This window comes from Haemaphysalis longicornis, unplaced genomic scaffold, assembly GCF_048455015.1.
Source record: "Haemaphysalis longicornis isolate Haplotype H1 unplaced genomic scaffold, Haemaphysalis longicornis Haplotype H1 scaffold_13, whole genome shotgun sequence".
NCBI classification, from domain to species: domain Eukaryota; kingdom Metazoa; phylum Arthropoda; class Arachnida; order Ixodida; family Ixodidae; genus Haemaphysalis; species Haemaphysalis longicornis.
Window position 1 is genome coordinate 8,829,440 of NW_027526233.1, and position 72,089 is coordinate 8,901,528.

Consider the following 72,089-nt stretch of genomic DNA (forward strand, 5'->3'; position numbering starts at 1 on the left):
GGGCGCCCTGCAGTGGATACTTCGAATCATGTCTCATATTTTACTATTGATTGCCATGCTTGTATAAAACAGTGCCTAGGATGTCTGTAAATACAAACACGTAGTCACGAGCGTGGAATCATTAAATGACGTGCCCGATAATATATATTTCAAGGTCGAAGTTATCGACGGTGTAGTTACTGCCGTCACAACAAAGTATGGGGGGGAATAATCTCTCTTGACAAACTTAGCGTACAGCAACCCATAATAATCCCACAGTCCCGCATGGAAGTGATACGGTCCGTAAGCGCTTAGACGCGGGAGAAGCGTCAATAGTCTATTTCAATTCAAGCTAAAGACCTCAGCAACCTCTTCTGTGGACCATATTGTCGTGTCGTTTTGTTGCTTTTCTTCTTTATGTAGAATTGTTCTAAAGGCTGCGGTATTTCTTCAACACCAAACGCAGCTCTTCCCGCAAAAATGTACACATTGCAAAGTGGCTGTTTGCTTACTCGGGGGCTGACTGTTTTCGATGTACTCCCAACGACTTTTTATAATTTACGTAGTTGACATTCTAGAGCTTGCGTTAGGGCATGTTTCACAAGGCATTCATTATAGCAGTTCAGAAACGCTTTTTTTAGCTTACACATTTTGCCTCGCCGTTATATAGTGCTTACATTTCACAAGAGTGGAATCAATTGGGGCCAAAGTGAGAGAATAGAGTTGATCATTTCAAATCGCAACCGATTCAGTGGATGTTTGTGTATAGATGCACGTCGGTCGATATGCTGTTGTCAGACGTAGGTGAGACGACAATACGCGAATAACTGCTGTCTCTAAAAATTTACGGCAAATACTTGACGATTCTATTATTCCTTGCTGCATTTTGAGGCTATACGAAATTTCTTCGCGGTAGCTAATATTAGCATAATACTTCCCTCATAATACATCCTACACAAGCCTTAGTTTTAAGGGTACAGGTGCCGTCAGAACTAATTGAAGCACGGGAGCTGTGGACGAATCGCAACGGAGTGTCGTGTAGCTGCACGAGCGGTAAACGAAAGGATGAATACGCGCATTCGCGTCTGCCTACGGCGATAGCACATCTATACCTCGCAAACCACTTCTTAAACCTGCCTTCAAGGATTAATCGCATCATACTGGTCTCGGCGATGGCGGCGATACCGTACACACCTGAGAGAGAGAGAGAGAGAGAGAGAGAGAGAGAGAGAGAGAGAGAGAGAGAGAGAGAGAGAGCAACTTTGTTTAGTCGCCTGCAGAGCGGTTTCAGACTACCTTCTCACGAGAGGTTCATTTTAGCCGTGACGCGGCCTAGACGTCGTCCCGGCTTGACCCAAGGATCTACGCCGCTGCTTCCCCGCTCGGGTCGGAGAGAACCACCGCTCCCCCTCCCCTCTGTGGGGTCGCTCGGTCGCTGCAAACGTAGGGCCGCCGAGACCTGCTGGACTGCCTAAAAATATTTTAATGAAAAACTCACTGCAAACTCCTGTGATAGCGCGCCGCTTCTCCGGCAGCTCGCACTTGCTGGCCCCGCACCAGAGACGCTCCCAGATGCGTCCCTGCTATCAGCGCCGTCGCCGAGACCGCTATGCTGCGAACAATGCTCGAATGCAGGTTAAAAAGGATGTTTGAGAGGTATAGATGGGCTATCGCCTTCGGGAGGCGCGTATGCGAGTTTTCGTCCTTCTATTTACCGCCCGTGCAGCTACACGGCGCTCCGATACGGTTCGGCCACCGCTCCCGTGCTCTAATTACTTATGACGGCACCTGTGCATACCCTTTTCAGGGAAACGTCGAGAGACGGCAAACTTCTGCCGTTCTTGCCACGTAACGGATACTCCTCCATCCCAGCTAACCTTCTCCTCTCATCCCTCGGTCCTCCCATGATCCCAATTCACATTTCCTGAATTCCACTCAATAATTCAGCCCAACCTTTTGGGGCCCCGTTTACTGTGAAGCAGTTGCACTCTACCCAGCCAAGGAAATTTTCGTGTCCGCTGCAGCAGAGAACTCCCAGGCTACTCTTGGGTACACAAAATCCCATGCTACTACTGGGTACTGGCTACACCCAGGGTACCCAAAAAAACCACTGCCAATAAAGGGACCGAACCTCGGCCCAAAAACTAGCGGAGTGAGAGCCCGTCGGCGTGCCGCATAAACTACGCCCACACCTGTAAATCGGGAGACAAACAGTGCTGCGGATTCAGCGTCTGACACATGGGAAGGTGCATTTTGGAGGGGACACATGAAACAAGACAGAGGGGAGTCAGTGAGAGAGATGGCGCTATAGCCGGGCGTTCCGCCGTTTTCCTCGTCCATTCAAAGTCGCTAGTCGCCGTTTTCTTTGGCCGACCCTGCTCCATTAGGGACGCCGCCACCACGAATCCCAGGTAACGGCTGGCAGAGTCTCTGGTTTCACTCTTTGCACTGACTCAACATGGGTAATTGTTGAGAGTGTCATTTAAATATATACCGTCCAACCATTAGAGTGTAGATTGGAGTCATTTTTTTTACTTTTTGGCTTGGACCTCGAGCCATAAGCTGAAGCTTTCAGGGGTGCTTTTTGTTCTTTGTGGATATATATTTGTTTTTATCTTGGTATTTCGCCTCGGAGGTGGTGAAAAGTACACCTACGCAATTTTTTACAAAAGAAAAGTGCTAGAATCACTGATGCATTTGTTTTTGGCTTCAATCATGTCCAATACTTTCTTTATGTTAGCAATTTTGACAGCACTGTAGTAAGCTACCGACTTCACTAGTACGAAAATGTTTTCACTGCAAAAGCTTCTCGTTCAAAATGTTTTTATGTTTTCCCTAGGCAGACGATTCGAGAGAGAGAGATAGGCAAGCAAACGACCAACCAAAAAATTTGCATTTTAGAACCAAGTTTACCTATCGTTTCTAAAAGTATTCTTATGTATTTTTCTTTTCGGTCCTAGCTCAGAAGTGCATGCCAAGCTGGGGCGAATAATTTCCGTCTTCCCGAAAAGATTGATATCTTTTCGGGTACACGTCCTTCTTTGTCACTTGATTAAAATTTGTGTTATCAACGCAAAATCGCAATGTGCCGTTCTTCTTGACCAGAACGACGGGTGATGCCCCCGGCCTTTGAGAAGGCTGGATGACATCATCGCGCAACATCAGCACCACTTGACTGTGAATGGCGTCCCATTCCTTCGCAGAGACACGATAGAGATCCTGACGAAGTGGCCTCACGTTATCATCCACACCGATGCGATGTTTTGTAAGTGGAGTTTGATGCACGCCAGATGTCGAAGAGAAACAGTCCTTGAAGGTCGTCAGAAACGTGAGGAGGGCTTGTTGTTCACTTAGAGGCAAGCTGGAGTTGACATCGATGATGGCATCGGCGCCTTGTAACGCAAAGCAGTCTTCGCAATCAGCTATGTCTTCGATATAGGCAACTGTCGTGCCTTTGCGACATGTCGGCGTTCATTGCTGAAGTTAGTACGCAGCAATGCAGCATGGCCATCCGCTAAGTGCAACACGCCTCGAGTAACTGCGATGCCATGATGCAATAAAAGTTCATCGATTCGCTCTGCTATGCCACCAACAGAGCTGGACTTGTCGCAGTGAACTGAAACTAGCATTAAGGACCACGGTGGTATGTTCTAGGTCCTCGTCAATAACCCGCAACGGCGCTCGGTATGCTCCGAGTTCTGGTAGGCGGTGGATCGACGAGAATGTAATGAGGTGTTTACCAACGTCGATCACAGCGTTGTACTCCCCTAAAACGTCCATCCCTTAAATAAGGTCCTTGCCGCACTACGCGAGGACCACGACACCGCCGAGAAAATCAGCGTCACCAATGGTGATTCTGGCGGTGCACTTCCCCACTGGAGTAATTAAATGGCCTCCAGCAGATTGAATCTGAAGACCAGAACACGGCACCTTCACTTATTTCAACCGATCCGCGAGGCTCTGACTAATTATAGAGTAGTCTGCACTGGTGTCAATCGGAGAAACCACTTCATGTCAATCTATACAAATTACGAGTTCGGCGCTTCCAGCTTCGGCGAAAGACATTCTTGTGGTATCCTATTCCGTCGCAGACGTTGAGCGGTTTTGAATGTCTTGCGTAGGTGGGCTACCAGCAACCCTGCCGCCAGAGGTCTGCTTTTAGTTTCCTCGCCCAGGGCTTGGGGATCTGCCTCGCAGCATCCCGCCAAATTTTCGATGGTGAGGGGAGACGTCGTTCGCTGGGGATGGTGAACGTGGTCGACGGTTCGGCTGAAGGTCTCGTTTCACATCAAAGTATTCCTGATAGCAGGGGGACTTTGCCCAATGCTAGGGCGCGGAGCCGTGGGAGCGAATCCGGAAAGCCCAATTTCACGGTACGGGCAGCGGTGGTAGATACCGGCTGCTTGGCCATAGTGAAAACACATCGGCCGGTTGTCATTTCTGCGCCAGACGTCGAACTTCCGTACCTGTCGTCCAGCTGAAGTTCCCATTCGAGGCCGAGCATGCGGGCTGCTGTGCACTCCCTGATGCCAGGAATTAATCTGGGGCACACGCTCAGGCTCTGGAATAGTCGGTACAGGTGGGTGACGACAGACAACCGACACAGACCTTGGTTGGAGCTGCTGCGGCTGGCTTTCCGGAATGGCCAAGGCTTGCCGGATCTCCTGACCGAGGATGTCGGCGACAGAAGCATGTGAAGGCTCTGAAGAGCCTATTCAGTGCAGCTGTAGTTTCTCCCTATCGATCGCACGAGCTCACGCAGTAACCTATCCCTGGATGCAATCGCTGCAGCAGTAGCTTATGGAGAACCGCCGGTAACCCGGTCATACTGCCGGTATCTGTCTTGCAGGGCGCGCTCGATGGCTGTGGCCTCCCTAATTAAATCCCTCACTGTGCGGGGTGGATTTAGTACGAGGCCAGCGAACAGTTGTTTCTTGAAGCCATGCATTAGATGCCGTAGTTTCTTCTGCTCTGACATTTCAGGGTCGGCTCTCCGGAAGAGGCGGACCATGTCCTCTGCAAACATCGCCACAGTCTCGTTCGGTTTTTGGATGCAAGACTCCAAAAGGCGCTGAACTTGGTCAAAGCGGTCGGTGCTGGCGAATGACTCCAGCAGCTCCTGGCGAAATTCCTCCCAAGTAGATAACCTCGCTTCGCGGTTCTCCATCCACGTACTTGCACTATGTTCGACCGAGTAATAGATCTGATGCAACTTTTGACGAGCGTCCCACTGGTTGAACGATGCGACCCGCTCAAACTGCTCCAGCCAGTCCTCGACGTCCTGAAACCCCTCACCGTGAAAAATTGCCGGCACACGTGGCTGTTGCACAGTTACCTGGGAGGTACGCGGTTGCCCCATTACTTGGGGTTCAGCGCCTTGACGTCTAGGTGCGGTGAAGTCAAGGTAACCGCACTCTGGAGACAGTCCGCGTTGGCGACGACTAGCCCGATGGACAGGTGTATGGACAGGATGAGGCCGTTCCAGGCTGTCCGAAAGGACCCTTTGCATGGGGTAGTCGTGCCGAGGAACCTTCACCAGTGTCGCGTAAAGAAAATGCGCGTTGGGGGTGTTGGTGAGGTTTACTAAGAAGCTAATAGAAGAAGCAGCGGAGAAGGATGCTCTTGACCGAGAAGCACTCGAGGTGCCAGAAAGACTGATGATGATGCGTTCCGGGTATCACTCGTTCGTCGTCGTCGTCGCCTTGGCTTGGAAGTCGCAAATTAAACGTTCATTTAGAGGCTTGTGGGTACTTATCAGTATGTAAATATATAGACATAGAACTAATGATTATAACACAAAAAAACACGTAACGCGGCCTCCTTCCCATTTCCAGAGAGTTTTTAAATGTAAGAACTATCACTGAAAGCGCATACGTTCGGAATTGCAGGTTTCCGCGGTTGCACAGTATTTGGCAGCCATGGTTGCTGCGAGGGGTCTCAGGATTAGAATACAACCTGCTACTACCGACCGCTTCCCGTACAACATAAAAAAGTGAAACAGGTACTCGATAAAGCATCTTTACAATTAAAAAGAAAAATATCTCTAATACTACGAAACTACTGCCCATTCTCTCCGAAAAAAAGAGGAACTACTCCGACAGAAACTAAGCAAAAGAGAGTTGAACCATTTAAGCAGTTGCTTAAATGGTTCAGATCCCGAACAAAAGCCCACAAATTTTACGGAGATAAAATTTACACCACTGGCCACACGCATATAATATTTACACTCCGGCACTAGTAACGGCCTCCACTCTGACATAAACCGATAATGTAACTACGGCTATAATAAATACTTCGACTACTGCACTCCAAACAGTTCAATTAAACACCAGTAATAATAATTTTCCCTTGTGTGCCTTCAAGAAAGAAAATCTTCCCGGGAAAGTAATGAACCTTTCAAGCGTAACGCTCTTCCGAGTTCAGATGAACGTCTTGTCTAAAATTTTGCCCGTCTGCGAGTGGTTTTGATGAATTTCAACTTTTTAAGGCCGTAGATAATTATACCGGAAACATCAGGCTACGAGAATTCTTCTACAATACCCATGCGACGGAGGAATCCCGAAGCACCCTATCTAGTTAAAAGCACTGGACCCCTCCGACACAGGGTGATAGTTGTCTCGACTAGTACATCAACGCTGTACAACGCGATGTGCGAAAACATACCAAACAAATATTCTTTCCACCACAACATGACTACCAACGAAAAGAAAGCTCCAGAGGAACTCGCAGGCTGTCTCGAACAGATTATTAAACCTGGCGATAACGGAGGCGCCATCGTAATGATTGACAAAACCGACTATGTTACGAGACCAATGGGCAACTATCTGTATGGACGTTCTACAAAGCACTACCGATGATCACACTCAAGAGTATAGCCAAATCGCCAAGAATAAACTTGCTGAGATTGTTAAAAATTAAACAATAAATTAAACTACAACTCGTTCCCTGGTCCCTTCGCACCCTGTAACCGGTATAATCTATCTTCTCAATAAGATTCACAAGGTTGGGATCACCCTCTGTGGATAATTTCCTTTGCGACATTTCACCCAGGTTTCCCTCCTTCATTAGGATTACCAAAGATTTTCTCTGAGACATCCCAAAAGTTGAAATTCCTGATAACTGCCTCCTAGTCACCCTCGATGTTGCGTCACTGTATACTAACATCCCCGATGAAGAAGGCATCACCTCTGTAACGCTTGCTATGAGCAGTCATCGTGCGACAAACTAATAGATTCTTCCACCCTCCAAACGTTCCTTAGGCGTATTCTTGAACATAGCAATTTTGAGTGTGATGGAGTTCATTACGTGCGTAAGTAAAACGCCAATGGGAACTAAAATTGGACCCAACTACGCCCATATCTTTATGGCTAGCCTTGAATCTAACTTTCTTGCAACTCAAAATCTATATCCATTGCACTGTAAAATGCATATTAACGACATATTCATGATCTGCCACACGGTGTTTCGGAGCTCCTCAACTTAATTGAGACATTTAACACAGCCCAGTCTAGTATTTCTCTTCCTCATTCTTATTCGGACACAATGTAAGTTTCTGGACGTCACCATTAGCACTTCCCAACGTCGGCTTCAAACCAAACCGTATGTATATCGATGTGAACGCTACAGTAATTACACTGTCAAAATAGCCATGTCACGCACTGCAAGACAGCAATACCTTACAGCCAAGCCTAACGTTTTAGGAGAACTTGAACAAACCAAGCATACTTTAACATAGGCTTCGAAAACTTAAGACCGCCCCGTCCTGAATAAAAATACCCGCAACAATTTATTGAGGACGCTATTGTTCGAGGCAAACTAATAGACCGTAACGAAATCTTTAAGAAAATAGCCGCGAACGTTAACCCGCCAACAAACTTAGTTTTAACCAGGCTGTCGAACCGGAATTTTTTCGGGTTCGGGTCGGGTTCGGGTTCAAGCCGTTCGGGTTCGGTTCGGGTTCAGTTCCAGAGCAACATTCCGTTCCGATTCGAACCGGTTCGAACCGGTTCAAACGGGTTCAAGTGGGTTCAAAGAAAAAAAGCTGCCGTGTTTTTTTCTGTTAATTTTTGTGCTCGTTTTTTGTTTCCTTATTACGTCGGCATAAAAACAAAATCCTAATGAAGGTTTCTTTGTCCAAATATTTTGTCTTCGCCAAACATATCGACACTGCAACACTTTTTTAACTTTTTGCTAAATCTTGAGTGCTTCCAGAAAGTAGTAAACCAACACATTAGATAATGAGGTCGCAATGTGCCTCAGCCAAAAATTACAGTTCTCTCCTCGTCAGATAACCTAGAAACTTGCTCAAAATATTTTTCTCTCCTTCCCGGTCTTCGCGTTCTTCGACCGCTGAAAAACATCATTACCGCGGTGTAGCGGCTGTTTGCCGGCTTTCCTTAAGTTGCAAAATAGAACGCATTTGATAGCCACTTAAAAAAGCCACAAACGCGAAGCAGGAACGGGAGGTGTATTCGCAGCGATGAGCAAATCACGCACTGTTGCTCTGTGCTGGCAATAGCTATAGTTTTCGCAATGCTTCCAGATGCGAACAAGAGTGAAAGCGTTTATCGAAAGGGTTGATTTATTTATTTGCTGTCTTTTTATTTATTTGTTTATTTATTTATTTTTGTATTTATTTATTTATTTAATTATTTATTTTTTGTTTGTTTATTTATTTATTTATTTATTTATTTATTTATTTATTTATTTATTTATTTATTTATTTATTTATTTATTTTTTTATTTATTTATTTATTTATTTATTTATTTATTTATTGGTTTAACGCGCCGACGCAACGCTGACCACGAGGTGCGCCATAGCGGAGGGCTGCGGATTCATTTTGACCACCTGGGGATCTTTACGTGCGCCGAAATTTTGGACACACGGACGTTTTCGCTTTTCGCTTCCATCAGAAAAGCGGCCGCCGCGGCCGGGAATCTAAACCGCGGGTGTGTGCTCAGCAGCGCACTCTAAAGACTCATTGGACGGGGTGTGTAGGACGGCATTGGATAGGTAACCACCGGTGATAGGAACTTGCTAATGGCCCTTCAGCGATTGGTGACAGCGATTGGGCTCTAGTAAAGATGATAGCGAAGTGAAGTTACAAGCAGCAGTAATGATCACTTGTAGAGAGAGAGAGAGAGAGAGAGAGAGAGAGAGAGAGAGAGAGAGAGAGAGAGGGAATGACGTTTAATTCAATCGAGTCAATGTTTCAGAGAGGCGTCCTCATTCGAGGGGGCAGAATCGACAGCCGTTTCCTTCAAGAGCAACTGATCTTCTAGGCCGGAGCTGGCCATGGCTGTCTCCAATTCTCTATGGAAACGTGGAGGTTGGATGGATCTACGGCACACTTGTCGCAGCCGACTACTATGTGTATGAGGTTCCCAGGCTCTCCACATAAGCAACGAAATGGAGAGAGTTGCTTTGAGAATGGAGAGAAGTGAAGTCTGGTGTTGTGTGGGAAGGTGTATGCCCACAGGGTGGAGTAATCTTTCCTGGTTAATCGGTAGCGATTTGTGCAGGGAGGAATACGTGTTATGGAAGAGGCCATAGTGCTGAGTAACTTCCTGGTCTGTGACTGCAGGATGCATGCACTCGGGCCGGGCTTCATCAGCGCTGGCTAGGCATGTCAAATCTCGACCCACGACGTTAGTGATCTTGTTTGCTAGGGATGCCAGTATGAGCTGGTGCCCATACAATCTTGACTGGCCTCGCTCGTGGTCTCTGATTGATCATCGGAAGTGTTGTAACATACAATCGACCGCTGGCAAAGTTGGGACACTCCTGCTAAGAGTCTGTTATGAGAGTATTCGCGCCACTTTGGCTTAGCGCATGTCCTATCGCCGCTTCCTCAGCTTAGAGGGGGCTGTGTTCGCTGGTTGATATGCTACACCTGTGGGGGGCTGCAGAACGGTAACACAAAGAAAGAAAAGGTATTGAAGAATGCTATCGGGCGCCTCTTGCATCAAACCAGTTGATCGTTTCTCCCTTTTTTTCTTGCAGTTTAGTTTCTTTCATATACTCACCTATACACACGTTTTCAAAACCCTTTGATGATTATAAAATATGCATTAGACAATTAGTTATTACCTTTAGTGCGACATGTCAATTTTAATATAGCAACAACATAATAGCGCAATACGACCATGAAGACAGACATTTTATAGCATTTAGGCGGTCGTCACCGAACTCTTTGGCTACTTTGTGCGTCACAAAATTTTCTGATTGGTCGAGAAGGAGAACGCTGCAAAATTTCTAAATGCCAAGGACCCCAAAGATTTTGTCACGAAGCCAAGGACGACGCAGTTGGCTTGAAGGAGAAACAAGTTTATTGGAGCAAACTTGTGCTCCCCTAACAACTCAAAAGAATACAGAGCGGGCGAAGCAGCGGTCACCACAGTGACTTACGTCGGCGAGCGTCGCAGAATCAGAATGCCCAGGCGTCGGCTCTGCAGGCTTTTTATCTTTCGGCGCGCGTGGTTCTGGAACCGTCGATTCGCATCGAGAACATTGTAGATGCAAGAAGATTATTACGGGCTGTTCGGAATGCTCTCTCTATCAGAACAGATAGCACATGCGGCACAGAAAGAAGGAATGGAACACGCGCTTCCCTTGGCACGGAGATAACACAGACAGGTGCAGCCGGGCGGTAAAAGCAAAACACAAATAAACAAACCCAATGCATGGCTCGCGGCATTACCCGCCCTCTAAGAGTGCATCGACCCGATGCTAACATAAGCGACAGTCCGAAAATAAAAATAAAAGTTCGTCATCGTCCGTAGAAAGGTTTTAAGCGAACCACGTGCACGACGTCGGGCCGCGTACGTCGTCGTGATGTGCCGGAGTCACCATCGGGGATCACTTCGTAGGTAAGTTGGCCAACACGTCGCAAAATCTGGTAGGGTCCGAAATACCGTCGCGGAAGTTTCTCACTCAGTCCGCGTCGTCGGATGGGAGTCTAAACCCACACACGATCCCCTGTTTGGTACTCGGCGTCTCGGCGTCGGAGGTTGTATTGGCCGGCATCCACCAGCTGATGGTCGCTTATACGAACTCGAGCGAGCTGGCGGGCCTCCTCCGCACGTTGAAGGTATCCTTGGACGTCGGCGTAGAGGTCGTCGTCTTCTACATGCGGAAGCATGGCGTCGAGCATCGTAGTCGGTCGTCTTCCGTTGACAAGCTCGAACGGTGTCATCTGCGTAGTTTCCTGCGCCGCTGTATTGTACGCAAACGTGACACACGGGAGGACTTCGTCCCAAGTCTTATGTTCAACGTCGACGTACATGGACAGCATATCCGCAATCGTCTTGTTCAGACGTTCCGTTAGTCCGTTCGTTTGGCGGTGGTACGCCGTCGTCCATCGTTCTGTTGCTGTAGCGTAAGATTCCTTGCATCAGCTCCGCGGTAAAGGCCGTTCCGCGGTCCGTGATGAGGACTTCAGGGGCTCCATGTCGCAGCACAACTTGGTTTATAAAGAACTTGGCGACTTCTTGTGCAGTCCCCCGCGGGAGAGCGGCGGTCTCTGCGTAGCGCGTCATGTAGTCTGTCGCTACGACAATCCACTTGTTCTCCGATCGTGACGTCGGGAACGGGCCTAGAAGGTCCATTCCAATCAGTTGAAAGGGCCTCGACGGGACGGTGATCGGTTGCAGAAGTCCGGCGGGTCTTGTCGGCGGTGTTTTTCGTCGCTGGCAGTCCCAGCAACTCCGAACGTAGTGGGTCACGTCGGATGTAAGGCGGGGCCAGAAGTACTTCGCCTTAATTTTTGCAATAGTGCGAGCTGTGCCGAGATGTCTGGAAGACAGGTCGCCATGGGACGCTTCCAAAGTTTCGTCAGGAAGGTCTGCGGGGATGACAAGTAGATAATTTGTTCTTGTTCCGGGGCTGAAATTCTTTTTCACGAGGACGGAGTTTTTGAGGCTGAATGCTCCAGGCACAGCGACGTTTCGTCCTTCGAGGTAGTCGATCATTACACGCAAGTTGGGGTCGGCACGCTGCTGGGCGGCTAGGTCGCTCTCCGTAACAACACCGAAGAACGCACTGTCTACATTGGAGTCTTGTGGTGGTGGGTCGGCAGGGGCGCGGGACAGGCAGTCGGCGTCGGAGTGTTTCCTGCCGGATTTGTAGACGATTGTAACGTCGAGCTCTTGCAGGCGCAAACTTCACCGCCCAAGACGGCCAGAGGGGTCCTTCAAATTGGCGAGGCAACACAGCTCATGGTGGTCTGTTACAACCTTGAACGGTCTGCCATACACGTATGGGCGAAATTTTGAAATGGCCCATATAATAGCCAGGCACCCTTTTTCGGAGGTAGAGTAGTTTTTCTCCTCCTTCGACAGACCACGGCTGGCATAGGCGATTACGTTTTCGCACCCGCTTTGTTTTTGGACAAGGACGGCACCCAAGCCTATATCACTGGCGTCAGTGTGTATTTCCGTTTCGTCGTTTTCGTCGAAAGGAGCGAGCACGGGCAACCTTTGCAGGTGTTTTTGCAGCTCGCAGAATGCCTTTTCTTGGTCGTTTTCCCAGCTGAAAGGGGTGCTATCTTTCGTCAAGCGTGTGAGCGGCTCTGCAATGCGTGCGAAGTTTGCGACGAAGCGCCGGTAGTATGCACACAATCCAAGAAATCTGCGCACGCCCTTGTTATCTTTCGGCCTTGGGAAGTTCGCTATGGCTGAAGTTTTCGCCGGTTCAGGCAGGACTCCCGCGGCGTTGACGACATGGCCCAAAAATTTCAGTTCCTCGTACGCGAAGAGACACTTTTCAGACTTCAGCGTTAACCCCGACGTACGGATGGCCTCGAGCACAGACTGCAACCTTGCGAGGTGTTCGTCGAAAGTCCGGGAGAATACCACAACGTCGTCGAGGTATACGAGGCAGGTGTGCCACTTCAGGCCAGCTAGCACCGTGTCCATAACTCTTTGGAACGTTGCTGCTGGCGTGCATAGCCCAAACGGCATCACTTTGAACTCGTTCCTTGCTTCTTCCAAGAACGATGAGAAAATCAAAGAAAAATTCCGTGCAGAGGTACGAGATTTTCTATAAGCGCGCGCGTGTACCGGGTAGAACAGTAATCGCAATAGCAGTCTTACTTGTACATTGTGCCACTTTTAAACTAAAAAAACGTAGGATGAGATATTGCCCTTTCAAGACAGTTTCCAGATCTGGTCATTCCAAAATGCATCGTATAGGCCGTCCGGGGTTATGAATGCAGTCTTCTCTCGATCTCTCTCGTCCACTTCAATTTGCCAGTAGTCTGTCTCCAGATCCATCGATGAGAAGTACCTCGCATGGCAGAGGTGGTCGAGGGCGTTGTCGATTCGTGGCAGGGGATACACGTCCTTTTTGGTGATCTTGTTCAATCGCCGGTAGTCAACGCAGAACCTGAGTGTACCGTCTTTTTTCTTCACGAGTACGACCGGCGCAGCCCATGGACTTTTCGATGGCTGTATAATGTCGTCGTTCAGCATGTCGTCGACTTGAGTCCGGATGGCTTCGTGATCGCGGGAAGAGACGCGGTACGGTGACTGTCGGGTAGGTCGGGCTCCATCCTCGGTTATTATCCGGTGCTTCGCCAGAGGTATCTTGTACCATGATTTCTTGTACCATGGCGGTACGGTGGGGCCTCTTGACGGCGTGTTGGAGCAGGGCGGGGTCGATGAACAGCCGCAGAGTAGTTCATAGCCTCGGGCTCGCGGGCTGCTTCGGACGGCACAGAAGTACCCAAAGCCTGCTGTACTTCTTCCCGGATCACGTCGGTCAGTGAAGTGACTTGAGGTTGTGGTGTCGTCCTCGGGAAAAGTTTCCGCAGCTCCTCCCTTACCAATGCGCGGATGGTGTCGCGCAGTTAGTCGGAGTTAATAGCGCTGGCACCAATCGTCTCCCAAACCAGCGCATTGATTGGGCGGTCGTACTGCATCGTTCGGATTTCGAGCGTCTTCTCCATCGCGGCGGCCTCAGACACGCATTCGGGCACGGTCATGGGGGGGGGGTTGCGAACAAGGCACGCGAAGAGCTCTTGCTTGACACCTCGATTCAGAAACCGTAGTTTCTCTTCCTCCGTCATTCCTGGGTCCGCACGGCGAAAAAGTCGCTTCATTTCCTCAACCAAGATTACTGCTCCTTCGTTCGGGTGTTGCGTTCGAGTTTCCAGTAAAAGCGCAGCTCGTTCTTTTCTCACCATGGTCGTAAAGGTCTTAAGAAACTCGCTTTTGAATTGCGTCCAGTCGGTCAAGGCGCTGTCGTGGTTTTCGAACCAAGTTCGAGCTGCATCCTCCAAGAAAAAGAAAACATGCCGGAAGGTTTCTACATCGTCCCACCTGTTGAACATCCGCACGCGCTCCAGCTTCTCCAACCATTCCTCTGGGTCTTCAGCGGGGGCTCCCCGAAACGATGGCGGTTCCCGGGGCTGGTGCAGCACGATTGGCGACGTTGTTTCTTGTACCATGGTGTTGGTTGCAGCGTTCCTTCTCTTGGGCCCTTCTGGCATGAGACCGAACTCGGGTTGTACTCCTTGCAGTCGGCGGCTTTCTCTGGTTGGGCTAGCTTGGCGGCTTCCAGATGTCGTAGAGAGCATAAAGGGTGAGTACCCCGCACCTCCACCAGATGTCACGAAGCCAAGGACGACGCAGTTGTCTTGAAGGAATTGCTCCCCTAACAACTCAAAAGAATACAGAGGCGGCGAAGCAGCGGTCAACAAAGTGACTTGCGTCGGCGAGCGTCGCAGAATCGGAATGCCCCGGCGTCTGCTCTGCAGGCTTTTGATCTTTCGGCGCGCGTGGTTCTGGAACCGTCGATTCGCATCGAGAACATTGTAGATGCAAGAAGATTATTCCGGGCTGTTCGGAATGCTCTCCCTATCAGAACAGATAACACATACAGCACAGAAAGAATGGAACACGCGCTTCCCTTAGCACGGAGATAACACAGACAGGTGCAGCCGGGCGGTAAAAGCAAAACACAAATAAACAAACCCAATGCATGGTTCGCGGCAATATCATGTTTGGTCCGACCGTCGAATCCGCCTTAACTGACCTGCTAATTCTTTTAATCCAAATTAATCAACACATCAGTCCCACTAATTCACATTAGCTCATCACTCACCTAAATCACCCCAGTCTACACGCTAACCCGCACTAATCGACTTCAATCCATCCGCCTCTTAAGTGTAAGGTTGAGCAGATTCAAGATAACATGAAAATGATATCAAACATACTTTGAAAGTGTAAATTAGGATTCCTCATTTTAATTATATCTTATGTTCTCTTAGAGCAGCAACCAAAGGACACAACGGCACTGTATACAAGAAAAAGTGACGTTAATTTTGAGAACTGCGAGTGTTTGTGTCTCAGCGCTGTTTGTATATAACTGCCCATTCAAACTAGAATACGTGGAAGATATCGATTTAATGTTGATGGTTTCCCTAAAGGCCTTCACAAGCGGACAGTGATGCATCCGAATTAACAACACATTGAAAACGTTATACGATTTTAAACACCATGCAGATAGAAACCATGAAGAATATTTCATGATATGTTACCTCGTAATATGCGTTATAACTTAGGTTATGGTAAATGTAAAAGATAATTGGGAGAGATGGGCAGTACCTACCTCAAACTGATAGTATATACGGACAACTTTACATTAATTTGAGGGCAATAATTAGAAGAGAACATTATGGGCCTTCGGAACTGCAGACTACGCAAGATATTTCATAATTGTGTCTGGCGAGTAGCAAAATATCTTCGGACGCAACGTAGGGTACTGAAATGGAACACTAGAAATCATATTTCTGAGGTCCGGGACTGGTTCGGAACGGTTCCTTCGATTCGTTCCGGTTCGGGTTCAGTCCCAAAATGGCGGAAAAGATACGGTTCCGGTTCAGTTCCGGTTCTGGGTAGAAATTCTAGTTCGGTTCCGGTTTTCGGTTCGTTTCCGGTTCCGGTTTGACACCCTCAGTTCTACTCAATTCTAAAATAGTCGCGCCCACAACTCCTCAAGAAGTAGCTACATTGATCCTTTCTTTAAAAATGACGTATCTGCAGGGTACGATGATATATAGGTGACCCCGTTAAAGCACGTTTGCCCCGTTATATGCGATGTCTTGTCACACATTGCAAATCTAATGCTGTCAACTGGTGTTTTTCCTGAAGATCTCAAATTGGCCCGAGTCGTTCCAGTACATAAAGGAGGCAATTTAAACGAACTGTCGAATTACCGACCAATTTCTGTTCTGCCTGTGTTGTCAAAAATGTTTGAAGGTATTATCAATTCTAGGATAGCCGATTTTCTGCACAAATATAATGTGATTGTTGATGCACAATATGGGTTCACGAAAAATAAGGCCACAGAGCAAGCACTGTTGTTAAAGACAAAATAATTGATAATATTGAAAACAAAAAATGTACTCTTGGCCTATTTTTAGATTTTCGCAAGGCATTGGATTGCGTACAATATGAAACCCTTCTTAAGAAACTTTGTAACTATGGAGTTATAGGTATTGCGTTGAACCTATTGCGGAGTTATCTGAGCAATATGTCCGAATATGTTCGAACAAATAACATATCCTCTGATATACAGGTGGGTAAGCATGGTGTCCCACAGGGATCAGTACAAGGGCCGTTATTATTCATTACATATATCAATGACCTAGCCGGCATACATAACTCTCCCGATCTGGTGATGTACGCTGATGACACTAATCTTTTCTTCTCTTCCTGTTCATTACCGGCGCTTCAAAATATGGTCAATGCTTATTTAATCAACCTTCGTGATTGGTTACAGAGGAAGAAGCTTAGTTTAAATATAAGCAAAACGAAATTTAATATTTTCAAGCCCATCACCACCGTGGAAACTAATTGTATACATATTCATTATGACTGTATAACAATCAATCAAGTTTCTTCCCAAAAATTTCTTGGTGTGTGGTTTATTGAAAATCTTTCGTGGTCTGTTCATATTTCCAAACTTCCTTCTGAACTAAGTAAAATTGTTGGCCTATTTTATAGGATTTCTAATCTACTGCCTGTTTGGGTAAAAGTGTCTATGTATAATGCCCTGTTGTTTTCAAGACTTTTTTATTGTAATCTTGTTTGGGGTATGACCACGTCTTCCAATTACCAAAAATTACTTGTCTTGCAACAAAGAGCCTTGCGGGCTTTTGAGGGATTTTATGGTGCACCACGAAACTTACGCACGCAACCATTGTTTGTAAAACACTCCATATTAAAAGCCGACCGAGTGTATTATCTGCGGCTTCTTCAATACATTCACCAGAATCGCTTGTACTCTGTTCCTGATAGCAACATAGGTTACAATCTTCGCGTAGTAAAACTAAGAGTTCCGCGAACGCGAACAAATTACGGTGAAGAAAAACTGAGTTGTCAGGTACCAATGCGCTAAGCAAATTCCCCTTTCCTGATGAGTTTTTTCCATCTGGAAACATGTTAAAAAAAAGACCAAACAGCATCTGATTGAAGGTGAAGTTTTAATGTAAAAATGCAGCTTACCGTCTTTGATATATATGCGTATGTGTATGTATGTGTGTACATGGATGTAAGTGTATATATCTATTGTTCTATCTTTTCCACACAAGTAATTAAGTCGAATGACTTACTTTATTTCATCCGTATCTACGAAATTGAACTCGTACAAGTATCAATTTGTATTTGCCCATGATTGTGCACATGTTTTGTACTCTAGTAAGTGTTACTGTTTATATATTACTTTCGTATTTTGATTGCTGCCCATTCTATGTATTAAGTGTTTTTGCGTTTACATCTGTACTACTTACAGGCTTAGAGTACAGAGGCCTCGTCAGGCCTAACCGCCTTTTGCCTCGGTCCCCTCTTTTCTATGAAAAGGAAAATAAACTTCACTTCAATTCACTTCACCCTGGTTTCAACCAACTCAGCCTTCTCTACAAGAGAATGCTAAGAAAAGATCACAATATCGTAATTCAAAGTGAACGCCTCAAAAGCATGTTCCCCGAACCACTTCACATGGTATACCGGCGTAATAAGAATTTAGGTGACTGTCTTACCAAGTCTCGTATTAACCGACCGGGAACTCCTGGTTGCATGTCCTGTAATTAACCACGATGTAAAATATGCCCACAAATAACCACTACACAGAGCGCCACCAGCACGGCTTAAGACTACTACGTCAATGTAAATGGTAACTTTAACTGCGACTCCGCTAATGTCGAACACCTTCTAGACTGCACTGTTTGAAGGCAACAATAGATCGGCCAAACTGAAACACCGTTCTGAATAGGTTTCCATAATACCCACTCTCATGCAAAAAGTTGCCATTCTTTGCCCCTGTCAAGACATGCCAACGGTCCCGGTCATGCATTTGAACATCTTAAATCAACAAGTTCACTGTCAACACCCACCACGACCTCGACGTTCGGGAATCTCATCTCATATATACGTTTGGGTCAGCGACGCTTGTTATAATTAAATGTACGGAAAACTAACGTGCTTGATTAAAATGGCGACATCATAATTTTTATCACACTGTTCATTATTCCTACCCTTTACCTTCCCATGAGAATTCACAGAACCACTCCAAATACACCAGTTTTATTAGCCTATTCCAGTTGAATAACGCTATCTACTCTTCAGAAGAAGGCCTCGTTCTCCCCACCTCTTGGAAATGTTTTACCCTAAGTGATGTATGTACCTTACTTATTTATGAATCAGTTGCTAGCTCCCGGTGCAATGGACATTTGTGCACTCTATCTATTCTTTCCATTAGCGGGTGATCGCCCCCGAATTCGCTCATGCCTGTATGGCTCCGTCAGAACCAGTCTCCCAATTTGCTGAATACCTTATTGTATACTTTTCATTTCTTTTTAAAACCGTGATTCTCCACTCTTCCGTGCTGTCTGAACTTTCAGCCCACGCAACGTATGTTGCCCCGTCGTGGTGGAACCTTTAGAGTTGCCTTGTTAATACCACCCAGCGCCAGCACCAAAACGCACGCAGCGAATCTGCACTGCCATCGGACGCCCCAAAGCCAGCCCATGCCTCGTAAAACCTCTGCAAGAAATATATTCTGCGCCGACAAACTGAAGAGGACACAGAAAACCCGGTAATGCAGCCTCCTACCCAGGGTCAAAACAGTTCTTAAAATTAAAAAAAATTACTGAAAAACGCGCACGTTCCCATTTGCATGTTCCCGCACTTTCACAGTATTTGTCTGCCGAGGTAGCTTCCATGGGTTTGATGGTTAGGCTGAGACCTCCAACTGCCAAACTCTCCCTATCCATCAAGAGGATGTTGCAACAGGTACTAGACAACGCATCCTTGCATATTACGCAGATTATTCTAAATCACTACGAGAATATGTTCAATTCCCTCCGCCAGGAAGGGGAAATTGTTAGTAAGCAGCTAAGCGAAAGAGAATCATGCCTTCTACGCAGCTATGAATCCGAAAAGGCATCCGCCATATGCGAAACAAAATCCGTAAATTTTCACGAGATAATATTCCTAGCAATGACTAAACCCGTAAGAATAAAGTTAGCCCCACTACTAATGGCTGTCTATTATCTGGGAATGCCCATCAAAATCGCCTCCTTAACGTGATTAACCCGCCAAATACTGACCATTCGCCAGCTAACACTAGCGCCCGTACTAGTCAGTCTGCCAGCGCAAACCCAAATTTTTATCCGCCTTGTGTCACCTCTCCTCAGGTTGTGAACGCTTCCAAAAATCTCACTGGAAAGGTGAGGAACCATTCTAGTGTTACCCTGTCACCAGATCACATGAGCGACCTGCCAAAAGGTCTGAAGTTTTGCCCGACAAGTGGCGGTTTCGAAGAATTTCGACTTTTTAAGGACTTAGATAACTTCGGCAGAAGTGCAAGACTGCGAGAGTACTGCCAAGACCATCCGCCAACCTACCAAACCCGAACTGCATTACCTAGCCATAATCACTGGACACCGCCCACGGAGCGTGATACATGCCTCGACATGTACATTAAAGCCGTTCATCGCGATCTACGAGCAGCATACTAAAAGCAAATCTCTTTCCGCCGTAACATCACAAACAAGGAAAGGAAAGCCGTGGAGGAACTCGCCGGCTGCCCCGAAACAGTAATCAAACCGGCCAAAAACGGAGGCGCGATGATGATCCTCGACAAAGCTATGTGCACGAGGTTCATAGACAACTATCAGAATCTACATTCTACACAGTACTCCCTACTGAATTTGGACAAACTCTCTGAGTTTATTCAAAATCAGGAAATAACTGAAACAACTGCTTGTTCTCCTATCCCATTAAGCCCAGTAGCCGGTAGATTCTACCTTTTCCCTAAGATTCATAAAAACAACTATCCAGGTCACCCTATTGTTTCTAACATTTGTACTGTCACCGAGAACCTCTCACGCTATGTCAACTCTCTCATTCACGACATTCCCCCCAGCTTTCAATGCTTCATTAGGATACAAATGATTTTCTCTGGGATTATATGAAGATAGAAATTTCTAACAACTGTTTACTTGTTACCCTGGATGTCGTGTCGCTACACACTAACAGTCCGCATGCGGATGGAATCACCGCTCTAGCATGTGCGTATGAGCGGTCGGAGGGTGAAAAACGTTTCGATTCTCTCACCCTTGAAACTTTTCTTCACCACCCTTGAACATAACAATTTTTATTTCGATGGTGTCAATTACGTGCAAGTCAGCGTGTCAGAGTGGCCGGTTTTTTCAAGGACTTTTGTTGGAAAGAGAGTAAACTGTTTAATGACAGGAAAACTGATTACATTGCGTTATCGGATCGGGGAAACAGCACTGAGAACGTCCGTCGCGATGCGCGGCGGTTGGGCGACTCCCTGCGCACGAAGTTCAGTTCAACCTCCCAAGCGATAGAGTCCCAAATCCGAAGCACACGCACACAACACGTATAAACGCTGGCACCGTCTCGGGGCCACGTGATGGTACGTATAAACACTGGCGGCGTCTCGGGGAGGCGTTGGCGGCGTAAGCTGTGGCGGTGTCGTATACGCTGCAGGGCCGTCTTCTCCGCTTTCCGTTCGTACTTCTTTTTTCTTTCGTTCGTCGGCCCCCAGCGAATTCTTCGTAGCCCCTGACAAGCGGAACGTCAATAAAACCAAAATCGGGCCCAACTACGCCAATATCTTTATGGGAAGTCTAGAGTCAAACTTCCTCGCAACTCAAAAGTTGATGCCAATGTATTAAAAAGGAATAGGTGATATATTCATAATATGGCAGCACGGTGAAATTAAAAGTCTTGCGTTTATTGAGGCTTTTAACTTTGCGCATCAACCTACCCAGGCGGCACAGAAAGTGTGTCCAGAGACTGGTCCGTCTATGGCCGCTTTCTGTCATGTCCGGCCAGCATCCAGGTTCACGAAGCCAGTGATCATGCGTTGAACGGCCAACATTCGGCAACCAGCGCTTCGGTATTTTTCCGTCCGCCCTTGCCCGGACGCACAACGGCAGCTAACCGGCTGCCAGATATTCAGTTCTCTTACGGCTGCCGATGTTGAGAAAGAGAACGGCCGAAGTACGGCCTTAGGACATCCGTTTTTTCTTCGGGAAGCGGTAATCTGCCGAAGCACGGGAAGCGACCGGCCACAGAATATGCGTATTCTTGCGGCAGTTGGTGTTCGAAAGGAGACCGGCCGTAGCGCGGCTGCCGTGCATTCGTTGTTTCAACGGTGAACCGCGCGTCCGGTGGTAGAATATTCGTTTTCTTCCGGCAACCAGTGTCATGAAGGATACCGGACGACGTACGGCCCGCGAATATACGTTTTTCATTCGGTTAGCTGTCCTCGGCCGAATTACGGCAAGCGAATGGCCACAGAATATTTGGCAACCGGTGTTAAAGAGGAGACCGGCTTACGTAAGGTATATCGTTATACGTCCTTTTTTCGGCAAACGGCATACAGCCGAACAACAGCACGCGCCTGGGCGCCGAGAATTCATGCACAGACGTGTTTGGAAGGAGACCGACCGGTTTTTTCCTGGGGGGAGAAAAAGCGGTTAGGGAGCCGAACGACGGGGACGCGTTTTTCATCCGCTCCGTGTTTCTACGTTTAAAATGAACGACCATCGTTTGTCAAACAGTAATGAGTGTTCTCGGTGAACGGGCAAGGTGCAAGGACTCACTGGACATTAGCAGGGAACCTTTTAGGCCATCGAAATGTCATTTATTGCCACAAAAAGACTGTGCCACACCGACGGGTTAGCTAAGCCTCGCAATTCATCGCCGCTACCACGCCTCGGCCGCCGGCTTTGTCGACGCATCAGCTCGAGGCTATTCGCCCCCTAAAGAAATGGAGAGCATTGGAGACATCGACCCGGCAGAGATGTCCGATCCGAGATGGAGATGGTTCACCAAAATAACTGGCCTTTAAGGGCGTCGAACAAGCGGCCACCACGCAGGAGCTAAACCGTCACCATGTCAAGGACTCCCCACGAAAGAAAGGCAAGCGCGAGCAAAAGCGCAAGTTATTCTGCTTACAATTAAACTGCGACAAGCAATGTTGCACTATGTTGTTGGAGATAAACGTAGAAGAGACTCGCTCGTGCATTGGTAGGATTAACTTCATGCACTGCACTATGTTACTTCATGGGATTTTACGACTGCCTATTTAGAAAAAAAAATTAAATTTGCGATAACAACAGAGCCTTGTCAGTGACGAAGCCTAGCTGTTAATTTAGTTCCAATGTTTGAAGGTGAGCTTAGCTACTCTTGGGATATGACTCATTTCGTTAAACATAATCGCCAGCATCCTAGCAGACACAGATTTTGTCAGGATTTTTTGCTCAACGCTGATTGTTGAGTTCACGCACGATTTGGCTCTTGCAATAGATAAGCTTAAAGTGATGGACTGTATATTCTTGGACTGCACAAAAACAAATGATGGTGTTCCATATCACCTTCTGCGTAGTACATTTCATCCTATGAACTAATGAATCGGTTTTTGCATTGTTATTACTTTTGGCCCTATAGCTTTGTTCAAAAGTACTGTGTAGTTTACCGGACTATAGCGAACGATCGTGAATCCGTTTAGCTGCAGCTTTATTCGAATTTAATAACATCCTGGTGTGCGGATTAGGAAAAGTTTTTGGATTGTAAACAGTGTGTTAACGGCAGCTTTACAAGAAAACCTTCATTCCAATTGAATACTTATACCGCAAATTATGCTGCTGTAACAACGGCCGAGGAATATAAATACCTAGGAGTTTATTCAGGGAGTGGTTAGAGGTAAATAGGCACGTTCACACCATAAAATTTACGGATGCATATGTTTTTGGCTTTCTGAGATGAAATTTCAGTGAACCTTCATCTAACTGAAAAGAACAAACGTATTTCACTCATGTGCGCTCAATCTTGGAGTACGCATGTGTTTTCGTGGATCCATACAGCACAGAGCTCGTGTATACGCTCGAAAACATACAGAATATGTCAGTGCGATTCCTATTAGGCAATTGGCATGCTCAAATTAGCATGAGAGAAATTAAAAGTAAACTGAAATGGCAGGACGTGAAAGATCACAGACGAAACCAGAGGTTGAGCTTTTTTCGTAATATCTATCATTCGAAAACTGCAATAGAAGGGTCCAAGCGCCATTCTAAATATCGCAAAGTGGGACCGCTAGCTTAAAGCAAAACATTAACTTTCCTTTAAAGGTGACGCCTTGCGCGATTCATTTTATTTTACATCAATACTGCAGTGTAATTATCTTCCACGTATGATTGCATTCACTGTCTATATTGACAATTTTCAGCGGGCTTTGTAGAAATATTTTGGTATTTTGTCTCAAATATAATGATTAGTGTTATGTATCTTCCCTCTGTAATGCATGCAGAGGCCAGCAGGCATCAAATAAATAAATAAATAAATAAATAAATAAATAAATAAATAAATAAATAAATAAATAAACTTCCAGAGGCGCTAGTTTGCCTCCGACTGGTTGAGAACCCTACGCATTGAACCTTGACCAATAAAATATTTATTGCTCTAATCGTTGCAGTATGCAAGGTTTCCTGTATGCATGCAAGCATTGCTATGTTATTGGTTTGAAACAAGTTATGTAACTCTAATTTTACGCCTTTCCTTGCGGGAACACAGAGGGATAGAACTGCAGCCACCTGAAGCAGGGCGTCATTCGCAACGCGTCTAGAATTTTTTGAATGTAGTATGACATAAGAAGAAAATTAAGTTCTTTTGGACTAATAAGTGGTGTGGACGTAACTCATAAAAACAACATTAAAATAGATTGAAAATGAAAGTACCTGTTCGCTCCTTCTTAGGATCAGCCCTGCCCAAGATCATCAGAAAAGTTGATCGAGTAGAAAATGTCTTTGCACGAAAAATGGGCAAAAACTGGACATACTTTTTTGTGAAGGAGTTATATTAAATGCTCCTGAGTGTTTTGTTGAGAACTAAAACGCTTCGTAAAGGCATTCACGCCGGTTTTAAATACATCAAAATTGGTCAAGCAACTGTTATAAAAATAGTTTATCTAGTCATAACAAGTCAAAATATCTAGTTTATCTAGTCAAAATTGTTTATCTAGCATGAAAGTGTTCCGGAATATTGCGCTAAAAGAAATTGGCTAAAAGCGGCGCAATTTACCTCTCTGAAATTCAACCCATAAATTATGTGCCCTGTGCCCCCCCCCCCTCCTCTTTCCCCGTCTATTACAGGTAAGCCGCCCCACAGAGGATATCAGGACCTGGACAATGCGGAGGTTGTGGGTTCGATTCCCGCTTCCGGAAAAAACGGCGCATTTTTTCTCGACTTGAATTTTCAATTATTTATTCTTGCAACAAAAAATGCAGTCATACCTCATTCGGCACTATAAAAACACTGTTAAAACGCCAAATAGCACTGGCAATAAGGACAGCAACTTTGATATGTGTTCTTACGGAATCCCTCGTCCCGTACGTCTCTGTTCTACGTTATAAATATTTATATATATATATATACAGATATATATATATATATGTATATATATATATATATATATATATATATATATATATATATAGTAAAAAATGGGTATAGCTTTTAACAAAACTGGCGTTTTAGAAGCTATACCCATTTTTTACTATTTGCTACGGCAACCAAAGACAGCCCTTCTCGCAATCTATATATATATATATATATATATATATATATATATATATATATATATATATATATATATATATATATATATAAACATATTGAGCGAATCATACTAAACACTGAAAGGCTACGTGAACGAATAGAACAGTAAGAGTAGGTTGTGAAGAAAGCCCAGGAAAAGCACAGGAGTGTGCTAAACCTGGGGAATCCAGTGTTCACGTAGAAAATCACAGCTCCTTGTCATCCGCGCTCACGTCAAACGACACACGAATATACACATTCAAATACTCATTCATGGCCACACCATCACTCCAAGCCCCAGCATAAACATCCTGGACCTATATATCCAGGCCAACACAAAGAGTCGCGTATCCTTGCAGCGCGTCGAACACACCCTCAATCAAACCATACGGATGATCAGGCCAGTTGCCATCAAGAAGCGAGGTTTCAAGGAATCAAATGCCTTTCGTTTATTTCAAGCTTTTGTCCTCTCGAGAATGGCTTCCTACAAATCCCTCTCTTCTTCACGTCAAGAAGGAGATAAATTTGCTTAATATAATAACAAAAAGGCGGTTGAGCAGGCCATTTCTCTTCACATAGGTGCGTCCACAGAGACGCTGCTTAGCATTGAGCTCCACAACACGGTGTAAGTGCTGATAGAGGGCCATCTTTGTAACCAGAAGCTCCGATTAAGCAGAACTGCTGGCGGTCACTTCATCCTTCACCAGATTGGCTGGGCAGCAGAGAATACAACTCACTTTTTGACTTGCGAACTCTTGGCGACAAGAACTAACGACGCTCCCATTGCTTAAAAATAAAAACGCCTCACACGACGAGTGTCGCCGACAAGCACGGGCTGAAGTGTTCAACGCCACCATCAGTGGGGATCATGCCGTTATCTAAACAGACGCCTCGCAACATCGGGGCCACCAACACACCATCATCGTGACTATTTCCAGGATCAGCCTTCTTGCTTGTTCCGCCCTCAAGACTCAAGATATGACGGCAGCAGAAGCGGCAGCCATCACCTTTGCTCTCACTCAACCAGGGGTTCGGAAGGTAGCCATTGATTTCCAACTAACCTACCCGATTTACCAGTCGAGTTGGATGTCCTGACCTGGGCTGCGCATGCTAAAAAAACCTCACACCAAACGGTTCTATTCAGCTCATCTGGAAACCCACTCGCGCTTCCGTTGACGGCAACTAATATGCCCAAACACAAGCTTGCACTTTTAACCCCGTGCTATGGAGCTCCACGAGGTAGTCACACGCTTATCACCTTAAGGTTGATAACCCAGCGTTATCGCCTTCAGAGACAGACGGTACCTTCGTCCTACCCTAACCTTTTCAGAGAACAACAAACTACCCTACGGCTCATACAATCCCGCTCCTCCCTCCCCCAACCCCCCCCCCCGCCGCGTCTTCACCTAACGCACCCGTATCGCTATGACGCTGAATGTCAATTTTGCTCAGAAGTAGAAACACTCCGCAACATAATCGGGGTGTGCGACTTTATCTTGAGCACCCTCCGCTCTTTCAGTCAACTACCCCACAAGATCAATGGGGGATGCTGTTGTCCAACCCCTCTCTGCCTGCCGAGCTTCAGCTGGCGGACAGAACACAGGCGGACTGCGTATGGGCTCCAGTGAAAAAGGAACCACTCCATGGACCTTGGGCCGCACTCTGGGCCATCCCGAAATCTGAATAGAAGTACAGTTGATTCCTGACATCTAACTCGAAGGGGATCGCAAAAATATATCAATATATCGCCAGTTCGATATATGGGTAATTCGATATATAAAATATTTGCTTTCGTGTTCGATTTCCAAGGGGATTTTGGACCTTTCAATATATGCAACAATTCGATATATCTTGGTTCGCTATATCCGGGATCGACTTTCCTGCTTCTCCTCCTGCTCCTTCAACTCCCCCGTCTCTGCCGCCAATCTGGTCGCTTCCGTTCGCGGCAGCAGGGACGAAGAATTGAGATCCTCTAACATCACGTTTGAGCTTCTTTTATTTTATAAAAATAGAGTTTCGACTCATGTGCTATACCTATACAACTCAACCAACTACATTGATTACCAGCATTGATTACCTTACAAAGAATATCTCTGAAGTAATAAAGGGTTCGGTTGTGTATTCCACTTCTCTCTCGTTTAACTATTTGTAGAGCGACATGGGTGAATTTAAAAGTAACGTCGCAAGGGTAAGCGTTGTGGGTGCCGTACACCGCTTTGCTTTTAAACGACATTGGGAGGGTGGAGTGGCGCAAGTTTTTTTTTTATTGTTACTCGAATACATTATTATGTATGATGTGTGGTTCTGTCCTTTGTTGGCAGAATGAAAAACCATGGAAGTACTTTCGAGCGTAAAAAATTCTGACAGTCTTTTTTACTCCAATTTCGAACCCTAACGGGGTCGTTAGCCACTTCACTGATACGTTTTACATATTGTCGCATCGTCACCTTGCAGAATGCGGTAACCGTCGTTCAAGTGGGGCGATCATTCACAAATTGTAAAGAAGCCATGAAGACAAAATTCCGGTTTGCTTTATTCATCACATCAAGCGTTTTATACTGCTCCAGCTAGTGCGCAGAAGCAAACGTAGCCTTATTTACCCATACATGACGACATTTCAGAGAAGTTTTTGTTCTTCCGCTAAATTGTCTCGACCGTGACGTTCGCGATTACGTATATAGAGCAGGGATTTGAAACTAATGTTAAGTATTTTTCCTAGGGCTGCAGCCATGGCTTCGTTCACCGTTTGTCCTCTACATGGCGCCGAAATACCGCTCAAGATCGCAGTTTCGCAGTCGCTCTCTGTTTGAACAGATTTGCACCCACCATTATTTTGTCATGGCTCATCGTAATTGTTTTGTTAAACATTGGGTGCAATCGACAAACATCCTCAAGTAAGGCAATGTCGCTTATGCCGATTGGCCTTTGTCGTGTGGGACACCTCCAATGATCGGGACAGCTGTGCAACTATAAGAAGCATACTGCGCGCCGTACGACTGGTGCTTCTATGTCTAAGCGTGCATTCGCAATGTCCATTGTTTCCCCGCCATTGTTACTGCTAGAAAAATTGTTGAAGCTTACACTTGAAGATTGCATCATAGCGAAGCGGCCCGATTTCTTTCCAAGTCAGCATAGAAGGACACACAGAGAATGACTTTAGGTTTGAAATATTTTACATTACATGTTTCGCCATCGCTTTTTATTTTGGTAGTAGTAGTCGATGTTATATCCACCTTTATCGTCGTCCTCCTCGTGCATGACTGGCGTGCCCGGTTCTTTTTGTGCGCAGTCTTTCACATTTCTTCCAAAGTGGAACGGATCAGCAAGCACGAGATCCAACGACTATATTCCGGAGGAAGTGGGCGTCTGTAGCGCGAGCTGTGTTGTGGAACGGAAATTGGCTTTGTTTTATTTGGGGGTAGGGGGAGGGGTTGTGCCACTCGGAAACCAGGAGGTTACCAGGCACTCCTCTACAGGCGCGTGCTCACGTGCGCGAGAAATGTCCGTAATAAATATTACCAAGCTTCTCTGATGATGCCGCACACATTACGGTCAGCAACAACAGCTCCGCTGTTTAAAGAATACGCACTAAATGTATTCGCAAATAGCTCGTTCTGCAATCTTATCAGCCCTGGATTACCTGCGAAGGGTTTTTCTGGACACCACCATTCAATCAGGTTGCCATATTAAGTCATACGTTCTAGTGCGGATCGGTTAGATGGCCATCTACTTTTGTAAAATTTACATTAGATTGGGGTCATTGTCATTTTAACGAGGTTTGGTTCAAATGAATCAAAGCGGCATTGTGTAGTTATGGCCTATTTATAAACTATAGAACGCCCCACAGGAACGCAATTGCCCACAGAAACTTACCCCACAGGAACGCAATTATTTATTACCCCCGTGGCACGCATTACACTGACGATTTTCACCAACTCTTAGCTAATTTTGTAATAATAAAGGGCCCGGCCTCAGCAACGACGCGATTAAACTTTTCTAAACAAGATAATATGGTGAACCATGATTAATGTCTTTGTAAAATCAACCATTACGGGTCCCCAGAACAGGCGTTCATCTAAACACTGTCTTATCTAGTCCATAAGCGGAATATGTGCAAGTTCTGCTGAATAATTCTTCCTTAATCCAAACTGTCGTTGTGTTAAAAAATACATTTTATAGAAACATTGCTACAAGCAGTTTTTCTTATATTTACAGAAGGGGAAATGCCTCTTGTGCGGCAGCTAAACCAAACATTGCAGTTTCCCTTTTTAAGCACTAGCACTATATCACTTTTCTGTAAATATTGCGAAAGCAAAGGAATTTTTATTTTTCTCCTGTAACAAAAGCAGGTACAAAGCACTCGTGGTTACGCCTTTCTATGTTCACATACTCGGTCCGTCTGTTACAATCCAGAACAACATCTCTCCTTGCTAATAACAAAGCAGATACGAAATGAGACAAGAATTAACACGGCATGACCACGAATGCAAATGACGTACACTTCTTGGCACATAAATTTTTCACTGAGAGGACAGCCTGTGTCCTGGGAGGGGGGCTGCTCCCCCACCCCAGGCACCAGCCCCCTTTACACAAGCCGTTTCATTCACTCGGGGTCTTCCTTGCTACATACGCAACTACAAAACATTGAAATGCAAAAACAAATACAAAAGAAACCGTGCATTGGTTTGTTGACTGTACCACATACACGTAACTCGCAATTTGTGACAGTGTCTGCCAGAATCGAGCTAACGTAGACTCTGTCTAGTCTACTTTTTGTCCTTCCTTGTTGCCTTGTGTACTGCACTGTTGTTCCGTGAAGGAGTATGTGTGCGTTAATTAAATTAAAATGAAGTATTAACTTGTTTAATTCGCGTCCTTGGTAGTCAACTCTATGTGAGGGCTTTATCTTGTCATACTCGTTTAATACACAAGTAAAATCTCCAATGCATATGACATGCCGGTTCTCGAGGAACTGATATTCTATATTTTGAACAGGTTTTTCCCAGTGGAAAGGTTTGTGGGAGCATAGTTGTTAATTCGGCGGTATCGGTCACAACTCCAGTTGAAGTACAAAACTGTTATTCTACCTACTGTATCAAAAGTGAAGTGGGTATGTGCGAGCAAGGTTGTGTTAAAGACTATTACGCCAACTCCACAGCAGTGCTGCATTGAAAAGGAAAAGATGCCCTTAAGGCCATGTTGAGTCTCGAATTTTTGGACATCTTGGATAGATTTGATGTACGCTTCCTGTATGCACAGTATGTCGCATCTGTTTTGTTTTGCGAGGTCTATTATTTGCTGCTGTTTGGTGGGCGATCTAAAGCCCCGAACGTTCCAAGTCCAAATGTTTAATATTTTATGGATGGATTGTTAAGGTTCGCGCATTCACACTCTGACGGCGACACCAAGGTATTCGTAAACAAAAACCCGAGGAGCACTGACACCCTCCATCGCCGTGCCCAGGACACTCAGAACCCATTGTGCGCGCACAGTGCACCACTTTGCATTTACATCATCGTATTTTAGTCCTGCGTCGGTCATTTTTGGCAATCCACTTTCTCACTGAACTGGCGTAACCACAAGCCAAAAAAAATCACTGGTTTTTTCTGATATTGGATTAAAAGGCCATGTGCACACTTGCACCTGCTGCAATTTTTTGCCGGCACTGAATTGAGAAGGACGGTTTTACACTTGCTGGGGCTCCAGTGTCGGAACCACTTTACATGAGGAGGTGGGAGCGTTACCCTGGCTGCCTTGGCGGGCGCATCGCACGCAACATAGGTCCCTTTTCTCGTCATTGAATGTTTGCGGGCACGCTTCTCCATCGACACCCTTTCAGGCGCAGCAGTTCCCTGGGGTAAGGCCCCGTTCGTCAGGCGCGTTCGCTGTTCCAGCAGGACGCGCAACAGTGCGAGACAAGAAGAGATTCCTGAGAAATGCAGGGTCCCCTTTTGTCTTTAGGGTGCTGTGTACCGCACTCAGGCGGGAAGCTCCTGCGCTCTCTAAAACCGTAAACCAAATGAATGGAGTACGCTTTCCCTTTCCTGCATTTCGTTACAGCTGTTAGCCACCTGATACTGTGTTTTTGGGGTCGGCGTGCCAGCCGCTTGTCACTCCCAACAACCAGTCGTGGCCCCTGTTGGGGGCACGTCTGTTTGCTCATCAAGGGATTCACGTGATCTGCCGGTGAACACGCGAAGACAATGTTGTCCTTTCCACCGCCCCAACCAATGCGCTCGGGCCCATGCCTACGAGCTTGCTTATTTTCTATTTCTACCATTTGTACTAGTGACAGACTATGTGGGGGGCGCACACCTCCTCTCCCTCCGTCCGCGTAAAAGAAACAAAAAAAACACCAGGAACGAAGACGCGAGACTAAAACGAACGAAAAACACTTGAAGAGAAGAAAAAAACATGTAAAAAAACATTATTGCAATATTTTAGAAACACATGTCATCATCATCGTAATCCTCAAAATATTCGCTACTCGTCCATTCGTCTGAGTTGAACAGTTGCTCACACTGGTTTTCCGTGCTCTTGAGCTTCTTTTTGAACTTGCCCGTCGAGGTATCGCTGTCGGTTTGCCTGCTTGCTCTTTTTAGCTCGTCGCGGGCTCTAGTACACCTGGCCGTCCGTTTCGTCCGTGCTGTCCGCACTGTCCCCACTGTTTGTGGAGGTTGTTCGCTCGCCTATGATGAGCCTGTCGTCATCAGTTGAGGTTCCCGAAGTAACCCCGTCGTCCTGTACAGCGGCTGGGAGCGCTACGTGCGCCGCGGCCCGCAGCGCGGCGTGCGCCGCCACCTTCCGCTCGGCTGTCGGGTCGGTTCCGTCGTCTCCTTGCTGCGTGCCCGGCCCGCCAGGACAGAAATCCGAGTGGGTATGGGCCTCGTTTTCTCCATCGTCGCGATGCAAGCTCAGTTTTTCACGCCCTTTGGGCGCCCGTCGGCTCTTTTGGCTTTGTTCGATGCTGTCGCCGCGTCGGCGGCCGTCTCCGTTAACATCAAGGCGGCCGTCTTTTCCTCTGGCGCCATCATGCCTTTCCTCCAACCCGGGCCGCGCCCGGCTGCTGTCGTCATGGCGGCCATCTTTTCCGGCGCCATCTTTCCTGCTTTCCGCCTCGAGCACTGCCCGGCTGCTGCTGTCATGGCGGCCGTCTTCTCCTCTACCGCCATCTTGTCTCTCTCTCGCTCCGACTGGCGCCTCGCTACCGTCTTCGCTTCTTGCGCCCTTTGCTTCCGTCGTTGTCGCCGTTTGATGTTGCGTTTTCCTCTTTTCTTCAACCTCCTCCGTGTCTTCGCTCCTGGTGTCGTCGGTGGTTTCAGGGGTTGTTTCGTCGTCCTCGTGCACTTCCATCGCCCGACTTCGACCTTTGTCGCCATTCTCTATCCGTTCCTGCAGCGGCGGAAAAGCTGCCTTTGGCCGCTGACTCTCAAGACGTTCGGCACTGGGTTGGCCATGGGCATTTCTATCTTGACGTACCGCAGTCCAGTCTTTAGGTGCGGCTTGTCACGAAAACAGTTCGAGTCAATGTTCACGACTTAACCGTATGGTTCCAAAGCTTTCGTCAGTTCGGCGTCCGTAACAAAGGTGGGCAAAAAAGACGGCCATGCTAAGGTATTGTTTGTTCGCTGGCACGAGAGTGACTAGGTTGCTTCCTATGCGTAGAACGTTTGCGTCCAAAAGTTTCCTTACCGCTGCCTGGGTGTTGACTCCGATTTGAAAATCCAATCCGCCCATGTGCTGCACGCTGTACAGGTCGGACGCTGGGACAATGGCCTCCGCTGCATCAATGATGGCGTCGACTGACGTGGCCGAAAGCAACCTGACGTTGAAGTAGTGATGGCGTGGCTGCGCATCCCGCCGGAGGGATGAGTAACTCGGTGACGAGTGGCCGCACGGCCCCCTCGCGTGAAACGACGAAAACGCTACTCCCCCTTGCGTGGATTTGAGGAGAGCGCTCGAGATATCACCTGAATGTTTGTACTTAACCACGACGCCTGTTGTTTAACCCCGCGCCATGGTTTTCACAGCAATGATAGCTTGATATACATCGTACAATGGCCTATGCCGTAGTAGAAACAACGCGGAAATCAAGTCAAGCTTTTATTTTCCCAGTTAAAGCGGGAGAATTGTAAGAAAAAGTAGGTTATAAGGCAATGCACATAACGCTATTGATAGAAAAGACTAATTTCATCAATTCCATTATGACATTTGGGATGAGGGCGGCATGGGTACAAATTTCTTGACTAGGTGGCCAGTTCATTCTGCTATTTTACCAATTTTTGATATCCCTTGACTGTATTCACGTTCAAAGAAGCTTAGTAGACCAGATAATCGCTGTGAATACGTCATACATTACTTTCACAGCTCACACTCCCATCGAGGCGCTGAAATAAATTATTGCGCCTCATAATTTTGCGAAACTCTACAGCAAAGGGGACCTATACGGGGTGGAATTTTCCGTACTTGGCAACAACAGCAAGACACACTCACGCAGGTACGTTTGTAGCTCCGCACAGCCGCGTGATATTAGCCGCGAAGCTACTACCCCCCCTTTTATAAACTGTCGCGTACATCCCATGCGCCATGCTTGCAATGTAGATGTATACGTAAAAAGTCATAAAAATTAGGCTTCCCATATTACGATGCCGCTCAAACCAGCCAACGATACATTTAAATCATTCTGGAGCAAACCTGCTGTACTTGTGTATTACCTACCCCATTGTGCAATCTCAGGGAGGAAGCAGAATATTAAGCATTTAGAGAAATAGTTGCCCCTGTCATCAAATGTTTCTGGCCACAGCGCTCAGCCATGTGACCCGTTGGGAGGAGGCGTAAATGTAAGCCCCAAGGGCCGGAGTAAGAAGTGAAGACACCGAACCACTTGTGCTGTCGACGGAAAGAAAAAAGAGCACGCCGGGAAGCAGGAAAAGGAATAGAAGGAGGAGGTGGAACGGAGATAGCAAGTTGAAGGCAGGAGGAACGCGGCTCTCGGCGAGTTCTCTGCTGGACGCGAACGCCCAGGAGACTCAGAGCCGAGCCACATTTCCCTTCTGGCCTTGTGGACTGGCAACGCCGCCTCTGTGGCGGCCTCACAACAGCCTTCTTCCGGTAACTGCGAGCGCACAGGCAGCGCCGTGTCATCATTTGGGAGGGAAGAAGGAGACGGTGGTGGCACGAACGAGCAGGAAGAACGAGGTTCGGGGAGCGACCTGCCGGACGCTAGCGTTCGGGGGAACTCCGCTTCGAGCCGCACCTTCCCCGTTGACGACCAGACAACTGTCAACCGAAGCCGACGTGTCTTCTATCGGCCGGAGCACCGACCTCAACAAAAACACAGTAGCAGCGCACAGAGCGCCGCGCACCGGGCCAGCGCACCGACAGAGACCAACACGTGAGCGCGAACTATTTTGGGCGCGAGCTTTGTGGCGTAGGACATTCACTGTCTTGTCTTGATTAGGTTAATGTTGACTTATCTTTTTCGTCAGTTATTTTTCCCGTAAATACACGTTGTCCTTGTCCGCAGCCAACAGCCTTTTCCTTCTCCGCCATTTTTGTGATGCAGGTTGTTTTTGCAAATGAGGAGTTTTAAGTTTACCGGGCGAACAAGAGTAGATACGATTTGGCTACGGACGACTACCAAATTATATTGACGGGACAAATTACAAAATAATTTGCACAAATGAACATCCAGCTAATCTAACGACAACCGTCCTATGATAACAAAGTCCCCTGCGAGAAGTCCCACTCCAAACTGTTCGCGCTCACGAGTAGGTCCCAGTCGGTGAATTCACTCGGTGCGCAGGGCTCGGTGCCCTTGTCGATTCCGGTGCTGTGCCGGTGCCGGTGTCGGTGCCGGGCCGATGAACAGCACGTTGTATTCGGCCCGGGTGTTCCATGGACAGTATCGACTAGAAGAGAACGAGGTGTTCCTCGGTGTGAAGATCTCCTGAGCGTTGACGCCCAGCTGAGAGCTTCCAGGAGGAACGTGCAGCTCCGTGACGAAGACCCGCGGAGGTGTTCTCGCCCAGCCGAGAGCTTCTGGAACCCCCTGCTTCCTGCCTCCAGCGCTCGCCACCTCCGTCTTTTTCTTCACTCCCAAATGATGACACGGCGCTGCCCGTGCGCCCGCAGTTACCGGAAGAAGGCTGTTGTGAGGCCACCACAGAGACGGCGTTGCCAGTTCACAAGGCCAGGAGAGAAATGTGGCTCGGCTCTGAGTCTCCCGGGCGTTCGCGTCCAGCAGAGGACTCGCCGAGAGCCGCGTTCATCCTGCCTTCAACTTGCTACCTCCGTTCCACCTCCTCCTTCTATTCCTTTTCCTGCTTCCCGGCGTGCTCTTTTTGCTTTCCGCCCCCAGCACGAGCGCTTCGGTGTCTTCACGTCTCACTCCGGCCCTTGGGGCTTAAATTTACGCCTCCTCACAACCGTTTTTATGAGGAGCTGATTATTTTTCTGTGCTTCGCCTTCATCGCTCCCTGCTTAGTGCGAAAAACATTTTGAATAGTTAAGGTAAATTGAATGTTCGATTAAGCTTTTTTGTAGTTGCGATCCCCATTCATAGATGCCACTTGGTGATTGTGTCGTCGCTTGTTTTCGCGCCGCTACAGCAGCAACGCAAAAACAAGCGACAACGAAAACTACCTTCGGCTTTTGCCATTCGTGCTCATAGATGTTTCACACAGTGAAGAAACGCCTGGGACATTTTTGACCGCTAGTGTTCCCCCAATTGCGGAGTAATATTGTCTGGACCACACATATAAACAATTTTTCACAGGTATGCGGAAGTTCGAATAGCTTGGGAGGATTATCCCACAACTTGCTGCATTTACTTAGAGGTGATGAGCACAACCTACAGTTTAGACATGGAGATGGCAAGAAAAAATTTGATTCCGATCATAAAGCAGAATATATTGGGGGTGAAAGATTTTTTTCCATTGGTAATTAGTTGGCCACGCAAAGTATTCATGAAAGCAATCGTTTCGTCTTTTCATTTGCACCACTTATGCGTCTACAAGCCGCGGCCTCTTTTCCGTGTGGCGTAATCATTGATTTTCATTACAACGGTGTCCTGTGTGGCGTTGGTTGCATTTACATGTACAGCAATTTGGGGTACCCGGCTTCTCGCCGTTACTCGTCTGCTGTCACGCTATATAGCTACCGTAGTCACGCGGGGTCAAGGACAGAAAGTGTCACGGAGTCACCCGCCCTAACAGAGGTTTTGGAAAAATACCCGCTTTCCCGTTTCGGCCAAATGTTCAGAGGATATTCGATCAAGTTGTTTATATGAGCAGAACCTTTCAAAATTGCTGGAGCGGCTACCATGTGTCATACATGTACCCATTATTTAGCACCAAGGTACTGAAGGTACATCTTAGGAAATATATATGCAATGTACCGGCCGTCCCCGCGTACAATCAGTTTGGAATTCTCATTGGGGTGTTTTTTACCTCCGTAAGAGAAAGAATACCGCCGAGCAAAAAAATGGCTGCGGTTTCGCTTCGCTATCCCTGGATATGCAAAGGGAAAGCTTGGCTTAGGCTGCTTAGGTCTTGGTTTCGCTTGTGTTAAACGCATGGCTTTGCTGTAAATATAGTATTAGTCATACCCCTGCCATTGTCTTTAGTCTTGTTGTGCGCGTCAAGCGGTTTCCAAGCAGAAAGGCTGCCTCTTTCTCCGTCTCCCACCCTAGCTTCGCGCGTGTCATTCCTCCAGGGAAGCAGCTCACCCGGCGATATTCGAGCTGTGGCCACACGCATCTTTCCACCGACGGCTGAACACCGCGAGCTCCCGTGCAACGCCTAGAGAACCGAAGAAGGCCCGGTACCGCTCTTACCCATGGCCAAGGTAGCATGCATGCACCGAGTCACGGGGCCAGGAAGTGAACCAGCTGTGGTGTACGCATGCGCCATGCCTGCACTGTCAGCGGCGCAGGGCGGCTAGCCGACGCCGCTGACTGCACACCTTGAAACCGGCGAGTCACGTGCGGCACAGCTGCGGTTAAATCAATTCGAAATCCTCCGCTACAGCGAAGCCACTGGATAGTATTGGTTACACTTTCCTTCAAAAAGCGACGCGTTCTATAGCAAAGCGTACCTTAAAAGTGGGGAGAAAGGCTTCAGCAAGTGCGAGATGAAAGCATGCTCCCTGAGAGCAGATCTCACAATAGTGCTTTTCCGGGCAGAACAAGAAAGGAGATGTAGAGGATAGGACGCGAGGTGTCCCAGCCCAGGAGAAGTCGCGCAAGCACTTCGATGGCGGGAAAATTGAATTGCAATAAACAAGCCTCTGTTCAATCACCAGGAGAGGAGGGAGACAGAGAGGGCAAGAGCATGATTCCGGTAGCAAAAAGCGAAAACCGTGCAGACAGCCCGTATGTCAAACTGCACTTTACTTCCGGCAGACTTTTCGTTGAGTGTACAAAATACAAAATACAAACCATTACCGAGTGAATTAAGGCCATCAGCTAATTACAACGTGTAGTTCCGGAAAATGTAGATGAACTACCAGCTATAAAAAAGAACGAAGATTCTGTTTGTTGGAGTCTCCAAAGCCGTTCTTGCGTGTAGCTGAGCGAAGGGTGAGTGGGCAATCGGAGGCGAGAGAGGCGGTAATACACGGTGATGTCGTGGTAGCCCAAGAGGCTGTCGCGAGCTGACCTTGCTCTATGGAAGAAATGGGGCTGGGGTGTGCCCGGGGGGTGGGCCCTCCGGCCGTTTTACGAGCCACCTCATTGCCTCCAAGCCCAGTGTGGGCAGAAGTTGAGACCACGTCTACTTGGGTGGTGGGTGGATATTGCGTAAGAAGTTTTAGTTTGTGCGTTGAGAGGGCACCCGAAGCAAAATTTGGAATGGCCGTTTTAGATTCGGATAATATGAATTCGAGGGTTGGCCGGTGTGACAGGGCTGGTGCGATTGCCGCCTCTTCCGCTGGGTCACGTTGATTGTGAAGGATTTGTTTGGGGGGGGGTTGTTGGGGGTAATAATAATCGATAGCGCGAAAGAGGTCTTCAGCCGGTACTTGGTGTCATCTATGTACCCCATGGCGGGCGGTATGGGATAGCGTTCTGCTAAGGTTTTGGTTCATTGCTCTCTGCGGCGCCGTTAAATATGAGGGAGCACATTGCGGGGTAGGGGAAGTACTTTGAGGCAGGCGTGGGTTTCATTAGGTATCGTGAGTTCTGAATGGGTAATATTAGGCTATTTAACTGCAGGTGTTGAAGGAGGTGCCTGCCGGGGCATTTTTGGCTAGGCGACTTAGTTGGTTCATGCGGTGCGCCTCTATCAACTCCGATACGGCTCAAGAGTTGATAGAAAAGTCTCACAGTTCCTTCTAGTCTGGCAGTGGAGCTGCCGGGTAGAAGCTGGATAGCAGCTTTGTATACTGTGCAGTTAGGGCAATTGATTTTGGCCAGTTCTGAATTAGAGGGAGGAGTTAAAGGAGAGCATAGGTGATTCGACTAAAAACGAATGCTTGAAGGAGACGGAGCCTATCTCTTACCTTCAGCTCATGTATTTTGGAAGTGATGCGGTGAAGGAGTCCGATTGTTTGGGAAACACGTGAAGAAAGGCGCTTAATGTGCCCTGTGTTTGAACGATTACGGTTCATGACTAGGCCAAGAATTTTGTTTTGTGGGACGACTGGCAGAGGCTTTTAATCTATGTAGATTTAAAGGTTGGGAGTTGTGCGGTTTGAGGGCTTTGGAATAAGAAGTAGTAGTTCTGATTTAAATGGGTGTCATTGGAGGCTCGCTAGAAGGGCTCCCTCAACCAGGGTGACGCTGCTGCTTGGAGACTCTCCTCTCAAGTGCGTCACTACCTCCACTTGTCCACAGTGTGATGTCGTCTGCATAGAGGCTATGGTGTAGGCTGGGAATGCAATCTAGAGCCTTTGGCATAAGAAGGAGGACTATATTGAAAAAAAAGCGGGTATAGCACAGCTCACTGCGGAGTGCCTACTGGGGGTAGGTGAAGCTCGCCTGATTGTAAGGTGTCAAGTCGGAGGGTTGCGGTCCGTAAGGAAAGGAAAGGTTTAACGTAATTGTACCTTTGTAAGCCAGTGGAGATAGAGGAAAGGCCATTAAGGATTTACTGATGTGAGACACGGTCAAAGGTTTTGGGAGGTCTTGTGCTAACATCGCTGCTGTGTCAGACTATTGGGGGAAGAAATGATGTCGTGGGAGAATTGGAGATGAACATCATTTGTCGAGAGTCCGGCCCGGAATGCAAACATGGTGCGAGGCAGGGCGTAGGTTTGGTTTATATATTTGGTGAGTCTGACATATATGATATGTTCTACCACTTTTCCCATGCTGGAGGTGAGAGAAATCGGCTGGAAGTGATTTAAGCTCAACGATTTTGCGTGCTTGGGGATGAGTGAAATGTTCGCATGTGTCCATGACGCTGGTAGGGCGCCTTCTTTCCAGTGTTTGTTGTAGAAGCGTGTGAGTGTTGTAATAGAGTTGCCATGGACGTTCGTAATATTTTGTTAGATACTCCGTCTCTCCCCGGAGCCTAACTGGTTTTGAGAGTGAGAAGAGTGGCTCGGACGTGTTCTTCAATTATATGAGTATGTTGTGTCCTCGAGGAGTATGTTGGGTCCTCCATGGTAGTGTGGTAGGTGTTACGGCCACCAGTAGGGATATATTTGTCTTAAAGGGAGGAGAGGGGTTGTTGCGGAGTAACTGAGTAAGAGTCGACAAGCAGGGCCGATGCGGTTTTTGGATTTATGGGAATCGATGAGGTGAAGGAAGAGGGACCAGGTGCGCTTCATGCTAAGGGTACCTCTGAGCTGGTCACAGATTTCTCTCCTTTGGGCTGCGGCTAATTCTGCTGCGTATGTTTCTGTTTTCTGGCTTAGATCTGCAATTTTCTTTCTGAGGCGCTTATTATGTTGATTTTTTTGCCATTTTCGCCGTAGGCTGAGTAGTGCAGTCCACATATTATTGAGACTGGAATGTTCCATTTGTGCCGGGTTCCCAGGGTCAAGTGGTTGTTGGTGAGCGTTTTTCCCTTCAAGGAGTTTGGCTGCCCATGTACCCAGGGACTGCTCTGTAGAAGATTCAGTCGGTAGGGTGATTATTGCGAGTGGTCCTGAAGGCGTGCTATTCTGTTATGTATCGTTCTTTTTGTTGGAGGACAAAAGGGCGCTGAAGGACGAATGTGAGCTGGATGATGTAATGGTCACTTCCAAGAGTGTGGTCCATGTTGTGTCAGTGTGCTTTGGATATACAATGGGTAAGAGTGAGATCTCGTGTTGTGTCTCATAGTGCACTATTGCCAAGTCTGGTTGGTAGGTCCGGAGGAGTTCGAATTGAGCCTATGTGAGTTAACGTGTTCCTAAAAAAGGCGCCCCTTTTTCGAGATTGAAGCGAACCCCGCGCAATATGTTCGGCGTTAAAGTTGCCGACTGCTAGATGGCGTGGCTTTTTTCCTCTCTCTTGGCTAGTGAGAAAAGTTTTTTGATTGATTGATTGATTGATTGTGGGTTTTAACGCGCCGACGCAACGCAGGCGATGAGGCGCGCCGTAGTGGAGGGCTCCGGATTAATTTTGACCACCTGGGGATCTTTATCGTGCGCCGAAATCTCGTACACACGGGCGTTTTTGCTTTTCGCCTCCATCAGAAAAGCGGCCGCCGCGGCCGGGAATCGAACCCGCGACCTCGTGAGAAAAGTTTTTTGAAAGTGTGTGTATATTCTTTGAGGCCGCTGTGTATGTTGAGCCCGTGTAGTTGTCGGGAGGACGGAGTTTGGAGTAAATAACGACCATGCCGTGAGGGATAGGCACGCTGTGAAAATGCACTTCCTTGGGTGGATTTTACGATACATTAAGATTTCGGGTATGGGTTACGGGGGTCTTGGAATGATTGGTAGCCACATAGGTTGTCGTGCTAACCAGGTTCTTCTAGGGCTACTACTGAGGGGGGTTGGTCGGAGGAAGCCGGTAGCATTTGTAAATTGGCACGCTTCCTTAGGAGGCGGCGACAATTCCACTGCTGGACTAATCATTCTTTATGGGATGGGGGCATCTATTACTGTGGCTACTGGAACGTTGATGGTGGCAATTATTCGATGGAGGTAGCTATGCATTTCCGCTCCTATTGTCCTACGTTTCCCTCTATGGCTGCATCATTGCTAAGCAAGGATTGGAGGAGATTTTTGTACTCCGCTTTATGTTCCTCTAGGGTATGTCCTAGCCTCCCGAGATGTTTCTCTAGGTGCTGAGTAGGCTGGTCCTGAAATTCGTCTTGGGAGACGGAGCAGGCTTTCCGTTTTTGTGGTAGGGAAGTTGAGCTCTTCTGCTGGGAGAGGGGAGCTGAGTGAGATAATTTTTTTAGAAAAAAGTTGTCGCGCTTGGGAGCAGTGTTTTCCTGCCTTAGAGATGCGATTTCAGCGTGGATAGTCTACAGTTCGCTAAGTACGTCTGCTATGGAGGAACCTACGGGGGGTATTAGGAAGAGTGTTAGGGCTGGGAGCTGGGAGGGGCGCTTGAGCTACTCACCCGCTGGACTGTGAGCCAGGCGGTGACTTGAGGAGTTTGCGCTTGGTATCAGAGGGAGTCCTGCTGCCTGTTGACTTATGCGTTGCGGACGTGCTGTCTTAGGCTTGTATTGGACGGAAGCAGTCTGGTAGCGGACTGCGGAAGCATGCCCCCACAACTGCTGTGAGGGCATGCTTCGGCCACGCTGTCTTCGTCATCGGCGTCACCCCGAGCTTGCCACCTCACAATATGACGCAAAGCTGCCAGCGCACTCCCTAACATCACAGAGGCCCATGCATAGACAGGCTCACTCAGTGCTGCGAAGTAGCCGAAACAAGTGAAGAGTTCTCTGATCTGTCAGCACTATCACAGGCTCCACATGAAAGCACAGCTAATGTTACGCTGCGACACTGCCAAATATCTTGAAGAAATGACCGGACAATTTGTCGCACTGTCCTTCTGTAAGTGCCTCTGAATCCGGCCCTTGACCTCTTCCTTGTGATCCACGATACATGCTTTTAGCCATGAAATGTGTCATCAGAAGGGACAAACGCGCACTAACTCCCCCGTGTGTCTGCTCACTCCCATCTAATCTTTCTGGGGTGGAGGGCGTTTCTCTCAGGAAGCTTCGAGCTGGGGTGATTCTCACACCTTCAGTAACCTCGACTTGGGAACTCGCACCAGCAAACCCAGGAACATGTCCCGAGTGTCTGGATCTGGAGAATAAAGCGGTTATCAACTAACTCTTGTGGAAGTGGACAGGAACAAGGAAAACTCAGGACTGTTAGATAAAAACTGTTCCTTTTCTGTGGGATAAACCGGGTGACTTCAACCGGTGGGTGCAAGAAGACCGCCACTGCAGATGGTTGCTGTGCCTTTTACACGAATGCGGATGCCATTCCCACCTCTAGACTTGTCCTATGTCATCCATTATCTGAGTACCTGTGATGTTTTTACCAATTCTCTCTCTTGTACCTACTGTCTTATCTTTGTCTTACGTCCATACTTTCATCTCATTTCGTCTTTATTTTCGCTTTTAAAGTTTACAGCTTCTTGTGTTCCGCAGGGCAAAAAACAAAGTAAAAAAAGTTCACTCAGAAACAATGGCGGTACACGTAGGGTAAAATACTGATAACACGTCCCGGAGTTTACATACACAATTCTTTATGAAACCGAAGAAATGAGGCCTGTATAATGCTGGACTTGCTAGTTCAGGTGGTTGGTCAACATTTTTAAGTGGTACAGTTTAAGTGGTACAGTGAATACATATTAGAGAAGAAAAGCGGAAGAAAATTCATCAGATTGCCAGACGCACATTCATTAAAAATAGTGACATAGGCTATCACAGGCTGCAGTCGAGTCCACAGTTTTTAAAGAAGCAGACAAGAGCAATAAAGCCCCGCACCGTACTGTATTTGCTGTTTCAAGGGCCTAAAAATCTTTCATGCTGACATTTCCAGCCCGTAGTAAATCATTGCCGTCATTCGCGCCCAGCACAATCTTGGACAAACACCGAACAGGTGTTCAGTGTCCTGTCATACGCCGCCCACGGCACGCAGAGGTGATGTCACCAGACCAATTTTGTAAAGAAACCTCTTCGTATACATAGGCTACTTTGGGGGCAGACGATTTACAGCAAACTCTGCTGGTCTGGATAATCCGTGTGGTATACGAAACCTACGCTGCGGGTCGACAACGCAAAGAGGGGCGTATTGCAAGTGCGGGTTCCGCAAGTGCTGCAATTGCATGCGCCATGCGACAGTTATGACTACTCCGTTGACATCCTTTGCATAAAGCGAGGGGTACTCTTCAGCTCGTGGAATGGCATGAGCGGATAAGATATTACATTGCCCTGATGCCGCAATGTCCGGGGAACAACTCAAACGAAATTGTGTTTTCGTAGTGCGGTGCCTCTGTGTAAGATGTTTTTATAAAGAATCGGCTGGCCTTGATGACTTTGTCGCTGGAAAAGTGCTTCTAGCACAGGCCACGAGTCCAGGCTAACTACCCAGGGATTGGAGGGCCGTCATGGACAATCTGCAGCGCAGCACTCCCAGCTGTGAGCTCGATTTTTGCCGCTGATGTCTCGTGGCTGAGCTTTTGGCTCACACAGGCTCCCGAAAGTGGTACCTGTACACCTGAACCGGAATCATCTCCAGCCCATCTACTCCCACAGCAGGGCAAAGGCCTGTGCCATTATTCTTCATTTACCCGGGCGCCTTGATAACTGCGACCAATGTATCCCCGCAATCTTCTTTATCTCATCTGCCCAACTAACGTTCTGCTGCTCTTTGCGACGCTTGGCTTCTCTGAGGATCCACCTTGTTACCCTTAATGACCAACGGTTATTTTGCCTTCGCAATAAATGCCCTGCCCACGTCCATTTCCTTCTAATTTCTCCTAATATATTTTTTACACGCGTTTCTGCCCTGATCCACTCCGCTCTCTTCTTGTCCTTTAATGTTACACCTATTATTTCCGTTCAGTTGCTCGCTGAGCCGTCCCCAATTTAAGTTGAACGCTCTTAGGGAGCCTCCAAGCTTCTGCCTCAAAGGTGAGTACCGGTAAGACGCAGCTGTCTACACTTTCTTGGTCAGAAACAAAGATAGGGTGGCATCCATTATCTCAGAATTCCCGCCAAATGCAATCCACCCCATTCTTACCCGTCTAAGTATCCCTGTCTCATGTTTAGGATTTGGTGTCAGAACTTGGGCTAAGTAGGTATATTCGCTTACCACTTTTACTGCCTCGCCACCTACCGCAGATCGCTGTGCTGTCCCGAGGTTATTCATCACTACTTCACTTTTTCCTTTTATTTTCAGGCCCGTGGTTTTATTAGGTTCAGTGCGGTAAACTTGCTCCGCAATTCGTCCCCCGAGTTACTTAGCAAGGGAAGGTCTTCAGCAAATCAGAGGTTACTGAGGTATTCTTCATTAACCCTTACTCACACTTGTTCCTAATGTACTGTCCTGAATGTTCGTAACTAACCCATCAGCATATGCGTGGGTATACCTACAATAACCGCCAGGTATGTGCTGAAGTGTGTAGTAGGTCAAGTGCGGTGGAGGCATCGCTGAGGTCGCCGGCATAGTACGGGTTGTTATAATGCCTGCGGTAGTTCAATTGAATTAAAATTGAAATTTATTCGAGAAAATACAAAAGACTAATAATGCCTTTTGTTTAAATGCGTCTTGGAGATGGGCGATAGTGCTGGGTTTGGGGGTTTCTAAAGCCACGTCACCTAATCATAAGGCTGCGTTATTGCTTGGAGTTTGCTTCACTTTTGGCGCTGGGTTTACGCGAATGATTAAAAAAGAGTAAAGACATGACTGCCCCTTCCGAGATGCGCCTGTCGCCAATCCGGATTGTGTCAGACTTCAAACCACCTAGCTTAGTTTGCGCTTCGAAGCTGCAAAAAAAATTAGCCAATAGAGGACTGCGCGCGGTTGTTGATGTCAGTGTTGTTAAGTGTAAAAATGAACAGGTCCTGCATACTCTTGGTAGTGTTCGTGGTTGTCTTCTCAAAGAGTTCTTCTCCTAGGGGGATGTTTTTGGCCCTTATATATAGGAGAAAGCCTACCTTGAATAAAAACATTGCTTCGTAAAAGACATTTTGCAATTGGTAGTGGATAATTTTGTCCAATAAATTGGCGATGCAGGTTGTCATTTTTATTACGATCAGTGGTTAGCCTGCTTTTTATTAAAGGTAGCGTTGTCGTGTTTCCAGATTATAGAAATTATACCCTGTCCTGATCTGATTCACGTTGTGTAGCAGTGATTTGCTGCAGGCGTCTGCCATGCTCTCGTGGGATTTCTGCGTTATGGATTCGGGTCCCGGTGGGCTGTTTTAATTATCGAGCGCTAACGCTTTCTTGATTGTTTTACACACATGGGGCACATCTTGTGCGGTGTTGGGACGGCCGCAGTAGTTCAGGTGTGCTGTGTTCGATGTTAAACTTTTAAAGCATACAGCGGAGCTAGGTTGTCTATAGATGTTCATGTGTGCCCTTGTAGGCATCGACAGTGCTTTTACGTTCACTATTCCGTTCGCTAGTTTAGCAAGGTAGCGAATGAGGCTACTTGTTTGCTTGGACATTAGGAGGCCACTAACATCGCTGTATATCTTCAGCCAATTTTCTTGGCTCAACGCAAAGGCAGCAGACTTTGCATTGAATTGTGGCCTCAGCTTTCCTAGCTTATAGCAGCATTGTTTGTCTTTGTATATTTTTCAATAACCGGTGAACTTCTGAAATGGAAAAAAGCGGCTCTCAATCTAGGGAATGTCTCGAACAGAAGTAGGTTCGCTCATGCGGCTGATGTCTTTTTGTTTGGAGCCTCAGCAACCGTAGTTTCGAACCGGGTGCGGATCGTCGGGCAATATACTGTGGTGGTGGTGGTCCCTGGGAAGCAAATGGGACTGATATCGAGGTTTCACTCATTAGTTTTGGCCGGAACGGTCAGATAACCTTCAGTTTTGAAAGCTATAGTACAGAAGCAAGTTAGCAGTTGTTGTCCAATGTGGATGGTTTGCAGAGTTACTGAAAAGTTTGAGGTCTTTATCTTTTAGGAACCTACGTAATTCCTTGGCTCGGGAGGATTGTTGAAATAGTAGCCACATATTTATGTGTTGCTTTCATGTGGACTGCGATGAAGAGTCTAGAGTTTTGCGTCTTAGTTGGTACATCAACTGCTTCGCTAATTGTATCGTCCACGCACTAGTTTTCTTGTTTTGGGTAGACAATAACAGTTGAAAGCGAAGAGACATCCTCCTCTTTTATTGTCCAGTCGAAGTTGTGGGCATATCCTTTAGTAGTGGAATAGATTAACGCGCCGTCATTAGGCTCACTGCACCCGAGAAGCACCAAACTACCTTGCCGAGATAATCTGCCCACAACGGGATGGAAATCGAGCCACGACTTTCGCCGCTTTTGTACGTTTTCTGTCACTTCACAGCGAAGCGACATCTTTCATAGTGCACAGGTGTATAACGCTGAAAACCATGTTGCAGGCGCTACACTGCACTACGCCCCTTGCCCCTGGAGCATAAATTCGTCAGCGTGTGCCCAGCCTATCTACGCGCGGCAGTACCATCTCTCGCAGAGATGGGGGAAGGGGCCTCTATGTGGCCACTATACATTTTAATCCACTGAACTGGACCTGGTGGCATTGGAGCTCGTCCGCTGAACTTAGAGTGCGCAAGCAGTCACATCGAGGACGCAGGGCGAACCCACTGAAGACGTGGAATATGCCAGGAGAGTCACCGGATATCCTAGATAACGCACTGACGAAATCAAGGCATGCGCAAATCTCACGGTGGTGCCCGGACCCATGGTAGTGGGAAACAGTGGCGAATGCAACAACAGCAAGAAGAACAGCATTTACGTACCGTGCGATCGCTGCGCGCCACAAGGGCTGTCTCCCCTGGAGTCTCCTTCGCGCATCCCCATTGATTCGTAGGAAAATAAGGAGGCGCCCGAGGATCGCTCTTGCCCCACCGGGGAGAGGGCGTCACTAGCGCCTCCTCGCCCCGATTGGAAGGGTTTGGCCCTCACAATCTGGAACTCTATGAGTAGGCTTTTGAGGCCTCCATGCCATGTGAAATGGCGGCAGCTGCCGTGTTCTCTACCCGAGTGGCTGTTCTTCCCACAGAGTCTTCCTACGTTAAAAACCCGGGTAGCTTGGCCTTTGCATGGGGTTCTTGGAGCTGCGTTATGTGTATCTAATTCTTTATTGTAGGCAGAATTATACAAGATCCATTTGTTGTCTGAAAAGCTCCGATAATTTCCCTGAGAAACATCTTTGTTTTTCAGTAGCCTCTCTGCAGCCACGTCACGAGCAAATAGCTCTTGATGTTACTGGGGAGAGGTTTATGGAATGGGCTTCAGTTTAAAGGTGTAGTGAAGCTCTCGAAATGCAATCTGGCTGCAGCATTTTTGATAAATTCGTTGCTGAAATGGTTCTTTCATGGCTTTTGAAGGTGAAACCAGAGGTTAGTCGTATGTGAATGGCGTAGATAAAATGCAGGGAGAAGAGTATATTTTTTGCTTTATTTGGTCTCCACCTCCTGGCCAATCCTTGCTCGGTTAGGTGTAGGGATCGAGCCTTTCGTTTGAGTTATTTATTCATTGCGTTTCATTTACAGGCAGCCTTTGGTGATGATGGAGCTGCGGGGCTTTTTCAGGGTCTGCATGGTTGTACTGTGGTTGGAAGAAGCCGTGGATATGTTGGACATCTCTTCTTGAAGACCATAACTTTGGTTCTTGAAATCAGTGTTTTTCTTGAGACGTTCTTTTCCCTGGCTGGCGGTGTTAGAGTATATCGCCTTGAATTGGGTGAATCGTAAGCGAGTTTGGCTTAGTAAACTGCTGTCTATGCGTGGGCCAGTTTAGGCTTAACAACAATTTTTCTCTGGGTGAAGATTTTTGTCCTGCCTTGCTTGCACTACTTCCTCGGCTTGTGCTCCTTCTAAGAGGGGTGAGACTTCTAGTTTTAAGGACCTGAACTTCTGCTGCACCTATATTCTTGATTTGTCGCACACCGCGCTTTCCCGCACAATGGCGATTGCTGTTCGCAAAATTCGTTTGGGGAGTGAAGTTTGCCACAGCGAGAGCCCATCGCTGTGTCGAGCACGGGGTGCGCATTCGTCGTATGCTTTTTGCTTCCGTATCAAATTTCAGCGCAACTCATTAATTATCTAAGTGTCCTAATGCGGTATTTGAAGGCCGGCTAATAAGATATTTGATCAGCGAAAGCGTCACCTGGGTATCTCTGGAATCCTGCCTTATGTTGTTACAGATTCACCTGCATACTTTTTATAACAACCATTGACAATATGCTTCTCTTGTTTCCAGCGGTTTGATGCCAATAAAGTGGGGCCATCCGAGCAAGCTTCCGAAATTTCTTTATCATAGGCGCCGCCTTGAACAGAAGGCCTTGTCTAGGAAGACTGAAAAACGGCTCTTACACTCCAGCGCACCTGGTGCGTGACTGCACACGTTACTAAATGTGTTCCTCCGCTCCCACCTGGGTGCCATTGGAATGTTCTCGGCCGAAGAAAAACTGCAGCTTGGCCGACCTATTTTACCTTTCAGCGATTTGTTCTATTAGGGTGTTTTATTAATACTGTCTAAGGTTGATTCATTTTATTCAATGACGACTTAGGTTTAGGTATTTGTTTAAACTTTGTATTGTAGTTTTCTAACGTCACTCTGTTCTATCTCTACTGCAACGGCAGTGCATTTTTTAGGCGAGTATTGTAGCCTCCCGGATAGACCTTATAACCAGGTGCTATATTTTTCTGCGGATTAATGCGTAGGCTGCTCGGTGGCTTGTTGACGCCTTTGCCAGAACAAGTTTTTATAGAAACCTAGCGCGCGTAGCGAGCACAGGTTCTTCGCCACCCTCTGCCCACCATACACCTTAGTGATCTTCCCCAACTGTCTCAGCTTAGTTTCTACAAGAAACTAAGAAGGGGACCACTATTTAAAAGGTATTGGTGGAGCAGCGGTTGGCTACTTTTAAACAATGGCTCAGGTCTACTCTTCCATGACTACCTGGCCACAGAGGTGGTTTGAGCTATACCATCAAGTGCTTAGAAAGAAGGGCGTCCACTATACGTTCACGGTGAGAATTTTATTTCTACGCTTTTCATCTTTTACACTTTAAACAACGCAGTATGATGAAATCTCTCAACAATGAAATTTGTTTCAACGCGGTGCGTTCGCGTCAGAACGTTCGACTTTTTTATTTCATTTCATTTTTATTATATATTACTTTAAGAAACCCAAATCGGGATATTAAAAAAGGGGTGGTGTGAGCACATGAAATTGTAGTTTGTAGCTACGAAAATCTTAACAGGACAGGTGAGCCGTTACTTCGGCACTGGAAGACGACGGACTGGTGATGGCGGTGATATGGTGCGGAAGGCCGTTCCAGTCTTTCGTGGCACGGGGAGAAAATGAGGCATCGAAGAGGGTGGTGCAGGGTGCGGACACCTGAAACCTAAAATGTATGACCGGTGCGATGAGATATGTACGTCGGTGAGGTGCGCAGGTAAATGAAAAAAAATGCGCCAATCCACCCCGTGACTTTGGTTGGAAAGCAAAGCTGTAAAGGGCACCAATACGATTACCCATGCGACGTCACCTAAATTCACTCACATCGCTCTACAAATAGTAAAACCAGAGAGAAGTGAAATGCACTTAATTACACCATTCATTACTTCAAAGAGATATTCTTGGTAAGGTTAAATCAATGCATGATGCATACACGGTGTTTGGTTGAGTTGTATTGGTGTAGCACAAGAGTGGAAACATTTGTTATAAAATAAAGTTAGCTGCAACCCGGTGTTAGACGATCAAACTACTCCGTCTCAGCGCCGCGGACGCAGGCGACGAATTTGCGGCAGACAAGGAGGAGCCTGAAGAAGAAATACTTCTGTTCATATTTCTGAACGGCCCAGAGTGCAGCCCTCGCGAGTGATTCCATCTTCTGTGGCGCCCATATGCAGTCCGCGCGGCCTGTGTTCTGTCCACCCGCTGAAGCTGGGTAGGTATAGAGGGCCTGCACAGCAGAACCTCCAATTGCTTTTGTTGGGTAGTTGATGGAAAGAGAGGAGGGTGCGCAGGGCTAAAGTCACACTCACCGATTACGTGGCGGAGTGTTCCTTCTTTTGAGCAAAATTTACATTCAGCGTTGTAGCAATTCGGATACATTAAGTGAAGGCGCGTAGCCTGTGGGAAGGAGCCCGGATTGCACGAGTCGTACGGTATTTTGTTGTTCCCTCAAAAGGGCCGGGTAGGCGAAGGTACGGTCTGTCTCAGAAGGCGATAATGCTAGGTTACCTCCCTATCGTGACAAGCGCGTGACTGTCCTCGTGCAGCTCCATAGCACGGGAGGTAAAAGCGCAGACTTGTTGGGTGGGCGTATTTGTTGCTCTCTATTGAAGCGTGAGGGGGTGTCCAGATGAGCTTAATAGAACCTCTTTGGGAGTGGTTTTTCAGCACGCGCAGTGTGGGTCAGGACACCCAACCCGACGGGGTATTCCAGTAGGGTTGCTGGGAATCGGTGACTACCCTCCGAACGCCTGGTTGAGTGACAGCCAAGGTGATGGCTGCCTCTTCTGTTGCCTCCATTTCTTGGGTCCTAAGCAAAGTACACGCAAGGAGGTTGGCTCTGGAGGTAGCCACGATGATGGCGTATTGCTGCAATCGATGTTTGGAGGCGTCTTTGTAGATAACTGCATGATCCCCGCCGATGGTGGTGTTTGGCGCTTGAGCCCGTTCTTTTCCGTTACCCTTGTCATGTGAGGGGTTCATATTTCTAAGCAAAGAGAGCATCTTTAGTTTTAATCGCCAAGAGTCTGGGAGTACGTCAAGCATAGTGACATTCTTGGCTGGCCAGCCAATCTGGTGAACCATGCGGTTACCAACCGCCGTTCTGAGTCGGACCTTCGGGTTAGAACGATGGAATTCTATCAGCTCTTCCACCGTGTTGTGGAGCCTCGTGCTAAGCAGCCTCAGTGTGGACGCACTCATGAGAAGACAAATGGACTTCTCGACCGCCTTTCGAATCATTATATAAAGCATGTCTATGTCTTCCTTGTCGAGAAGAAGACAGGGGGTAGACCTTAGTGACTCTCAAGAGGACATAAGCTTCAATTAATCAAAAGGTACCGCATTCCTTTAGGTATCGTTTCTTGGTGGCAACTCGCCTGATCATGTGCATGATTTGATTAATGCTGTTTTTGAGGCGCTGCAAGGAGACGTCACTCTTGGTGTTAGCCTCGAGATGTAGGCGCAGGATCTTGATGCTGGGGCTTGGAGTGATGACCTGGCCGTCAAGGAGTATTTGAATGTATTCCTTGGTTTGGCTTGAGGGCGGACGACAAGGAGCTGTGATTTTTACGTAAACACTGGAGGCCACAGGCTTTAGCATATTGGCGTAAGGAAGAAAGATGCCATGCATTGGTGTGAGCTTCCTTAATTTTTGTAACTCTGAGCCCATGAGCAAGGTGCGCGCAGGGCCGTAGACGGCCGTGAGTGGTCGCGTAACGCTTTCACGTGGCATTCAGCGAGACCGCAAGAGGGAACCCGTAGATATGCCTGGTGAGTACACCACTAGCCTTCCCCATCTTCGCGTTTGCTCGTAGCTAAATCGGTAAGACAACGGGCTCTCGCTTTGTTAGTCTATGAGTTCCAGGTTCGATTCCCGGCGGTGCCAGTGAATTCTTTTATATGTTCACAGGAGTTTGCTGGTGACACCAACGGTCGCGAAAGAACCCTTGGGGGTAGAGGTAAAATGCTTTGCTTTAAAAGCAGAGCACAGCTTTAGCTTTGACGAAAGCGGCCATTTGTTTGCGGGCGTGTTTAACGCGGCTGGAGAAACCTTCACATACGCTATGATTGGTTCCTTGCACCTTGTGAAAGAATTTCGTGTTTGGTTTTGAAGCTTTAAACTTACCTATTATGAGGCGGGCGTGGTGGGGATCGTGACGACCGAGTCGGTGCGCACGTTATATATCTTTTGAATCAACGGTCACTTCAAGGTTACCACGACAGTCACTGATAATGCGTTTTTTCGATTCTGTGTACGTTTCGTTCGCAGATGGGTCTGCAAGACGATAAAAGTTGATGTTATTGCGGCGCGATCGATTTGTTATCGGTTATTGCGGCGCGATATTTCACTTTCACTTTTTAAAGTTTCAAGTTCGGCTTTTAGTGCAAAAAGTTCTCAAAACGTTTTTTGAGATCGCCTATTCTATCGCTTAACTGAGGGTTGTGGTACCTAGAAACCACTTCTTTCGTGATTTCTTTAACATCAGTTACAAGTTTCGATTCACCTGCGGAACGAACGAAATATCCAAGTGCTTCTTCTGGGTTAATTCAAAAACCTGCTACGACAGGAGTAGCATTCTTACACCCATCGCCTCCGTTTTTACCCATCGATCCTATGGCACACAAATATTGTGTCAGTCTAGCAGGCAATATCATCAGTGGTTTTAGTGGAGGGACGCGTTATATAATCTGTCAGATATGAAGACTACTGGGCTGCATTCAATTGTTGTAGAGGACTAACTTTTGTGGAGCACTAACATGTACCGCCCTGCAAGCTCGGTACAGGCATCCGCAAACACGTGCAGCTCGTACACGGGCACAAATTTTGTTTGTCTTTGCTTGCGCAGCATCGGGAACCTCTAGCAAGCTCTCTTTTACTCGTCGCACTCCTGGTCTACCCAAAATTTTAACTGCGAAGTTCGCAAACAGGAATAACAAACCAGGCAGATCAAATATCCTGCCTGCTGGTTGCCACACTGTCCATTTCGTCTATTTGTTTATTTTATTTATTTATTTCAACATACTGCAGGCCCTTCAGGGCCCATACAGGAGTGGTTACAATGAATTCAAGTTTTCATTGTAAGGATAACGTAGTTTTTCAAAAGGCAAGAAACACGAACAATATAGAATACACAAGGACAGAAGCATGCTATACAGTGTAAACGTTTAGTTCACAAAAGGAAGTTATAAAAACACTAAATATGCAATTTTTTTTTTATCAAGCCTTAAAATTGTAGATCATTTATGGCTCTTAGAAAACCCTCTACAGATGTGGTGTTGACGGCGTCCGCCGGTAATCTGTTCCACAGTCTGATGGCTGATGGAAATAACGAGTACTTATGTGTGTTTATGTTGCTATGAGGTTGCCTGATAGTCCTATCATGATTTGTGCGCGAAGAGTGCCTTAAGAAAGCTTGGAGGTCGTTAGTTCGGGGTATTTTATAATGATCGTGGAAAAAGAATAAAGGACCTTTAATCTAGATATCATTCTGCAGTCTGAGAGAGTTCGGAGGTCTGCCCGTTTTCGTAGATCGGAAACACTAGTAAAGCGGGAGTAGTCGGAAAAGATAAAACGCAAAGCCAAGTTCTGTACGCGTTCAAGCTTGTATACTAAATATTTTTGGTGGGGGCTCCTATATAATGTCGGCGTACTCTAAGGCGTGTTAACTAATCCCAATTAAGGCGTGGTAACTAATTCCACTTCTCCGCTGTAATGAATGTAATGTACTTCGAGTGCTTGCATATCATGCCGACGACCATTGCTGGTCCCTTCTGCTGATTGTGTACGTGATCATTGCCCTTGATTGTTTTCATTCAAATATTTGTTGACTCTGTTGTCATCGGATTTCCTTTTTCGCAAACTCATCGCCACTTTCTCGAACAAAACTTGCCTGTTTCTGTAGCTTGAGAGCACTCTAAATGTTGCTGCCAAGGATTACGTCATCCACGTAAATCGTTTCGTCTAGGATTCAGGCTGTCTTTGGCAATTATTGACGCACTTGTTTGAGGTGGTGCTTGGTTGTAGTGGTTAGAGGAGATATTCTTGGTGTTGCACCAGACCGGACTATAGTCACGGGCCGGGTGTAAACCTCGTTTGCCAGCATTCCGTCAGCGTTCTGCTTCCACCGCACAAATCACATACCATTCCTGTGCCCGCCGTGAACGGAAAGTTGTAGGTACTATTTTTTACGTGTCCTGCGTGGCGACCTTTTCGCTGCCCAAGTTGATCAGTAGCGACAGTGTGTCCTCAATGAGGCTAGGTGTTGCCTCCGGGTCATTGTTTAACGACATACTTTTTTTGCGTGTACCAAACATGCTGAATACTAAACAATTTTTTGTCATCGCTAAGTCCTCTGGAATGACTGTGTCATAAGATAGTAGCAACACAGAGTGGCAGCCGGTAACGGTGATTCTCTAGCCTCTTCCATGATTACTAAGGTCACACAATTTCCGATGGCATAGTCGTAGCGAAGCAGCATCGCTTAGTTTTTCTTTACCCTTTTAGGTAGTCGAGGAGTCGGTTTACCGCGTTTTCCTTGTTGGTCTCCAAGTTAACGGTCTCCGTCCACAGCAAGCTGGTGGCATAGCTACTAGTTTGCTGCTATATCTTTAGATTGAACTGTCCTGCAATAAGGGTCGCGCATGAAATGGTATGCACCTCTTTTTGAAGTTCTTTCCGCAATCTTCCACTTTCAGAAGGACCACTACTTCGTTTAGGGTTAGTGTTGCGTTACTTTTGTCCGAAGGACCTTGCAATACTCAAACTTGTGTTGTTTCCCCTGCCATCAGATTGCTTTCGAGACGATGGTTTCTTCTAGTAAAAATTCCAACTAATTCTATTAGCGAAGTAGCAGTTCTAGCTCATTCTTCTTTGGGGCGTGGGCAGTGCCGTCCGGCACTAGTAGTTGTACATTCATATTTTCTTAATGTTTTGTAGCAGACAGCCTACTGTGCCATACCGCGTCGACCGATATAGCTTCGATACCTGCTTCAGTTTTATTATCTCGTGGTTATGTTGTCACTTGAACTGTGTCCATGGATTTGGTTTTCTCGTCTCCTCCGCCCTAACCAATGGCCAGCATTGCATACCTTATTAACTTTGCGCCAATTTATTTGGCAATCCCACCTAAATAAATCACCGCCTACTTCCGGCGCATAGTATGAAACGGCAATGTCGGTGAGACATGTGTCACCCTACTCAGACTACAGTCCTTTGCAAAGCAAAGAATCAGACTGTATATTTGCAGTTGCGGCCAGAGCAGACTTGGTCTCCTTCGCTTCGTATACACCGACCTTCACCAGCTTTTCTAGCCGCAGCGTTGTAGGCATTAACGTAGTAGGTCGTTTTGGCGTTGCGTGCAGCTTACGCGTTGACTAGAAATCGCTGCGGTGGGATTGTTATTCTTTTCGGTCTCTGAATTTTCCTAAGACCGTCCGTGGTCGAATAGATCTTCACCTTGCAAAAACGCAGATCCAGAGCGCGGAGCTCTAGAAGCGGGAGTTGCTCGTACCCGACAAGTTTTATTTGGGGGTTGGGGCAGACATATCCGGCTGAAACCGGTTTCTTCCGAAAACCTAATCGTTCCCTTGGAAATGTCATCAGCCTTCGAAGCTTTTTAAAAACGCGCAGCTTTTTACCCATTGTGCTGCTTTGTGCCGTGGTAGAGCTGCGTCCTACTGCTTTTGTCGACTTGAACATAGCTGGCAGCAATCTTGGAAATGCTCATTTCAACACTGGAATCAAAACCGGCACGTAGATCTTGTGTTTCATATTCTGTAATTCCTGTGCAGTGTTCTGGTCTGCACACTATGCACTAGCACGTGGCGGTCGGCGCTTCCTTGTGCGGAAATAATTTTCTGTAAGCTCCAATGATTTATCTCAATTTCAGAACACGCCTTAAGGTATTTTATATCGCTTGATCGTTTTCTTCCTCGGCGGAGTTCTGAAGCCTTTTTACAGCAACCACATGTTCCCCAGTTAGAGCTTCTCCCACTTAACTGAACTTTTCCGCTTTTCTTAAAGCTAGGTCTGAGTACAACCGCTGAGGCATTCTGAACGCAGGGTCGGTTCTATTCTAAAGCTTTTCCGCAAATCATTACCAGTTCCAGCTTCCGTAGTTTAACATGCCGCGTTGCCTCTTGCTTTGCACTGATCCTCCCTGCCTTGCGGTGGCATTCCAATTCTTTTCTGCAGTGTCTCCAGTTCTGATCTTGATAGAAGACAAGATTGCACTAAGTTTGATTTCATAGTCAATTATTCTGTGAAATTTGCCATCGGGTGGTTGTGCCGTCACATATTTCTCCACTTGCTGGCTGGTGCCATTGACGGCTTAGATTATTCCTAATTGTGTGCCCGAGTTGCCAGTAGCTGCTCTCGGCAGGCTACTCCATTATTCACCCTATTGGCTGCTTTGATAAGCTAAGTGAAACGCGCACAAAGCGCCTTGCTTTCTTCATAATCACCTATCTCATCATTTATGGGCAGTAAACTATGACGACGAACTTTTGTTGGCTGTTCCGAAGCCGTCTTTTGTGAACTTCGGCCTTGAAGGCGAGTGATCGTGGTCAATCCGATGCTCTTCCGCAGTTTGCTTTAAAGCTGCTCAGGTGCTGGTTGGCGTTACTTGTCGGCAAGAAGGTTCTATCGTGGTAACGACACCATTCGTTGAGACGATTAACACCAATGATGGCAAGGAACAGTAAGGTAATGAAGTGAAGTAGCACTCCAGCATTCGCACAGACGAGCAGCCTTTTAACCACACAGCTGTTTAGCCGAGATTTCTCCACCAGTTGCACAAAATCCTCGAAGCCTAAAAACAAAAAGTGTGGTTACGGAGCGCCTGGGATTCAAACCCAGTAACTTTGCGTCGTGAATCTGGGAACCGAACTACTGGGCCACTCCCGACTCCTGAGGGGTAAGGGAGACATTGCATGTGCGGCCAACAGGGGAGAAAAAATGCGTCCGGTTGTGGGAATCAATGGGTGGAACATGGTCAAGTAGCGCTGTATAGACAGTGCCACAAAGGAGAGACCACACAGGGTTAGCGCTCGGTAAGTCCTGTCGGTACCAAGTCACCGATTGTGTTCAGCAGCAAGTTGTACGTTTGAAAGATGCCGCCTTCCGTCGGGAAGTAATGTCATCAGTGGTGGAACGAAATTCACGTGACGTTAAGTCAGGGGTACTGCGTCAATGGCTAGATGAAATTCGCAAAGAATGGAGTCCTGTTGTCCGTTCTTGCGTGCAAAATTTCTCCCATCACCTTAAACAGGTGACAGGGAAATGTGGGGCCACCCTTCAGTTTGCTGCTCCAGAAAACCGAGCATGAATGTCCTCTGCAGGGAACAGGGGGAAAAGGGGAAGCGCCGTGCTAAGAAGAATTCCACGCAGTTTGCTGCTTGCAAAAAACGTGTTTTATACAAAGTGCCTCTATATTTTTAAAAATGCTGTATAGGGCAGAGACGTAGGTGCGGTATTGCAGGCTCCGAGACAATCGTACAGCTTTTCAAGCGCTCGCTGCTGCGTGCAGCCGTTTAGCTCACCACTGCCTCCATTTCCTGCGCGTTCCACACTCCGTTCCTCGTTTCAAGAGGACACTTACAGAGCGCTGTTTTAAAGACCTAGCGAGCCGTGAATTTTGGAGAAGTGGTGCATCATGAACGCCGTTGAAAACTGTGTAAGTACGGCATCGATGAGTTTGTCAAAAAACAAATAGATCGTGTAAATCCGCACTAGTCACGGGCGTAACAAAATGAACAACTTAACTTCACGCAAGTTTTGTCTTGTCGCTTTGGCCACGTTCATGTATGCGCCATCCCTGTGTATCTTTTATGTGTGTGGTAAAAATTTCTGTCGATGTAATACGCTTCTTAACCGTGTTGCACAGATCGAACTGATTAGCCTACATTTATGCGCTGACGAAAACCTTGCTGGCCCCCTCAGGTAATGAAACCTGGGTCTATCAGACTGAGCTCACATGGCATTCCAGGCGCAATTCAATCCAGGCGCATGGCATTCCAGGAGAGTTGTGAAAGCATGAGGATGAAACCATCCGGCCTGCGAGTCATACAGAAATTTCAAGTGCCAGTTCTTAAATAAATATGGAGTGCAACAGCATGTCTCCCACGAAGGGAGAGGCGCAGCTACCTCTTTCTGTTTCTCCAGCCTTGCACAATTAGTTTTCTCTACACCACGTTTCGCTGGTGCGCTTCTTGGTACTTGATGTTGGCAAATAAAACCGTACACATAATGGTGGCCACTACACTGCACCACTCTCCTGTGCACGTCATCACCCCATAACAGTGCGCAATAAGTTAATGGCTAACGGGTACCAAAAATTGCATCGTTGTTTTTGGGTGGCACAAAAATCAGCAGTTGTATAAGGACGAAAACCCGCCACAAATTCGAATTGACTCCTGATTTGGGAGAATGGGTTCCGGAAGATGAGGGCGAAGTAGCTTTACAACGTATGTTTAAATCTGTGTCTCGCTGGATACCATATTCAGGAGCATGAGCTCCAAGATAGAAACGCTACTTTAACACCTGGGTAAATTTTATAGAAAACGCAATTGATTTGCCGTGGTTCTGCCACGATAAAAGTGTGCCTTTACAGGCCGGTGTTGAGGAAGAGGTAAATGAAGGCACGGGGTAGAAGGGTACAACCATAGGTAGGAGCGGGGGAAGTACCGGCTTTAGGTGCCAAACGTTAAACTGGCTAAATAACTGGCGTCTTGTTTCACAATGGAAAGTGTTTCTACACAAGATTTACTGCCAGCTTCTGCTTCCAAGCAAGATCCACAACTTAAAACGCAAAGGACCCCTAAAAATAAGATGAAAATGAAAGCTAAATTTTTAAACCAATCGGTGTATTTAAAAACTAGTAACTACTAAACGTGTATATTTGTTGGAGTAAATTTTTGTTTCATGAGTACTGCTTGGGGCAGCCTAATGCAATGGTAATTAGATAACGTAAGCCGATTTTCTCGCCAAGCAGAGTTTTGTAAATGTGCGAGCTCAGATGATTTAAATATAGCAGTCAGGAGGGTTTGTTGCTCTTGCTCTATTTTCCATCAGCCATGGTTTATCACTACAAGCTATGTCCAAAACCTTTTCAATAACAGTTCTTAAACAACAGGTTATGTTCCGCATCAGTTAAGCGAGCTCACATTCCCATCATCCGGTATGAATCAAAAAGATAGTGCAAGCATTTTGTTTATTTTGTTATTACCCAGGAAGGACGCACTTCGGACAAACCCTCACCGAACGACAGCATTCTCGTTAAACCTTTTTACGTGGGCTACACTATGCGTGCCTTCTACTTTGCTGGCAAGAAAGAGTACGTATTGTTCATATTTCTCTCATAAAGCGTGCTATTGGTTTAACCTTGCGAAACAATGCTCAATTCTGCAATTGAAATGGGAACCCGTATGAAACATACTCAGTTGTCTGCAAACAGACAGTGTTTTGTGAAATGCAGAAGTACCAACTCAGGTTTAATAGAAGTTTATTGATAAATGGCGTAGAACGCGTTCACACAGGTGCACTGAAGGGTACATCCTTTGGAATAATGGCTGAAATTACTTTTCGAATTGATAGCAGCTCTCTCTATGACACATAACTGTTTGATACTTGAACGGCTCTTCAAGGTCAGCAAGCATTTTTAAGCAAACACTTTAACCAGTAATTGCGCGTCTGTATGCGCATATCCTAGATGTCTCTATAGCGTGCCGCCTCCGTATTTAAACCAAAAGAAATTTTGCTTTGTAGCGAAACCAACTGCTGCACAAATTTTCTGTAAAGTCCTATTCATTGTCGTTACTTCAGAACTAGTCATCAAGCAAGTGTCCTCTTGTTGGCTGTTGCATTACTCTGAGTCTCATTCAGTTTTCATTCGTCAGACTATATACAGTACAGACAGATACAGGACTATATACCGCTGTTCAAGATTCCCGATTTCGAAATACGATGGGGGTGATTATTCTGCAATGTCACCTCACCTGTAAACTGGTGCTTATCAGAATTAGAAGTACTGTAGGTGACTCAGGGAAAAGTTCAGTAAGACAAAAGATGAAGTAGAAGGTTTAGGCAGACGTTTTACTGTGGTCTCCAAATAGCACCATAGCTGGTCAACGCCTCAGTTACACAAAGCTTTCTTTTGTGTGACTAAGAAAGGGCCCGATAAATTTTTCTAAGTTTTTTGACACAACTCTCGGGCATTTGCAGGGTGCCTTTGTAGAGTTTCCCCCGCTCAACAATGATGTGTCGGTTAGAGTCCTAGCACTAGGAAGAAGTCAGCGTGCACCACTGCCTGGCATAGTGCATTTCTTGCGAAGCATATATGTTTGGTGTGGTGAACAGTGCGTTCTAAGCCCTGTTTCCCAATTGTGCTGACGTCGAGCACTTTGAAAAGAACAGAACGTACGCTTTCTCGTAGTACGATTGAACCGTCGGCGGGCAGCTAATCACGTACTCGAGATCACTGTGAACACAGAAGCATTAGGACTCACCCTCAAGTAGAGCTTCAAAGGGTAAACGGAGGCTCATATTTTGGCATTGCTCTTGCATGATGACGTCAAGTTGAGAGAGTGACGAAATCATAGAGGATAGGCAGTTTCTGTTTTTCACGGTACATTCTGTTGTTTGAAGTAGATACATAAGAAAAAAACATTACTAGCGTCGTTAGTGAACCATCGATCATAATATATGAGATTGAAATGGCGTATCTATTCGCAGGGCATGTGTTCCTAAATGTGTAATAGGGCGAAGCATTCTTCAGTGTTCTTAGGCAGCAGTGTAACCGGGAGATCGGTGTCCCTTCTGCGTTTCCACAATTTTCGGTGAAAATGAATTTTAGGGAGTTTTCAAAAAACGGAATTGTCACTGCAGTGGCTGTCCTTCAGTTGTCTGTTTTTCTCTTTGTGGAGCCTTTTATCACCTGTTTGTTCATTGAAGTATTCAAGTGAATAGCGGGAGAGGCAGGCGGGATCAGATGCATGTGCTGCTGTAAGAGGTAAATGAAATATTCTTCTTCAACCAACAGTCCTCATAGTGTCAAAAAAAGAGCCGCCAAGAGAAGGCACCACTGTGAAACATTTTCTTTTTGGTGTGAGCGGAAGTTTTTTAGAAATATGACCGCACGGCAGTTTATTGCCATGCGAATGCAGTTACTCTCAAGACTACTAACATATCCACAGGCACGTTTTCGAGGACTGTACCTGAAGTCTGAATGAACGTCATAATGCGTTTGTGGTCAAAATCGCAGGTGTAATTAGGTGTCATTTTACGTGACCGAACGCTTGTTCGTTGTATCTAACGATAATGTTTGGGTGCGGGATCTATGAATTGAAGAAAAAAAAACGAAGCAACAACACAGATTAAAATAGTCCTCACATGTTTACACATCGGTGGTTTCTTCTAGCAAATTCGGCCCTGGATGTGCCGGCTTCGCCGCAAATGCCACCAAAAATCACTACTTTACTCCACCCTGCCACGTAATTACTTTCCCTCTGGACCACGCCCACCTGTTACGACGGGATTTCCGTCCTGTCTCGGTCCTCCTTTATTAAATAGAGAAGTGGGTTTGTAAGTTGGATTCAGTTTTTCAGTGCCCCACTGCTGGCGCGGCATTACTTTAAATTTTCCGCTTTTTTCCGTGCCAGGTGAAACTACAGGTTTAACGGCATGCTTTTTATTTTATTTTGTTTATATATTTCCATGTACGGTTCGCCGACTGGGCCGTTACATGGGTGGGGTAGTAATCTGACATAACAACTGTCATGTCAAGTATAAAGAACAAATGCATAGCCAATACAAAAAAACCATCACTACACTATCTTCTACAACTTACATCCTACATCACATATATCACTAAATAAAGTTCAGAATACTACATTCTACAACGTACATGGTACACGTTGCAGCAGAGAAATTCAAATATACAAACGAACACACACACACAAATAACAACACTCAAGCGTTCACAAAGATTCACAAAGAAAATACTTTGTAACATTGTTTTCAAAATTTGTAGTTTCAGAATCACGTATAGCATCTGGTAATACATTTCCGCCTTGTTGTTCTGGGGAAAACATTCAAGCATATGTGTTCACACGACATTGAGGTAATAGATATTTTCTGGCTCCGGACTTGACGGGGAATATGGTACTGCTCTATATCAAAGTTAAATGTGCTTTGGGAGAGCAAACACAAGACCTTTAGTGTGGCTATGCGACGGCGGTCTAGGAGGGGTTGTAAATTTATTTCTTACAGCATGTGTGTTACCGAATCATTGCGAGAATATTTTGAAATAATAAATCTAGCCGGCGTTCTTGGTTCCCGCTCGATTTTGTTAATAAATCCTTTTTGACGAGGGTCCCATATGATGCTTGCGTATTCCAGTGTACGCCCTACTATTGCGAAGTACGCTATTAACTTTACGGGGGCTGGCGCGAGTTTTAATTCGAGACATCAGAACCATTGAAGGGCACAGCGGCACCTTGGCCATGCGGATCCCTAACCACTTCGTATTTCTTGTGCAGTTTCTATTCGGCCTGCTGTTTCGCCCCTTCACCAGGGCTACCAGAAAGCCATTTTCGGTTAGCGACACCCGGAATGCAACGAACAGCCACGTGCCAAAGACAGTTTTAATATCGCCCTGGATAATCAACGCCATCAGCACTCGTCAACGCGCACGGATTCCGGCGCATGCGGCCACCCGTGGTCGCCCCTTTGGGATCAGCCTATAAGTTTGTCACCCAGGAGCGCGGCAGCCCAAGGGCACGGCGGCACCTCGGCCATGCAGATCCCTAACCACTTCGTATTCCTTGTGCAGTTTCTACTCGGCATGCGGTTTCGCCCCTTCACCAGCGCTACCAGAAAGCCATTTTCGGTTAGCGACACCCGGAATGCAACGAACAGCCACGTGCCAAAGACAGTTTCATGGATCGCCCTAGATAATCAACGCCATCAGCACTCGTCAACGCGCACGGATTTCGGCGCATGCGGCCACCCGTGGTCGCCCCTTTGGGATCAGCCTATAAGTTTGTCACCCAGGAGCGCGGCAGCCGAAGGGCACGGCGGCACCTCGGCCATGCGGATCCGTAACCACATCGTATTCCTTGTGCAGTTTCTATTCGGCCTGCTGTTTCGCCCCTTCACCAGGGCTACCAGAAAGCCATTTTCGGTTAGCGACACCCGGAATGCAACGAACACCCACGTGCCAAAGAAAGTTTTAGGATCGCCCTGGATAATCAACGCCATCAGCACTCGTCAACGCGCACGGATTCCGGCGCATGCGGCCAGCCGTGGTCGCCCCTTTGGGATCAGCCTATAAGTTTGTCACCCAGGAGCGCGGCAGCCGAAGGGCACGGCGGCACCTCGGCCATGCGGATCCGTAACCACATCGTATTCCTTGTGCAGTTTCTCTTCGGCCTGCTGTTTCGCCCCTTCACCAGGGCTACCAGAAAGCCATTTTCCGTTAGCGACACCCGGAATGCAACGAAAAGCCACGTGCCAAAGACAGTTTTAGGATCGCCCTGGATAATCAACGCCATCAGCACTCGTCAACGCGCACGGATTCCGGCGCATGCGGCCACCCGTGGTTGCCCCCTTGGGATCAGCCTATAAGTTTGTCACCCAGGAGCGCGGCAGCCGAAGTGCACGGCGGCACCTTGGCCATGCAGATCCCTAACCACTTCGTATTCCTTGTCCAGTTTCTATTCGGCATGCAGTTTCGCCCCTTTACCAGCGCTACCAGAAAGCCATTTTCGGTTAGCGACACCCAGAATGCAACGAACAGCCACGTGCCAAAGACAGTTGCATGGATCACCCTGGATAATCAACGCCATCAGCACTCGTCAACGCGCATGGATTCCGGCGCACGCGGCCAACCGTTGTCGCCCCTCTGAGATCAGCCTATAAGTTTGTCACACAGGAGCGCGGCAGCCCAAGGGCACGGCGGCACCTTGGCCATGCAGATCCCTAACCACTTCGTATTCCTTGCGCAGTTTCTACTCGGCCTGCTGTTTCTCCCTTTACCAGCGCTACCAGAAAGCCATTTTCGGTTAGCGACACCCGGAATGCAACGAACAGCCATGTGCCAAAGACAGTTTTACGATCGCCCTGGATAATCAACGCCATCAGCACTCGTCAACGCGCACGGAATCCGGCGCATGCGGCCACCCGTGGTCGCCCCTTTGGGATCAGCCTATAAGTTTGTCACCCAGGAGTGCGGCAGCCGAAGTGCACGGTGGCACCTTGGCCATGCAGATCCCTAACCACTTCGTATTCCTTGTGCAGTTTCTATTCGGCATGCGGTTTCGCCCCTTTACCAGCGCTACCAGAAAGCCATTTTCGGTTAGCGACACCCAGAATGCAACGAACAGCCACGTGCCAAAGACAGTTGCATGGATCACCCTGAATAATCAACGCCATCAGCACTCGTCAACGCGCATGGATTCCGGCGCATGCGGCCACCCGTAGTCGCCCCTCTGGGATCAGCCTATAAGTTTGTCACACAGGAGCGTGGCAGCCCAAGGGCACGGCGGCACCTTGGCCATGCAGATCCCTAACCACTTCGTATTCCTTGCGCAGTTTCTACTCGGCCTGCTGTTTCGCCCCTTCACCAGCGCTACCAGAAAGCCATTTTCGGTTAGCGACACCCGGAATGCAACGAACAGCCACGTGCCAAAGACAGTTTTAGGATCGCCCTGGATAATCAACGCCATCAGCACTCGTCAACGCGCACGGATTCCGGCGCATGCGGCCACCCGTGGTCGCCCCTTTGGGATCAGCCTATAAGTTTGTCACCCAGGAGCGCGGCAGCCGATGTGCACGGCGGCACCTTGGCCATGCAGATCCCTAACCACTTCGTATTCCTTGTGCAGTTTCTATTCGGCATGCGGTTTCGCCCCTTTACCAGCGCTACCAGAAAGAGATTTTCGGTTAGCGACACCCGGAATGCAACGAACAGCCACGTGCCAAAGACAGTTTTAGGATCGCCCTGGATAATCAACGCCATCAGCACTCGTCAACGCGCACGGATTACGGCGCATGCGGCCACCCGTGGTCGCCCCTCTGGGATCAGCCTATAAGTTTGTCACACAGGAGCGCGGCAGCCCAAGGGCACGGCGGCACCTTGGCCATGCAGATCCCTAACCACTTCGTATTCCTTGTGCAGTTTCTATTCGGCATGCGGTTTCGCCCCTTTACCAGCGCTACCACAAAGCCATTTTCGGTTAGCGACACCCGGAATGCAACGAACAGCCACGTGCCAAAGACAGTTTTAGGATCGCCCTGGATAATCAACGCCATCAGCACTCGTCAACGCGCACGGATTCCGGCGCATGCGGCCACCCGTGGTCGCCCCTTTGGGATCAGCCTATAAGTTTGTCACCCAGGAGCGCGGCAGCCGAAGTGCACGGCGGCACCTTGGCCATGCAGATCCCTAACCACTTCGTATTCCTTGTGCAGTTTCTATTCGGCATGCGGTTTCGCCCCTTTACCAGCGCCACCAGAAAGCCATTTTCGGTTAATGACAACCCGGTATGCAACGAACAGCCACGTGGCAAAGGCAGTGGCATTGATCGCCCTCGATAATCAACGCCATCAGCACTTGTCAACGCGCACGGATTCCGGCGCATGCGCCCACGCGTGGTCGCCCCTCTGGGATCCGCCTAAAAGTTTGTCACCAAGGAGCGCGGCAGCCGAAAAGCACGGCGGCAACCTTGGGCATGCGGATCCCTAACCACTTCGCATTCCTTGCGCAGTTTCCACTCGGCCTGCTGTTTCGCCCCTTCACCAGCGCTACCGGAACGCCATTTTCGGTTAGCGACACCCGGTATGCAACAAACAACCACGTGCCAAAGACAGTGGCATGGATCGCCCTGGATAATCAACGCCATCAGCACTCGTCAATGCGCACGGATTCCGGCGCATGCGCCCACCCGTGGTCGCCCCTCTGGGATCCGCCTAAAAGTTTGTCACCAAGGAGCGCGGCAGCCGAAGGGCACGGCGGCACCTTGGGCATGCGGATCCCTAACCACTTCGTATTCCTTGCGCAGTTTCCACTCGGCCTGCTGTTTCGCCCCTTCCCCAGCGCTACCGGAACGCCATTTTCGGTTAGCGACACCCGGTATGCAACGAACAGCCCCGTGCCAAAGACAGTTACATGGATCGCCCTGGATAATCAACGCCATCAGCACTCCTCAACCCGCACGGATTCCGGCATCATGCGCCCACCCATGGTCGCCCCTCTAGGATCCGCCTATAAGTTTGTCACACAGGAGCGCGGCAGCCGAAGGGCACGGCGGCACCTCGGCCATGCGGATCCCTAACCACTACGTATTCCTTGTGCAGTTTCTACTCGGCCTACTGTTTCGCCCCTTAACAGCGCTACCGGAAAGCCATTTTCGGTTAGCGACACCCGGTATGCAACGAACAGCCACGTGCAAGAGACAGTGGCATGGATCGCCCTTGATAATCAACGCCATCAGCATTCGTAAACGCGCACGGAATCTGGCGCATGCGCCCACCCGTGGTCGCCCCTCTGGGATCCGCCTATAAGTTTGTCACCCAGGAGAGTGGCAGCCGAAGGGCACGGCGGCACCCTGGCCATGCGGATCCCTAACCACTTCGTATTCCTTGTGCAGTTTCTACTCGGCCTGCTGTTTCGCCCCTTCACCAGCGCTACCGGAAAGCCATTTTTGGTTAGCGACTCCCGGTATGCAACGAACAGCCACATGGCAAAGACAGTGGCATTGATCGCCCTCGATAATGAACGCCATCAGCACTCGTCAACGCGCACGGATTCCGGCGCTTGCGCCCAGCCGTGGTCGCCCCTCTGGGATCCGCCTAAAAGTTTGTCACCAAGGAGCGCGGTAGCCGAAGGGCGCGGCGGCACCTTGGCCATGCGGATCCTTAACCACTTCGTATTCCTTGTGCAGTTTCTACTCGGCCTGCTGTTTCGCCCCTTAACCAGCACTACCGGAAAGCCATTTTCGGTTAGCGACACCCGGTATGCAACGAACAGCCACGTGCCAGATACAGTTGCATGGATCGCCCTGGATAATCAACGCCATCAGCACTCCTCAACCCGCACGGATTCCGGCGCATGCGCCCACCTGTGGTCGCCCCTCTAGGATCCTCCTAAAAGTTTGTCACCCAGGAGCGCGGCAGCCGAAGTGCACGGCGGCACCTTGGCCATGCAGATCCCTAACCACTTCGTATTCCTTGTGCAGTTTCTATTCGGCATGCGGTTTCGCCCCTTTACCAGCGCTACCAGAAAGCCATTTTCGGTTAGTGACAACCCGGTATGCAACGAACAGCCACGTGGCAAAGGCAGTGGCATTGATCGCCCTCGATAATCAACGCCATCAGCACTTGTCAACGCGCACGGATTCCGGCGCATGCGCCCACCCGTGGTCGCCCCTCTGGGATCCGCCTAAAAGTTTGTCACCAAGGAGCGCGGCAGCCGAAAAGCACGGCGGCAACCTTGGGCATGCGGATCCCTAACCACTTCGCATTCCTTGCGCAGTTTCCACTCGGCCTGCTGTTTCGCCCCTTCACCAGCGCTACCGGAACGCCATTTTCGGTTAGCGACACCCGGTATGCAACAAACAGCCACGTGCCAAAGACAGTGGCATGGATCGCCCTGGATAATCAACGCCATCAGCACTCGTCAATGCGCACGGATTCCGGCGCATGCGCCCACCCGTGGTCGCCCCTCTGGGATCCGCCTAAAAGTTTGTCACCAAGGAGCGCGGCAGCCGAAGGGCACGGCGGCACCTTGGGCATGCGGATCCCTAACCACTTCGTATTCCTTGCGCAGTTTCCACTCGGCCTGCTGTTTTGCCCCTTCCCCAGCGCTTCCGGAACGCCATTTTCGGTTAGCGACACCCGGTATGCAACGAACAGCCCCGTGCCAAAGACAGTTACATGGATCGCCCTGGATAATAAACGCCATCAGCACTCCTCAACCCGCACGGATTCCGGCATCATGCGCCCACCCATGGTCGCCCCTCTAGGATCCGCCTATAAGTTTGTCACACAGGAGCGCGGCAGCCGAAGGGCACGGCGGCACCTCGGCCATGCGGATCCCTAACCACTACGTATTCCTTGTGCAGTTTCTACTCGGCCTACTGTTTCGCCCCTTAACAGCGCTACCGGAAAGCCATTTTCGGTTAGCGACACCCGGTATGCAACGAACAGCCACGTGCAAGAGACAGTGGCATGGATCGCCCTTGATAATCAACGCCATCAGCATTCGTAAACGCGCACGGAATCTGGCGCATGCGCCCACCCGTGGTCGCCCCTCTGGGATCCGCCTATAAGTTTGTCACCCAGGAGCGTGGCAGCCGAAGGGCACGGCGGCACCCTGGCCATGCGGATCCCTAACCACTTCGTATTCCTTGTGCAGTTTCTACTCGGCCTGCTGTTTCGCCCCTTCACCAGCGCTACCGGAAAGCCATTTTTGGTTAGCGACTCCCGGTATGCAACGAACAGCCACATGGCAAAGACAGTGGCATTGATCGCCCTCGATAATGAACGCCATCAGCACTCGTCAACGCGCACGGATTCCGGCGCTTGCGCCCAGCCGTGGTCGCCCCTCTGGGATCCGCCTAAAAGTTTGTCACCAAGGAGCGCGGTAGCCGAAGGGCACGGCGGCACCTTGGCCATGCGGATCCTTAACCACTTCGTATTCCTTGTGCAGTTTCTACTCGGCCTGCTGTTTCGCCCCTTAACCAGCACTACCGGAAAGCCATTTTCGGTTAGCGACACCCGGTATGCAACGAACAGCCACGTGCCAGATACAGTTGCATGGATCGCCCTGGATAATCAACGCCATCAGCACTCCTCAACCCGCACGGATTCCGGCGCATGCGCCCACCTGTGGTCGCCCCTCTAGGATCCGCCTAAAAGTTTGTCACCCAGAAGCTGCAGCCGAAGAGCACGGCGGCACCTTGGCCATGCGGATCCCTAACCACTTCGTATTCCTTGTGCAGTTTCCACTCGGCCTGCTGTTTCGCCCCTTCACGAGCGCTACCGGAAAGCCATTTTCGGTTAGCGACACCCGGTATGCAACGAACAGCCACGTGCCAGACACAGTTGCATGGATCGCCCTGGATAATCACCGCCATCAGCACTCCTCAACCCGCACGGATTCCGGCGCATGCGCCCACCCGTGGTCGCCCCTCTGGGATCCGCTTATAAGTTTGTCACACAGGAGCGCGGCAGTCGAAGCGCACGGCGGCACCTTGGCCATGCGGATCCCAAAACCACTTCGTATTCCTTGTGCAGTTTCTACTCGGCCTGCTGTTTCGCCTCTTCACCAGCGCTACCGGAAAGCCATTTTCGGTTAGCGACACCCGGTATGCAACGAACTGCGCCGTGCCAAAGACAGTTGCATGGATCGCCTTGGATAATCAACGCCATCAGCACTCCTCAACCCGCACGGATTCTGGCGCATGCGCCAACCCGTGGTCGCCCCTCTGGGATCCGCCTATATGTTTGTCACCCAGGAGCGCGGCAGCCGAAAGGCACTGCGGCACCTTGGGCATGCGGATCCCTAACCACTTCGTATTCTTTGTGCAGTTTCTACTCGGCCTGCTGTTTCGCCCCTTCACCAGCGCTACCAGAAAGCCATTTTCGGTTAGCGACACCCGGTATGCAACGAACAGCCCCGTGCCAAAGACAGTTGCATGGATCGCCCTGGATAATCAACGCCATCAGCACTCGTGAACCCGCATGGACTCCGGCGCATGCGCCCACCCGTGGTCGCCCCTCTGGGATCCGCCTTTAAGTTTGTCACCAAGGAGCGCAGCAGCCGAAGGGCACGGCGGCACCTTGGGCATGCAGATGCCTAACCACTCCGTATTCCTTGTGCAGTTTCTACTCGGCCTGCTGTTTTGCCCCTTCACCAGCGCTACCGGAAAGCCATTTTCGGTTAGCGACACCCGGTATGCAACAAACAGCCACGTGCCAAAGACAGTGGCATGGATCGCCCTGGATAATCAACGCCATCAGCACTCGTCAATGCGCACGGATTCCGGCGCATGCGCCCACCCGTGGTCGCCCCTCTGGGATCCGCCTAAAAGTTTGTCACCAAGGATCGCGGCAGCCGAAGGGCACGGCGGCACCTTGGGCATGCGGATCCCTAACCACTTCGTATTCCTTGTGCAGTTTCTACTCGGCCTGCTGTTTCGCCCCTTCACCAGCGCTACCGGAAAGTCATTTTCGGTTAGCGACAACCGGTATGCAACGAACAGCCACGTGCTAAAGACAGTGGCATGGATCGCCCTCAATAATCAACGCCATCAGCACTCGTGAACGCGCACGGATTCCGGCGCATACGCCCACCCGTTGTCGCCCCTCTAGGATCCGCCTATAAGTTTGTCACACAGGAGCGCGGCAGCCGAAGGGCACGGCGGCACCTTGGCCATGCGGATCCCTAACCACTTCGTATTCCTTGTGCAGTTTCTACTCGGCCTACTGTTTCGCCCCTTCACCAGCGCTACCGGAAAGCCATTTTCGGTTAGCGACACCCGGTATGCAACGAACAGCCACGTGCCAGATACAGTTGCATGGATCGCCCTGGATAATCAACGCCATCAGCACTCCTCAACCCGCACGGATTCCGGCGCATGCGCCCACCTGTGGTCGCCCCTCTAGGATCCGCCTAAAAGTTTGTCACCCAGAACCTGCAGCCGAAGAGCACGGCGGCACCTTGGCCATGCGGATCCCTAACCACTTCGTATTCCTTGTACAGTTTCCACTCGGCCTGCTGTTTCGCCCCTTCACCAGCGCTACCGGAAAGCCATTTTCGGTTAGCGACACCCGGTATACAACGAACAGCCCCGTGCCAAAGACAGTTGCATGGATCGCCCTGGATAATCAACGCCATCAGCACTCGTCAACCCGCACGGATTCCGGCGCATTCGCCCACCCGTGGTCGCCCCTCTGGGATCCGCCTATAAGTTTGTCACACAGGAGCGCGGCAGCCGAAGGGCACGGCGGCACCTTGGCCATGCGGATTCCTAACCACTTCGTATTCCTTGTGCAGTTTCTACTCAGCCTACTGTTTCGCCCCTTCACCAGCGCTACCGGAAAGCCATTTTCGGTTAGCGACACCCGGTTTGCAACGAACAGCCACGTGCCAAAGACAGTGGCATGGATCGCCCTTGATAATCAACGCCATCAGCACACGTCAACGCGCACGGATTCTGGCGCATGCGCCCACCCGTGGTCGCCCCTCTGGGATCCGCCTATAAGTTTGTCACCCAGGAGCGTGGCAGCCGAAGGGCACGGCGGCACCTTGGCCATGCGTATCCCTAACCACTTCGTATTCCTTGTGCAGTTTCTACTCGGCCTGCTGTTTCGCCCCTTCACCAGCGCTACCGGAAAGCCATTTTCGGTTAGCGACACCCGGTATGCAACGAACAGCCACGTGCCAAAGACAGTTGCATGGATCGGCCTGGATAATCAACGCCATCAGCACTCCTCAACCCGCACGGATTCCGGCGCATGTGCCCACATGTGGTCGCCCCTCTGGGATCCGCCTATAAGTTTTTCACCCAGGAGCGCGGCAGCCGAAGGGCACAGGGGCACCTTGGGCATGCGGATCCGTAACCACTTCGTATTCCTTGTGCAGTTTCCACTCGGCCTGCTGTTTCGCCCCTTCACCAGTGCTACCGGAAAGCCATTTTCGGTTAGCGACACCCGGTATGCAACGAACAGCCCCGTGCCAAAGACAGTTGCATGGATCGCCCTGGATAATCAACGCCATCAGCACTCGTGAACCCGCATGGACTCCGGCGCATGCGCCCACCCATGGTCGCCCCTCTGGGATCCGCCTTTAAGTTTGTCACCAAGGAGCGCGGCAGCCGAAGGGCACGGCGGCACCTTGGGCATGCAGATGCCTAACCACTCCGTATTCCTTGTGCAGTTTCTACTCGGCCTGCTGTTTTGCCCCTTCACCAGCGCTACCGGAAAGCCATTTTCGGTTAGCGACACCCGGTATGCAACAAACAGCCACGTGCCAAAGACAGTGGCATGGATCGCCCTGGATAATCAACGCCATCAGCACTCGTCAATGCGCACGGATTCCGGCGCATGCGCCCACGCGTGGTCGCCCCTCTGGGATCCGCCTAAAAGTTTGTCACCAAGGATCGCG